Source organism: Scomber scombrus, chromosome 2 (genome assembly GCF_963691925.1).
Source record: "Scomber scombrus chromosome 2, fScoSco1.1, whole genome shotgun sequence".
Taxonomy (NCBI): Eukaryota; Metazoa; Chordata; class Actinopteri; order Scombriformes; family Scombridae; genus Scomber; species Scomber scombrus.
This window is the reverse complement of record NC_084971.1, coordinates 20,493,320-20,565,408: the sequence shown is the minus strand read 5'-3', so window position 1 is coordinate 20,565,408 and position 72,089 is coordinate 20,493,320.

The following is a 72,089-nucleotide window of genomic DNA, read 5'->3' as shown; positions in this document are numbered from 1 at the left end:
ATCGTTTTTGGATTTGTTCATAATGACTTCTGATTACCAGTAGATTTGCTTTGAGAAATAGCTGCTGATAATAATGAGAAACAATGTGCCCTAGCAATGACACAATAAATCATTTGGAGCATCACATCCAAAAGTTACTCTGAACAGTTATCAGACAGGCCCAGTGATTTACAAACATAAATCTATTTATTTATGGGACCTTCAAATTCTACCTTGAAAGCAGAGATGGGCACTGGAGTTGGCAACTCATACTCTAGTCACACATAAATAGAATTTCGACTTGATTGAGACTCCTCTTTCATAGGTAAATGAGAAGCGGAACACTTTTGTGTTTGATCACAATGTACAACTGTCAACCACAAGTGTGTAACATTAAAACAACACACACAAAAAGCTTTATTGGAAGCATCATGGTAGCCACAGTAGGATCCATACCATATGTTGTAGCATTTGGATACAGGGATTTCAAAACAGTTAGGCTAAACAGAAAAATTGCATCCTGTGATGAATGCTGGAAAAATATAAATTACATTGACTCGACTATGTCCAACTTCATAGCACACTTGAAAACACACCCTGACAGGTCAGGGTAACATTAGTCCATACGTTTAAAAGCTAATTATAGCCTTACATTAGCATTAATGTCATTGCTGTTGTAATGTCAGGTGTGTTAAATAGTATTTGAGTCATTAACTGTGTTGACCTAATGAAGGGTTAGTTCTTCAAGCTAATGCATTTAACTGAACAGCACTCTGGCAACACAAATTCCCTCTTGGTGACGTTATTTGTAAAACTTAAAACATGTTAGCCGGCATGATAATCAAACTATGTGGTGTTGATAATGTTGTTGATTTAATTACTCCATTATGACACCGTTGCAAAAAGCTAAGAGATGTATTAGTTTTGTTCTTCCTGTCTTTAGCCAGAATTCTCCAGTAACTGTGTCTTCATTAAGTCTCCATGTGTATCTGCATAAACAGAGATATCAACCAGGGAAAAGTCAAAGTGGTCTGTGGCAACTCAAAGGGACACAGCATTACTGAGTATTTTTTGACCCAGGACAGAAACATGGAGGCATACAGCTTGAGCATTCAAGTAACAGGTCCTATAAATAGCATCTGTGGGCTGTGTTTAGGTCTGTGCTATCACTTTGCCTTTTCCATTCAGTGAGGCAATATTTGCATTGATGCCAGCATCTGTTTTAGTATCTGTTAAAATAAGTGTGTTAACAGTGATTTTTTTTCTTCTTTATTTTTAATTGGGGCATTTGCTTAAAAGGGTATACGTGGGCAATTTGTGGATAACATTCAAAAGGAGAAAAAGTTCTTGGAATAGATATGAGGACATAAACAGAGACTTGATTTGGACTCTATGTCAAAGACTTCAGAATGGACTCAGACTCATTCCCCAGAGGCTTGAGACTTGACAGAGACTTGCATGTTGTGACTCCTGAACATCGCTGCTGCTGAAAGTACATGTTGCAACCAATGGAGTTTTCATGAGACCAAGAGGGCTCAAACCATACATCCCGTTTGAATGAGAGAGCAGCTTGCTGAATTAAACATTGGACCGTGGGTGGCACAAAGGTGGAAAGGTCACAAAGTGCTACATCCATCTATGTATGAATGCAGCTCTGCACATAATATGTATTTTTGTAAAATTTCCATAGATTTTCAACAATGTCCTGCTCTATGAAGTATTAAATATAATACATTACAAATCAAAAATGAGTCTAGGTCGACCTACAGTACACACAGGAACCACTGTGATGCAATAGACAGTTGTGATGGATTACTGAGATCATAACTTTTAATGCCCAGATTTGATCTCAATAACTGCTTTTGATAGTTTGGTTGGTCTTGTTATGAAGCTGTATGATGCTTGTATATTCTTAGCCTCATGGGACTTTGTTGTGAAATTGTTTCCAATTTAGCACTTCTTCTTGGTGTTTCTGCAGTATCAGGGCTCAGTAAAAATAGTATCCTAACAAACAGCAAGCCTATATTGGTCAAAACCTTGACAATAACATCATACAACATTAGTTATATTTGAATTATCCTTTACACCCCTCTATTACCTAATTAACTTGAAGTTGCACTATGCAACTGTCACACATTTGCAGATCCAGGCTGCAGTTCTAACAATTGTATTCATGATCAATTTATCTTTTCATTACTTTCAGATCTTTCATAGGCTAAACAACTAATTGACCAATTAAACAAAGATACCTATTTTCCAGACTCTCAGAGTAGATGCCTGTCTAAATTGCTAGTTTTTTTCAAACATCAATTTATAATTAAAGCCGCAAGCGGCGATGGCGGGCCCTCGCTCACCCATGCCACCGCGGGGCCTGAGGCATGGCGGGGCTGTGGCGTGAAGCAGAAAGTGAGAAAAAACCTGGAAGGAGGCCAAAAATGCAATGTTTCATTCATCCAGTAGGGGGCAGTCACAGGTAGTTACACATATGGTCTGGTGTGGTCTGGTGCGTTCAGGGGCGGCCCCTCATCACTCATGTGAAGTTTGGAGTGAATCGGACAAAGCAAGAGGGAGTTATGAGCATTTGATGGTTCATCCACCAGGGGGCAGTAATGGGATGCGTGCAGGTGTGTTCAGGGTCAGTCCCTCATCACACATGTGAAGTTTCGTGGAAATGGGACAAAGCATGAGGGAGTTATGAGCAGTTGATGGTTCATCCACCAGGGGGCAGTAATGGGATGCATGCAGGTGTGTTCAGGGTCAGTCCCTCATCACACATGTGAAGTTTCGTGGAAATCGGACAATGTTGATGCAAAAAATGGCACTTCCTGTTTCCACTAGGGGGCGACATGAGCTACACCCCTATCAGATGGAAGAGGTCACCACCCTGGACCTGTGTATCAATTTTCATGATGATACGTGTTCAATAAAGCCATCAAAAAGCCAAACGTATTTTCATGGCGAGGAATTGATGGTAGCTACGCCCCCACAGGGACGCCATTACTCGTAGCTTCACAGTGTTCATAATGTAGCCAAACGAAATTCGGCACACATATGTATCGTCTAAAGGCGCACAAAAAAGTCTCTTGGACCCATATCCTCACTAGGCAAAATGGCTCAATAGCGCCCCCTAACGAATATAAAAATGTGAAAGATTTACGTACTTCAACGAAATTTGGTATATATATGTATCATGTCCAGACGCACAAAAAAGTATGGGGCGCCCATGACGTCACTCCAACAGGAAGTCGGCCATTTTGAAAAATATGTGCGATTTTGGCGATTTCCACGCCCCGTACTTTAACGAACTTGTCCTAGGGATTTTATCCGACCGACTTCAAATTCACTCAGAAACATCTTGAGACATTGGACATGAAACGTTATCAAAACCTTTCTGATTAGGGATTCGGTTCGGGCGTGGCGGCGCCGACAATTTCCTTCGCCATTTGATCCTTCCCCAAAAAGCAGGAAGTCCTTATAACTCCTACAGACATCGTCCGATCTACACCAAATTAATCACGCATGTAGAAGGTCCCACCCTGAACACGTATATGTATCAATACTGTGTTAGCTCCATAGCGCCACCTACTGGATACAATAGCGCACCCTAGAAAATCAAAAAAAAATTGAGCCCCTCAACTCAGATTGACATAGATAAACGAAATTCGGTACACATATGTATCATGTAAAGACGCACAAAAAAGTCTCTTAGACCCATAGCCTCACCCAAACAGGAAGTCGGCCATTTTGAAAAATATGTGCGATTTGGGCGATTTCCACGCCTCGTATTTGAACGAACTCCTCCTAGAGATTTAATCTGACCGACTTCAAATTCACTCAGAAACATCTTCAGACATTGGAGATGAAAAGTTATCAAAATCTTTTTGATTACTGGTTTGGTTGCTTCGTGGCGATGTGAGGAATTTTGCCGTTTCGCCATTTAACAGAAACCGCTGGCCAAATGGGGGTACTGCACCCCGTAGAAGATTAAGGAAATTGAGCCCTTCCCTCCAGAGTGACGTAGACAAACAGAATTCGGCACACATATGTATCGTCTAAAGACGCACAAAATAGTCTCTTGGACCCATACCCTCACTCCAACAGGAAGTCGGCCATTTTGAATCGAATTTGCGATATTGGCGCTGTTTGTTTCCATTTGCCCTGGAAGATGCGTCGCGCCAAGTCTCGCTCATTAGTGGCGTGGCGACCTGCAGTCGCCTGGCGACTGGGCCGACTGGGCCAGACTTTAGTTTTAAATGCATCTGTAATAAACATTGCAACAAAAGTTGTGAATAAATACAGTGAATATATGCCTATACTGTATCTAGCAGCGTACATTTGTGATGGAACCAAACACTTTGTTAAATAACATGTTAAAAAACGAAGTCAGCATTTATACATGAAATAAACTGCATTACCAGACAGAAACAATCTTCTTTTCAAGGCAACAAATATATTTATTTTTCACACTGTTACATGTGAAGATACAATTATTTGTTCAGTTTTGATTCTGGGGAAAGGAAAGAGCTGAAGAGGAGTGCCTGAGGCCTCATTTGTGATTTGACTGTCATGGAAATGTTGCAGAGGATTGCATAACTCTTAGCAGACAGCTGAGCAAAGATTTGAATGTGATTTATCCATAAAGGCCTTGATACGGACGACTTTCACCATGTCGGTTATTCCTGAATGAATAAAAGAAGCAACATTTATGTAACTGTGGCTTAGACAAAGCTATATGTTTTGTATTGGTCAAGGTCTGGAGGACAGGTTTTCATTTAAACAAAAAGGCTCAGCCGTAGGAAAAGGCTAAGGATCAGTGGTTGCACAATATTATGCTCTCTGGCTTTTGGCAGAGAAGATTCTGAGTAGAATTCAAATCCACATTCAGTTTATGTGTTTTTTCTCCATGGATCTTACATGTAAATCAATTAAAGTAAATAAAAAAAAATGTCATTAATTTATCAAATGTAATATGCACGACTCCTTTAAGACATCTGATTATTATGGTAGAAAGATTGTCATGAACTGAAATTTCCTTGATGTGTTACATAACACCAACAGACTTCCCCCGCAAGTCATTTCGAGTGTCACAAGACGCAGAGTTGAGGCACGCTAACTTTGAATAAGTCCCATTACAGTACGGAAAATAAGAAACTAGCAAAATGCATTATCCCTCCAGCGTTATTAACATGCTGCTGCATACATGAAACCTGATTAATTATTAAATCTTTATTTATCTATTTAGCAAAATGATGTCAGTCAGATAGAGGCAGTATACATTATGCAGATTGGACATTGCTTTTCAAGGAGAATTAATGTGGCATAGTCAGCCACCGTGATATCTATATATGTTGACATTTTCATTTAGAGGAGAGAAAATGGTAGGTCTATCGCTTTGTGCCACTTTTCTAGGGGTGACAGGATGATTTCCTTTGGGGGATTCTTGTCTCACTTGCAATAATCTTAAAAATGGTGCATGAAGTGAAATGGTAACTCTTCAGTTTTTAAGGAAAAAGATGTGGAGAAGAATTCATGAAAGGGGTTGTTCTAGGCTTGTGGACCCCAACAGGAAATGGTATGCAAATTGTACATTCAGAGGTCATTTTGGTAAGGTTAATATAATTTAGAATTTGGTAGTATGCACTATTAAAATTAATACCGTTATTCATATTCAAAAAGCTGAGGTAAAGAAATTACTGTAGGGATCAGTGGCCTTGGGTGCAGGAGGCCCTGATGTAAGGGGGGAGTTGCATCGTCCCATTCATTTAAATGAATGGAGCAAAGCGCCTGTCCTCACTTTCTTCTCCAGAGACATGGCCAAGTATAATTATACCTTTCCAGGTGAAGGGGCCCATGAGCTCACTGGTGGCTGAGGAAATTACAATTGCAAGATTTAATTTAGGCGGACAATAACCTTAAATCACATTATCTTACATGACATATGAGTGAGTGACTGGTGAGTGATTGCAGTGGTGCTGTAATATGGACAATATGAAAGACATTTAAAACATAACTTTCACCATAGCCATATGTTCATAATTAGTGTGAGGATATTGTCCCATATTGTAGAAAAAAATTACTTCTATATAACAATACACAGCAATATAGATATGTGAAAAATAAATAGACCCCACTATTATATATATATATATATATATATATATATATATATATATATATATATATATATATATATATATATATATATATATATATATATATATATATAGTAGGATGCTTCATATTTTAATATTTATGGTCAGCTTTTTTTCAGCAATAGCCATTCAGTGTATTTACATTCATTATTATCTGATACTCTGTATGGTAGTTTTTGTTTGTAAAGTCTTTCATTGCTGTACTGGATTCAAAGTGCATAATAAAGCATGAGGCTTTTACAGGAAAACAATGCATGCATGTATACCAACACAGTTTAATCTCATTAAGAATATCCTCACTGATTACTGTTTGCTGTCCTTTACACTGTGTCAGAACTATATTATGTTACTGCTGTTATATCTTACTATTGCTGCCCAGGAGATGCAATGCACCTGTCACCACAGGTAGCACTGTTGGTGGTCTTTCTTGCATTTACAAAATAACACAACTGTCCTTTTTGGCGGATTGTTTTTAGGGGGCTGCACACCTCTGAGTAACAAGAAATTGCTACGCCACTGTCACCGAACAACCATCATTAATGTTAGTCAATGTGCAATCATAATACACATGCTACCACAATCAGTTCTCCAAAACCCAGAAAATGTAAAATTGGCAGGTAAAATCACTGATGTAATAAAGAGACAGATTGAATTTGCTTAAATTTTCATTAATGTGAGATTGGCTTAGTCATAGTTTTTACACTCTGGCAAGATGCATTTCATGGCAAATCTGTAAGTAGAAACAGTATGAAGTAGAAAATAGAAGAAATTGCAGCATTTCAAACTATTCCATCAAAAATTTAACATTAGTATAAATGTGCATTAAATGGGTATAATATAAAGTAGTAGATGTTTTAAGAAATCATTATGAAACCAAAAGACATCTTCCAACACTGTGCAGGCCATTAAAATACACCAGTACTGCATGTTTATACCATGGTGACAGATGAATAACCATTTTTGCTGTCTTCTATTTTTGGAACAAATGTTTTTTGACCCTCTTGCATAACTTTTCTCTGTGGCTCTGGCATAAATATTCTGTCCTCCTCCACAATTACTGTATACTGTATAACACATTCATAAAGGCCACATTGCAAAGACATTAATTTCACTCCTTTCTAAAAGCAACCACACAAATCAAGAAAAATGGTGCAAATAAAGGAAAATGGGCAACAGGAATACAGGAAAACAGTCATTTTTCAATGTTCTTTCAATATATACTCCTATGCCCCAATAGTGTGGTTTTACAGCGACAATATTTATTAAATGCCCTTCTCCTCAAGGGATGGTTCTTGGCAGAAAACAACCATTTTATACTGCATCAACACAATTTTTATACACATATACATTCATTAAGTAAGGGTAAGTAGTAGCTGTCTGAAAATTGAAATATCCATTTCTATCGACATGGGCTTGGTTTTAATGTTCCCTCTGAAGAGGTTATGGGAATTATCAAACATGAACAATGTATTATTTGTATTTATTTAAGTACCTTAAAGATGCTCAGTCACAGTTCTACTCCAACCTAATTAATAACAATCTTGGCAACCCTAAGCATATTTGTTATACCATAAATCATCTCTTGAAGCCACCATAATCTTCCCCAATTGGGGCTACAGAAGAGCAATATAACAGCTTCATTGACTTTTTCAAAGCCAGGGTCAAAAACATCCGCACTCTGATGCCCATCACTTCCTCTCTGCATCCTCCTGTCATTGACCCTCTGTCTGATAGCTTGACTCTACTCTGTTTTACTGGCGTCAGGCAGAGCCATGTTTGTGAAAATCCTCAGGATGATGAAACCCTGTACTTGTGCCCTGAACCCCATTCCCACAGCTCTGTCGAAATCATACATCCCCATTCGTAACCCTTTGATCACCCAAACAGTCAATCTCTCCCTTCAAACTAGAAGTGTTCTAGTCCACCCTGGACTCAGAAGTTCTTGACAGGTTTTTGTTCAGCATACAGCACTGAAACAGCTTCCTTCGGGGTTGTGAATGACCTGTAGATGGCAGCTAATGCAGGGTCCCCCTCTATCCTAATTATCCTTGACCTGAGTGCTGCATTTGACACTGTCGAGCAAACTATCCTTTTAGAGCGCCTCCATACCACCATTGGACTGTCAGCCTCTACATTTAAGAGTATGTCTAACTAGGAGGATGCAGGTCCAGATTGCTTGTGTCACCTGTGGTCTTCCACAAGGATCAGCTCTAAGCATCATCCTGATTACCCTCTGCATGTGCCCCTTTGGACATGTCATCAGCACATCAGCAGACACAGGATGTATTTTACATTGCTATGCTGATGATACCCAGCTGTACATCAAAACTGTCCCAACTCCTTCTGCAGCCAGGTCACACCTCAGCACCTGTCTTAAGGAGATGAAGGACGGGATGAGCATACATTTCCTCCAGTTAAATAGCAACACAACTGAAGCTTTGCTTATTGAAACTCCACACCAGGATCCGTCATCCATCATTATTTCACCTTTGACAGCCAGAACATCTCCCTTTCCTCCTGAGTCACTAATCTGGGTGTTTTGTTATCTGTGTTTTGTTATCCCCCCCCCCCAACCCTGTTAGATACAGAGAAAACTTTTCCTTGCTTTTATCTCTTCAAGACTGGACTTCTGACGTGCGCTCTTCACAAGGTTCACTGGCCAGTACATCCAGAAGCTCCAGCACATTCAGAACAGCGCTGCCAGGATCCTGAGTGCGAAAACACACTATATATATACTATATAACACTCATTCTGTTTTCACTGCGCTGGCTCCCTGTGTCCTTCAAGAATGACTACAAAGTCCTGCTACTTGCATACAAATCCATCAATGGACTTGTGCCTCCCTACCTACAGGAGCTGATCACACCACAAACCTCCACCTGCACCCTCAGATCTGCCAGCAGCTTGCTCCGTCAGGCCCCAAGTACTAATCTCAGCACCATGGGGGATCAAGCCTTTTTGCTCTGCTGAACCACCCTTGTGGAACAGCCTTCCAAGCCATCTGAGGGCAGCACAGACCCTTTCTATTCATGAAGGCTTTTTCATCTGAACTCTTATTAGTATTTTCTTTATGTTGTGTGTTCTGTTATCAATATTGTAGCACTTTAAATCAAATGCTTTATTTATTTATAATTTACTTGGATTTTCAATATTTATCAGACAACCCAAGTGTTAAAACACATATGTGCTTCCCTAATGATGATCAGTGTATGATGGTAAACAGTAGACAGAGCAATGTAATAAAATGAAGTACAGTAATGATAGCTGTGGTCCTGAGTTTAACATTGCAGTAAAGTTTAAGACAGATATATAGGTATTATAGCTATAGGTTACAGGACATCACTTACAGTGCTTGAATGGTTCAAACCCATAGACTGTCTGGGGTTGAATTGTATATCTGCAACACAGTATACAGTGGTGCTGTGGTAGGTGCCTTCTGCATAGTAACTGATTTTTAGTTCCGTGTTGGATTTCACCTGTTAACAGCACCACTGCAACACTAGGCAGATGTGTTATACATCATCAGTCTGTTGTGCTTTAATTGTATGCCCCACAGTAATTATGCTAAGATCATTTCATACACTTGTGCATGCATTTGCAAGCATAGTGTGAGGAAATGTATGATTTGCCAAAAAGAAGAAATTAATGAGCTAATTATCAGTTACTAATTTGTAATATACTTTAAAGGCTATTTGTGTGGTTATAAACCTGGCTATGTCTGCCCTTTTGTGCTTCATCTTTTGTCATCACTCCCTGTCACAATGTCAGCTGAGCCTTGTCTATTTCTTCATCATGAACTAACTCGCTGCTCATTTCAGATTCTGCAACACCCTCCTGCCCTGCAGTAACCTCGTTTCCCACCAGTCCCCATCACCTGATATTCACCCACATTCCTGTTTCCACCATCCCAATCCACTCAATAGTATGATGTTGTTTATTTTCTGCCTGATCGTCTTTTTCGCCACAGCCATTAGCGGTCCAGTCATTTTTCTCTGCCTACTATGACCTTTTGCTTGCCTTTTTGGACTTGCTACCTTGCCTGCTCCCTTTTTGATTAGTGTGCCTGTTGTCAGCTGTATTTTTTATTATTACATGTTTAAATGTTTGTAGTTGAGAAGCTTTGCTGTGTAGCTTAAAAGTAGTTCACTGAGCTTTTCTTCAACTCGCTTGATGTCTTCCTCAACATCAACTATACTCTGGTATTGGAATGTGAGGAGAAAACACAAGCAACCAAATCAGGCCAAGCGTGGGGCTTCAATTAGTGATTATTTTGATTATCAATTCATCTCTTGATTATTTTGTTTATTAATCAGATTGAGATTCAGACTGTATTTATTCCAGAAGGAATAAGCTGCTTGGTCTCTAAAATATAAGAAAAGCCTGAAAAACGTGGATCATGAAAAGAAGAAAGGAAACCAGAAAATATTGACATGAAGAATCTGCAACAAGATCAATTTGGCAAATAATGACTCAAAATGATTAACTGATTATCAAAATAATTTTTCTGAAAATCAACTAATTGTTGCAGCTCTAGCCAAGAGTTTGAGCAGTCTCCCGAAACTATATAGTTACATTACATTTTATAGTGCTGTAAAATACATGAACCATCATTATTTACAGTCTTAAACTTGCTAAAACTGTAAGTTAGGTGCTCTTTAATAATTGTGAATTTGTCATTTTTAATGTCATCACTCCTTTACAGAGGTGTTATTCTGGTGACCAGTCATTCTGATTTCAGCGTAGAAGCAGTGATGGTGGTGTTCCCATCTTCTCCAAACCCACTGTGTGCCTCCTTGAGGGAAAGAAAATATTCACAGAAAAGATGAGAAGACATGGAGCCCAGCAAGAAATAGCCAAATGATAGTGACCCTGTATGACAAGGGCAATGTGCCCAGAGGCAAAACAAACGAACAGTGCTGGGCCTTCATGGTGACATTATCCCATAAATAATTAAACAGTCCATTCTTAAGGAATAAAAAGAGCGTGAAAATGTATCACGGTTTGCACTGAGCCTCTCGCTCAGCCAACAGCTATATTCATCACAGCTTCTATAATGTTCTTAATAAGCGTCAACCAGCATTTGTTTCAAAATAATCAATGTGAATAATCAATGAGATCGCTTTAAGGGAAATTCCACTGTCAGATATGTTTGTACAGCTACCATTAATTTGTTATTTGAATGCATTCTGGGAGATATCTTAAGATGAAATGCAAAGTTCACTGTTTGTTTTACTTACATTTCCTAAACTTTTCTGCCTCTCATTGACTGCAAACTTTCCAGAATGCCTTCTGACAACCCAGAAAGTGTGGAAATGTATTTTCTTAAGGTGACAGGATCTTGTCTCAACTTAATCTTAGAGTTAAATCCAATGGAAAAAAACATTCAAACATTATCATCAAAGGTAATTGTTAATGTCAGCATTCTCTTTGGCAAGTAAACTACTGATACATTGCAATATACTCTATACATATACTACTATACCAAGCAAGTTGATTGTGTTGTTGTGCTGAATTGCTGCCTGTAACAGAAAAAAAAGCCAAACTTCTAGCATAGAATACTAACAATGTTTGGTAGCACCGTAATTCAAGATTACTTTTACATGAATTGTAGGTCTAAAAATTGCCAGTTAATAAAAAAAAAATAAAAAAAGATGAGGCAAAAGTGATTTTCACTGTGTTCTTGAAATACACATACAACTCAACAAAACCTTTAAAAACAACTATTTGTGTGAAATGTTTCATTTGTGGCTGACATGAAACCAGAGGCGGACTGCACATCGGGAGCACCGGGACAATTCCCGGTGGCCTGATGGTCCTTCTGGCCTGACTTGAACAATCAACTTCACCAGCAACAACATAGCAAGCAAGAATGAGTGGGTCCTGCCGGATCAATCAAATCCACTTATCTGGCGTACGTAATCATGCCACTCGGGGACGCGACGCACAGCACGCGACGCACAGCAATCAAAAATATTACAACTCCGCTGTCTTAAATCTGCCCTGTTATTCAAGTCGCGAGAATTGGAGGGACAGAAGAAAAGGAAAGGTGGAGCAGAGAGGGAGAGGGACAGAAACGCAAAGCCCTTTCCACTGATGCAGCTAAATATTGTAAAATAAGTGACATGTTCACCCGGGCAGGTCAGTCAAGAGGTTATAGCTTTTGTTTATATCATTCAATCACATCCTTTACAGCAGTATTTTTCGTCATTTGAATTCTTCTTTCATAGAGATTGTGTTGTTAAATTAGTGAGTTGAGTTGTTGACAACTCTCCACCACTGCCTGTCTATGTCTCAGACACACGCTGAGAGAGAAGAGAGGAGCAGTTAACGTTAGTCTCTGCTACAGTTTGCTGTCATTAATAGTCTTTACTTTTCATTTGATTCATTTTCCACATATACAGGGAGGACTGAAATAGGCCTGCATATAGCTCTGTTTCATTTATTTCATAGTAAGGCAAGGCAAGGCAGTTTTATTTATATAGCGCATTTCATACACAGTGGCAACTCAATGTGCTTTACATAAAACAAACATTCAACAGAATTTTTTAAAAAAAAAACATGGAATTTGAGAAATAAAAATACAACCCAATCATAGTACACACGTACATACCCCCCCCCCCCCCCCCCCCCACACACACACACACACTAATAATAGAAACAAAGATTGCAGCATAAAATAATGATTTGCTTTCAAATCATTAAAAGGACATAGAGTGCAAATGAAAGATTACAATTTAAAGTGCTTTGAAAGAGCTCAATCATAAACACAGGAGAAGAGAAGTGTTTTTAACCTGGATTTAAAAATATTCACAGTTGGGGCTGATTTCAGTTCTGCTGGTAGTTTGTTCCAGTTGTGTGCAGCATAACAGCTAAAAGCTGCTTCACCATGTTTAATCTGAACTCTGACCTGAGTCAGTAGATCTCAGAGCTCTACTGGGTTTATATTGTACTAACATGTCATTCATGTATTCTGGACCTAAACCATTCAGTGATTTGTAGACCAGTAGCAGAACTTTAAAATCTATTCTATAGCTGACTGGGAGCCAGTGTAAAGACTTTAGAACTGGAGTAATGTGCTCTGATCTCTTTGTTCTGGTCAAAACTCGGGCTGCAGCGTTCTGAATGAGCTGCAGTTGTTTAATGCTTTTTTGTGGGAGTCCAGTCAGAAGACCGTTACAGTAGTCTAGTCTACTGGAGATGAAAGCATGAATCAACTTCTCCTGGTCTGTTTGGGACATAAAACCCTTCACTCTGGATATGTTCTTAAGCTGATAGAAGGCTGTTTTGGTGATTGATTTGATATGACTGCTAAAGGTCAGATCTGAGTCTATCAGCACGCCAAGGTTTCGGACTTGGTTGCTAGTTTTTAGAGAGAGTGACTCGAGATGTTTACTGACAGCAATCCTCTTCTCTTTATTGCCAAAAACAATTACCTCAGTTTTGTCCTGATTTAATTGAAGGAAATTTTGGTTCATCCAATTTGTTACTTGCTCTAAACAGTGACACAATGACTGTATTGGACTGTAGTCATCCGGGGACAGTGCTAGGTATATCTGCGTGTCATCTGCATAACTGTGATAGTCTACATTAGAGTTCTGCAGAATTTGACCCAAAGGCAGCATATATAGACTGAACAGAAGGGGTCCAAGAACTGACCCCTGAGGAACTCCACATGTCATAGCCACTTGATCGGATTCATAACTTCCAATGGTCACAAAATAACTCTGCTCCTCCAAGTAGGACCTGAACCATTCTAGGACTGTTCCGCTGAGTCCTGCCCAAGTTTCCAACCTGTTCAACAGTATACTGTGATCCACAGTGTCAAACGCAGCACTGAGATCCAACAGGACCAGAACTGACACCTTGCCTGAGTCAGTGTTTAACCTTATGTCATTTAACACTCTAATAAGAGCTGTTTCTGTACTGTGATGTGGTCGGAAGCCTGATTGAAATTTGTCAAAAAGACCACTGGAGTTCAAGAAATTGCTGAGTTGATTAAAAACCACTTTCTCAATGATCTTGGCTATAAAAGGAAGATTTGAGATAGGTCTGTAGTTGGTTAACATGGAAGCATCCAGCGTTCTCTTTTTTAAGAGTGGCTTAATGGCAGCTACTTTTAGGGGTTTAGGAAACGTGCCTGATTGAAGTGAGCTATTTATTATTTGTCGCAAATCTGTTTGGACAGAGTTCACAATAGTTTTAAAAAAGTCTGATGGCATTGTGTCAAGACAGCATGTTGATGGTTTTAGATGCTGAACTGTTTCCTCTATGGTTTTTTGGTCAACTGTTTTAAATTCTGACATCGCAGTTGAGTTATTCCTGGGAGGTCTTAGGGATTGCGTCTTTTTATTGTTTTGTTGATTTGTGTTGATATTTAACCTTATGGACTGGATTTTTTCACTGAAAAAGCAAGCAAATTCATTGCATTTATCTGTGGAAAGGAGTTCTGGAGCTATCTGTTTAGGGGGGTTTGTAAGCTTATCAACCATAGCAAACAGAGTGCGAGTGTTGTTGATGTTCTTATTAATAATTTCAGAAAAGTGTCGCTGTCTAGCTTTGAGTAACTCATAGTTAAAATGACAAAGACTTTGTTTGTAAAGGTCAAGGTGAATTTGAAGTTTACTTTTTCTCCACTTACGCTCTGCTTTTCTGCATTCTGTTTTCAAAGCCTTTACCATCATAGTGTTCCTCCACTGTGTTTTCTTTCTGATCAAGGTCGTCTTAGTTTTAGTTTTAATAGGTGCAACAGCATCCATGACATTTGAGATTTTCCAGTTAAAATTATCCAGGAGTTTATCTACTGACTCTGCACTCACAGTTGGTGACATAGCTATAGCCTCCATAAACTTTGCACTGGTATTCTCATTTATGTACCTTCTCCTAACAGACACAGAGGTTAACTGAACATTTGGAATGATCTGTAAGTCAAAGAACACACAGAAATGATCAGAAAGAGCCAAGTCCTTAACATCAACAGAAGAAATGTCAACACCTTTAGAGATAACCAGATCCAGAGTGTGGCCTCGAGTGTGTGTGGGCCCTTTCACATGTTGCAAGAGGCCAAAAGTGTCAAGTAGAGCAGAGAGTTCTTTGGCATTACTGTCCATGTTATTGTCTACGTGAATGTTAAAATCCCCTGTTATGATAAAAAAGTTGTAGTCAGTGCAGATAACTGAGAGCAGTTCAGCAAACTCATCAATGAATTTTCCTGAGTATCTTGGAGGTCTATAAATGATTAAAAAAAGAACTTTTGGATCACCTTTTAATAAAAAACAGAGATATTCAAAAGAGCTAAAATCACCTAATGTAATTTCCCTGCATTGAAATACAGATTTAAAGATGACAGCAACTCCACCGCCTTTCTTACCAGTTCGGCAGTTGTTCATAAAACTAAAATTTGTTGGTGCTGCCTCATTGAGAATAGCACAACAGCTAGATTCAGTCAGCCATGTTTCACTAAGAAGTAAAAAATCTAGATCATAGGTCATAATGACGTCATTAACTAACAGTGATTTGTTGACTAGTGATCTGATATTGAGTAGAGCTAATCTTGTGGAGATAGCAGGAGACACTGGTATGTTTCGAGGTTGACATGCTATACTTAATAAATTGCCAGATTTAATTGAACCCTTTTTTCTCACCAGTTTAACTATTCTTCTGCTACCTGTCAACACAGGGATTGAGAAGGCTACCTGAACTCCATAGGGCCCTGACTTTTCCTGGGGGAGAACATTATCGGTATCAGTATTGCAGCCTGGACCCGGCACATATCAGTCAGACTCACAGATGATATGATTCAAAGGAGGTGGGGGGGCTCTGTGACTTTTGGGTGATGGTGTTTTCCAGCTGAGTGTAATGCGAGGGGCTGGACGAGGAGGGAGGTTGAAGGGAGAAAAAAGGGGATTTGGGCGTGGTGTGAGTTGGATTCCTGCCGTGACAAGGTCATTCATCCTGTCGGTGAAACCCAGAAGTGGGGAGTCCGGACTGAGTGGAGAGAATGAAAGGCTGGATGGGGTCCTGGTGGGTGAAAGTTGGGAGTCTCCTGGTGGGGCTGGGGGAGACTCCACTTGTTGGGCTGTTGGGGCTGGGGGAGACTCCTCCTGTTGGGCTGTTGGGGCTGGGGGAGACTCCTCATGTTGGGCTGTTGGGGCTGGGGAAGACTCCTCCTGTTGGTCTGTTGGGGCTGGGGAAGACTCCTCATGTTGGGCTGTTGGGGCTGGGGGAGACTCCTCATGTTGGGCTGTTGGGGCTGGGGGAGACTCCTCATGTTGGGCTGTTGGGGCTGGGGGAGACTCCTCATGTTGGGCTGTTGGGGCTGGGGGAGACTCCTTGTGTGTTTCATGGTCAGTCCTTATCTCAGGCGGTAGCAATTCTTCTCCAGAAAGCTGTTTTATCTGTTGTTTTGGATTGTCTCGCCTCTTGTCCTTGGCATGGGCTGCTGGTGACTGACGCACAAAATAAAAAATGTTGTAGCTTAACAGCTGTACTCCTGACTTGTTAAGGCAAAATCCATCTGCCATAAAGAGGTGTCTGCGTTCCCAAAAAATGTGGAAATTGTCAATAAAATTCAATGATTGAGCGGCACACGTATCTTTGAGCCATCTGTTGAGCATCATCAGCCTGCTGAATCTCTCGTCTCCTCGCCGAACTGTCGGTAGAGGTCCACTGATAAACACCTCAATATTCAGACATCGAACTTTCATCAGCAGATCATTAAAATCCTGTTTCAATGCCTCTGATTGTTGTTTGACAACATCAAGTGCTCCTGTGTGTATGACGAGAGATTTCACTGTCGGATGCTCAGCAGCGATTTCCAGAATTTTCTCTGAGATATCGGACACCATGTCGTTGGTAAAACAGAGTACTTTGGTATTTTTGTTGAAAAAGTGTTTTATCTTATTCACAGCTCCGTCACCCACTATCAGCGTTTGAGGCCCAGTGGTTAGCTCTTTCTGCGGCCTTTTAGTATGTGATTTAGCCTCATACCTTTCTCCGGTGTTGGAAGATGACCTTTCTTTTGGGGAGTCAGGGTCTCGTAAAAGCGGAGCAAATCTGTTCTCTAGTAGAATCCCTGTGTCTTGGGTCGGTTTGCTCTTACTTTTTGTTTTTGCCACAGTCCACGGCTGATTTCTCCTTGGTATAGGGGTTGAAGAGACCCTCCTGTGCGATGGCAGTGCAGGCCACCCAGTTTCATCACGAGTCTCTGGGTGCTGGGTTCTGCCTGTTAACCGTCTTCCCATATCTGAGGGAAACGATTTATCTGTATGCTTTGGCTTTGCACCAAGAGAGTTCCAGGGAGGACTACTGGTTGATTTACTGCCGTAACCACCAGCCTCCTGCTTCTTGGTGGTGCTAAGTAGCTGTCTGTTAGCCTGCTCCTGTCCACTGATTTGGGTCATCATTAGAGTGGTTTCATTCCCATATTGTCCATTTACCTCCACGTTGACTTTGAGTCGCTGAATTTTCGTCTCCAGTACTGCTATCTTCTGGAGAAGTTTGTAGTAGTCATCCGTGGAAAAGGGAGGCATCTTGCTGCTAATAAGCTTAGCTTAGCTGAGCTCCTCAATCCCAGTCACTATAGTGCAGGCTTGTGCTGCTGATAGGCCACACTCACGAAGTAAAAGAGTTTAAATAATAGTGGTAGCCTTCAGATACTTTCATAAATTAAGCTCCAAGTGATAAAGAAGTATCCAGGACCCACTTTCCATAAATTTTGTAGCAAAAGGACAGGATTGCAATGGAAAAAAAAGAAAGCAAAGCGGAGAGCAAAGAGCGAAGCGTCTGCACTCAAGCAAAGCAGGAAGTAACCACGGCCTACACATGCCAGTAGATTTTATTTGAGGGTTCCTCCATTACTATAACATTTGAATACAGGGTTTTCAATGAAACTCCTGTATTCAAATACAGAACTTATTGGTCACTCCCAAATTTCTTTTAACCGTTATATCAACAAATAGGGTTAGAATACAAAATCAGAAGTCTGCATGAAAAGGGTGGCCTGTAATGGCGTCAAATTCCCGGCCTAAATTATTGTCCCAGTCCGCCCCTGCATGAAACTCACCACAACGCTGAGCAATTACAGTTTAATAGATATGTTTGATTTTGACCTGAAGTTTTGCTACTTAGATGAATGTGATGAATCCACAAATATATTAGGTTTTCCAAATACTATCTTCGCATCTAGGAACATCCCCATCTAAGAAAAATACAGCCTTCTATCAAAATGTTTTCCTAACTTGATGCTTGACCAGTTTCTGATTTGTTCCTGTCTTTGGTCCATCCCTTGTGGCCTGATTAAATTATAGTAAACACAGCTTGTTGTGTAGAAAACATTAAGGCTACAGTGAATTGATGCCCCCATTTCTTCTTTTTCTTTATTGTACACTGCTACAAATATGCTGTTCCACCTTTTCAGGAAATTGCATTTACAATAAGGTTATCAAATAAGTACTTTTTTCCTTTTGAGCCCTGGCAGCTCAAACCTCTTTTCACCCTCTCTTTAAAGATCACATCTCAGCTCAGATACAGGATTACAGGTGTAGAATTAGAAGAGGATTAGACATGGGCTGAAAGGGACACGGCTTTCTGTACATTGGCTCAGCACATTGCTAAGGACTTTGAAATGGGAATTAGGGCAATAACCACAGTATTGCAATACCACACAATAGACAAGCCAACTGCGGTGAATAGCAAGCAACTAAGCTAAGGTCATGTTTTTTCTTTTTTCCTTCTTGTTTTACACTTCGATACATGTGTATTGAATGTTCGGCAGCTCCCCCTGTTTGGTCCATCTCTGGCAGATCCCAGAGTCTGGTCCGGTGGCATGTCACACACTAAATTCGGGGTGAGATGACCAGGGATTAGTAGTTAAAAACACACCATTTAACCTGCAAGGTAAAGTAGCTTTCCATCAATCACACAATCTATGCCAACACATAATCACATTAATGGCGCTTTTCCACTATACAGTTCTAGCACTGCTCGACTCAACTCGATTCAGTCTTTTTTGTATTTCCGCTAGGGATAGTACCTGGTACCTGATACCTGGTACTTTTTTAGTACCTGCTCTGGTGAGGTTTCAAGCGAACCAATACTAAATGTGACTTCAACAGACTGCCGGCCACTGATTGGTCAGAAGAGATGTCGCTGGAAGAGTCATGAGCCGTCCCACACAAGAATCAAACCCGGCATTTTTAAATACCGGCAACAACGTTACAGCTATACGCCTCAATTTTCTTGCTTTGTGTGTGACAAAAAGCCACAAGTACACCACTGCCTCAATGTCCTCCATTGTTTATGTGTGTGTGTCGCGTATAAAGCGAAGTCACAGCAGTTTCGCGGAGCCGTGCTATGACGACCCCGCCCATGTTGAGTAGGTACTTTTTTGTAATGGAAAAGGTTGTTCCTGGAACCGTACCGAGTCGAGCTGAGTAGTGCTAGAACTGTTTAGTGGAAAAGCGCCATAACATACCATGATTTTTCACACGCGCACACACACAAAAAATGGCACTAATACTGCAAATGGCCACACATCGCACTGTTGAGCCACTGAAAATCATTGCAGGAGAAATTTTTGACAGCCCTAATAGGAATTCAGGTTTGTCTCCACTTGTAGGAGCAAAGAGCCCATTAAAAAAATCTTTAACAACATTTTCTCTTACATACTTACAAACATGATTATCCCTGGATGAAATCTTTGTCAAGTCAAGGTGCTTTCACATTAGCATCCAGTACACACAGATGCGAGATGATGTGGCTCTGAAGCTGCACTCAGACAATGTTCCTTTCAAAGTGATTAATTGAAGAGATATCGAAGTGTTTTACATTTAAGACCACTGACCGATCTGTCAGAAGTACTCAACCAAACAAAACTGCTCGCAGCCCATTTTAAAAATAAAAATGCCATTCTATAGTTATTAATTAATAAGATGCAAGAGGAAATATTCATCACACATAAGATGTTTCAAAATAGACTTTCAAACACTCTATAGAGATAAAAGAAAAACTCAAAAACGCAAAATTGATATTCTTTCTTTCTGCTTTGCAAAACCAGGTTGGAGACACAAAACGATATATCCAGGATGCTGAACACAAACAAGGCTTGGAAGCAAGAGAAAAAACAACCAATGCACCAAGCCTTGTCATATTATCTACTCGGGTCTTGACAGAGAAGTCTATCTGGAGAATAATACTTGCCTAAATAATGTGCAGATGAAGGTGATGGAGAGAAGCGAAGGATTTCCCAATGACATCCTGTACAAACTTCTGGGTATTACAGTTTAACAACTAAATTGTATACTTGCTGGTCACTACAACAAAAAACCCACAAGAGAGGATGATACTTTATGATCTAGCATGGTCCATTTCTTGCTGTGGGACATGTGGCAGGCTGTTCTGAAAGCAAGCATGGATGGAGAAAGAGATCATCCACCAGAGGAAAAAATACTTATTTTGACCAGAACTAAAGTGCAAAATGATGGAAAATGTATTTGCGTCTATAGGAGAGGACAACTCACCTTCAAAGAAATCAAATCAGACATCATCTATACAGCAAAGCTTAAAGTGTTTTGGAAGGATTTATGTTGGTATACAGCTCCCTTGATGTAGCTGAACGAGTGTTGTATGAACTCTGAGAAATTCAATACCAGGGCAAGCCCGCCTGGATCTGACCACTGACACCTTGAGGACTGCAGGGTTTTCCAAGAAAAGGCAAGAGAACTAGACGACTGATCTACTGCAAGATCTGAGGACTGTCACTGAAAGTAAACTCCCACGGGTACTATCATGCTGACAATACAAAATATCTCACATATTGAATTATACAGGCTTAAATAACTACCTGTGAAAAGAATAAAAATACAGGGATGAATTATTAGCGACAAGCAAAGCTACTTGTTGATTAATTTAATAGTTGTTCTCCTTCTTATTATAATTATTATCATCTGGTTAGCTGCTTTTATTTATCCTCAAATTAGATCACCTGTGATATTTTCCTGGCCAGTCAGTAAGTACAGAAACGTAGCTGATAATTCAGCCCTTTAGCAACCTGTCAGCTGCCACTCTTTACTGGTGTTGGCCTTCATCACTTGATGAAATACTGGACGTATCAGAAATTTCCAGTGACATATTTCGTACAGGTCATGGTCAACTCACATGACAAGCTCAACAGTGTTATCATTCTCTTCTCACCTGTCATTTGGATAAAACCTAGCATCAAGTCTTCACTGGTGACATTCAGACTGCATTTTCTCCATTGGACTACAGTGACAAAATTTCAGTGCTGACGTCTAATCATAAAGTAAACTATTTAAACTCTCTGCCTATTGTAGTTTATTCATCATGTAGGTGCATCTATAGGCAATTGTATGCTTCTGTTTCTGTTAGATTGTAATGAGCGGTTGATGCTGCTGTGTGCCTTTGTGTGGTTATTGTGCCAATGTGCCTGGCTGTTGTGTTAAGTAGACTGAAAATTATAAAAAGAAAATTGATATTTTCTTGCTTGTGTTTTGTTGCTAGAATGTATGGTTAAACTTCAATGCTGCTGCAGTTGTGTCTGCACATACATGTTTGTCAGGTTGTGCCAGGCTGTGATGCCATTCCCTCTAGCAGATTTTACTTATTTTTCTCTGTTTTTTTCATTTTGTTTATATTGATGCCTGTAATGTTACTTCAGTTGCAATTTTCTCTCTGCCCAACCACAATATGACTCCTGGCTACACTACTGGTGCAAACACTGATCCAGCATATCTCTAATGTGGGTGGGCATATTTCTGAACTTTGGGCAGAGCCAGGCTAGCTGTTCCACCCTGTTTCCAGTCTTAATCTAAGATAATCACCTCCTGGCTCCAGTTCCATACTTAACACACAGGCATGAGAGCGGTATAAATTTTCTCATCTTAAAAAAAAAAAAAAAGCAAATAGTCTTATGTTCCCAAAATGTCACTATTCCTTTAAAATATTTCAAACAGCATAACCTAAATCAAAAATTGATCATTACTTGAGACATGTAGTGTATACAGTGCACTTGGTTCCTTGCCAGGGTGACCCATGTCATGGTCGTGGTCTTAGTTGATAAGTTGACACGGACGTGTAGAGTGCCTCTTGTAAGCTAGTGTGTCCTCTTTCAGTTATGCGCCTCTTTGAAGGCCCCCGGGCTTGGTAGGCCAGACAGCGGATCAAAGACAGGACAGAATAATTCGTCCGGCACGCCTGTCAGTTTTAAGAAGATCTAAGAGATTTCCTCTATAAACAAAACACAACAAAGGTAACACAGAGTGAAAAATGCAGTAATGAAAAAAGGGACACGCTTCCCACTGCAGCCTTTTATCAGATATTTCTGTTGCCACCAAACATATAGATTCATAGATGGGGGATTAATTACTTGAGATGCATTTCAAGCAGTTTTTTTCTGCCATTTACAGTTAAGTGATTTTTCACTTCTTATTTTTTCTTTATATGTTTCATAATTAACACATGGTCATCACTTTGAAATATGCTATAAAAAGCTTTATCTGCGGCGGGTGCTGCTAGTTTATCAGCCCATTTCAAATTGATGATTATTAATTGTTTATGGATGCATGGGGCAGGGGGTGAATTACAGGAACTAAGCGTATTATATTGGTTGTCACATTTGAGTGCATGTAGACTTCATATCTGCTGTGCTTCAACGATTACTCATTAACATCCATTTATCATTTAATGTCAGGCTCGTTTATTTACTCCTAGATTACATAAATCGCCTCAGAGCATGCAACAAGTGCATGTTAATGGTTGTGCTGTTTCCAATGGCAGATGTGGTTTTCAGGGGCAACATCTTTGATTGTTTTGCAGAATAACTCTCTGATGAGGAAATACAGTGTTAATATGTAGGGTACAGTCAGTGACCACAAGCACCCTAACTGAAAGACTTATGTCACATTTGCATCACACTTTTTTTGGCTTTGTTTATCCACCCACCCATTACTAATTGTCAATCAATTCAGACTGCTCTGTAAATAAAGCAACCTGGAAACTTTTGATACCACAACAGAGGACCCTTTCAAATTAAATCATTCATTCATAATTTTTCAAAACCTGTCCTATAAAAAAAATAAAGTGCTCAAATGAACATTGATACATTTTGTCATAATCATTGCTTCTGTTTATACTGGCCAAGAAGTCTGATGAGCCCACCCTCGAGTCTGTACAACATGAGGAAGTGGGCGTAACCTTCCAATTAAAACATAAATCAATTGTATCTCAGGAACGGAAGGTTGTAGAGACATAGGACCAAGACTGGCGTGTTCGGAAGGGCCGAATAATGATGCCCACCCCCGAAGCTGTACGACCTTTAGTTCCTGGTTTATAGTCCCAGGTGTGACCCCATTGAAAATGAATGGGCCGGACCGGGTTATTAGGGTTAGAACTTTTAAATAAACTTTTAAATACATTTAAATATAAAATGAGGACTGTGGATTTTGTCCCCCATCACTTACATGGCACATTTGGAGAGGAACTTCTTATTCAATACTATTTGCCCAATTTTATGAAACACATTTTTATTCCTGTCAGAAAGCCTCATTCTTGAATTGGCAACTTTGAGCTTTTCTCCACTATGGCACATAAAAAATGATCTGTACATCATGATTTATGGAGCAGCAACTGAAAATTTATTGGTTAATTAGTTACAGAAATTCCCCTGATTAAAGTATTACTCTACTATGTAGAGTTGCACCGAGATTAAAATTCCCCCAATAGAGCCATCACATACAACTGCTGCATCTGAGTCACCGGCTCTGAGCCTAGCTACTTGACTCATGTTGTGCTTCCTGTGTGTGTGTGTGTGTGTATGAGTGTGTGAGTGAGAGAGAGAGAGAGAGAGAGATAGAGAGGGAGAGAGAGAGAGGGAGAGAGAGAGAGAGAGAGAGAGAGAGAGAGAGAGAGAGAGAGAGAGAGAGAGAGAGAGAGAGAGAGAGAGAGAGAGAGAGAGAGAGAGAATATTCTCTAAAACGTTGAAGGCTAAATGTTTTGTAATTTGACTGTAAATGTAATTTGGATCCACAGTCTGAATCTATATTAGCCCATAAACTATTATCATTAGACAGCTGTAAGAGTAGCAGTAGTAGCAGCAGCAGTAATGTATAGGTAGCACAGTAGTAACAGTGAATAAGGTCTTTAAAGTGAATCCTGATGTGCTAAATATGTTTTTGCTCTCAATATATGTTTGGACAGCTGCATAGCTGCAACATACACTTTCTCATACACACGTTGGAGAAAAACCATAAAGAGTTTAAGTGAATGTATGTTTGTATTCCTCAGAGGAAAGTCAACTCCTGCCGTGCAGTAATAAAGACAAGATGGGAAGATAAATGTGGTATAAGAGCCCTATGTGTGCACATATTTTATTTATTTGTAAATCAGTATCAACTTGTATCAATAAGGGAAATTTGATTTAAAATCAAATACAATCAAAGAGGAAAATGATTTTTTAAATAATGTAGTAAAAACTTATTCATATATTTAAGTCAAAAGAGGAACTTCTGGCTCACAGTTTCTTGCAACAGGATAGAATAACTTTATCTTTTTGCATCAAATCTGGGTCAAAGTTTGTTTAAACCTGTCTGCTTCTTTTAAATAACCCTCAAAAAACATATCTTCAAACATATACTATATTTTATTTGATTGGCATGAAAAATACTGATTATTTAGGAAATTAGTAAAGCTGTAGCATATGTACTATATACAGTACGTATGTGTACAAAGCAACACATCCTCATAATGAAACACACAGGTCTATTGTACCAGCAGTCCAGAATGACTGCCTCTATCAGCAGTAACCATAAAAAATAATTATGTTTAATGGTGTGACAACACTGTAGTTAAGGTTCGGTTAGGTTTAAGCACAAAAACACTTGTTAAGTGGAAACAGGAAGCCAACAGTGGTTTTGTGCATCTAAGTCCAAAAAATAGCTTACCTTATATTGATGTCATAAGAAACTGCATCACTTCCCCGGGTCACAATTACTATGGCCCTTAGATGGTATAACTGTAACTATATATTGTGTTTACCTGCTTAATTTTCAACCTTTATTGTTTTTGTGTAATGTTATGCAGAACGCCCAGAGCACACTATGCTGTGTTAGCTGACAACATGTAAAAACAATCAAATCAACTTTTTTCCTCAGCAACTTTGTCCTACTCCATATACTTACAGGGCAGCTGAGAAATGCAATCCTTCAGGCATGTTATTGTTTGTATTATTATTGAAGACTGCTGCCCTGGCATATGATTATTTGGGTGTTTACTCAAGCAAATGGCTGATTACCTGAACCTGCATGCAACTTATAATTCACAAAAGAGTTTTTGGTGGATGAGAACAAATCAGCAGCCTACACAGACATTGCACTTTTTCAGTTTTTCTGAGTACAAAAAAAGGAGAATAAATAAAACATTCAATAATAATAATGTTGTACATAATCTGCTGAATCTGCCACATTTTATGTGGATGTCCAGTCAGTGTTGGTGGTAAATGTAGTCAAAGCTAAAAATTCCTCAATCTGCTCTACAATGACCGAGAAAGCTACGTTTCAGTTTTTTTGCTCATGGAGCCAGCAGTGCAACAATGTTCCAGGATGGATCTACAACAACTTCTGACGCCCAGTCTACAAATCCTTCTAAAACCTGCTTGCGGTATTTGGCATTTCAAATGCAGCTCTGTGTAACAAAAACCCAAAAAACCCAAAACCCAACAAAACTTCACTGTTCAATCAGAAAACTGAAAAAACAACATATGTTGTACTGGACTAGTTTTATCTAGAACAAACATGCCTTCTTGTTGTATGGTGCCTGAATGCGACAACTAGGGAGTAAGCTTAAGCTACCACTAATTACCAACAGATGTTGAATGGTGTAAAGAATGGATCTGAGCAATAAAAAAACCTAAATATAACGGGGACACACCAGCGTCAGTACTGGAAAATGTTTGGATATTGCAACAGATGACTACAACAGGGATTTGCAGTCAGAGATGATGGGAGGCACCATAAAGAAATTGCTGAAGACATCTGCTGTGCCCACTGTCTTTGTAAGTAATGTCGTCCATGGCGAGGAAGCGAGGCTGATTACAGGTGAGCTGTTTTAGCTAACATTGAATGCATAGTTAAAATTCCATATGGTGTCTACCCTGGTTAGTCCTGACATGGTTTATACAGTAAGTACAACTGCTAATCCTTGTTATTTTCACTTTGCCATCATACAGTAGGCTGAAGAACAAACTGCCTGTACTACCACTGCCACTGTCACTGTGCCCAGCTGTGGGATAGAAATGTGACCTGTTATTGCTTCAGCCCACGGTCAAGATGGGCTCATTCCAGTTCCAGAAACTTTACCTTAAGCTCTGAGCTGCTGAACCTGCTGCTTCATCTACAAATAAATAAACAGGCATAGTAGTGATGGCTAATAAACTTGGCCTCCAGTCTGCACATTGTAGTGTATCACCACCCAAGCCTGTAGCTATTACTTTGTGGGCCAAAACATAGCGTTAGGTGACAAAAATACTCTCTCAATGATTATCTTTATGTTCAGTATCCTAGAGAAGGTCTCCAACACACCTCTATCCAAGCTCCAAGTGAGCAGTTAAACTTTCAAACATAGGGGTTAGTGTCGGCAACAGCATCCAAAAAAATCTTCCCATGCTGAAATTCATTGCAGCAAAATATTCAGTTTCTGTTGGCATCGAAGGGCAATTTGAGCAAAGGCACCACTAGTCACAGTTTGCTCTCGGCAGCTCAGGTTCTAGATGGTCCCCACGGGCTATATCCTCTTATATATCCACAGCTAATAAAGCCACAGCCTCAGCCTCAATACGCTGAATTTTTCCAGCCGTATACTCTGGCTCCAACAAATACAGCTGAATATTCAAGTCAGCCAAAACACTGTAAACTGTATCCTCGGCCATCATGTCCTCTGCTCTGAGATGCCATTTTTGCTGTTGGAAACAGCTAGTTTGCAGATAGGAGAACAGGGTTTTGTTTTGTTTTGGAGTGGCATCTAGAGCCCGTGGCTACCAAGAAGTGGATACTAGAAATCCAAGCTGAAATAGCCTGTAGTTTTTCCCTGTGCCTGTCTATGTTACTGTACACGTCAAATGATGGCGCTGGTGGTAAAAGGACAACAGATTTTGCAGCTGCTTCTCAGAAACACACAGAACATTATCAACAGCTGTTTTTGTTTATCCACACTATATCCCTAATTTTAATAACTAGAGTTAAGGTTGAAAATCAGCGAATTGGTTCTTTAATTTAAGTGTTTGACTGTTTTTTTTTTGTTTTTTTTACAGATTTGCAATTTTCTATTTAGAATAGGTTAAATAACAAATAATAAGTCAAGCTAGTTGCATTGCAAGGTCATTTTTGGTCATATGATTAATTATTTATTTCTTAATTTAAATGTAACTTTTAAAAAAAAATGCTTTGTGTTTTATTCTTGAAAGCAGGCTGAGGCTCAGAGAGTCAAACCTATGACTCAACAGTCCCCTGAGGTACAGGACACCGTGGCCAAAATAAGCTGGCTATGACACCATGTGTTTATTTCATCATTAGTGGTAACAGCGACATCAGAAGGTCAATGGTCGCCTGAACAGAGGCGAAGGCCCTACAATCACACTGTCCATACAAAGCATACTACTCCACAACCCAGTCTCACATCAAAACGTATCACAGCTACGTTGGTCAACAGTGTAAAACGTAGCCATATCATAATTTGGGCTCAAAAACTGTGAAATGGCTATGTTTTTTCTGCCCTGTTCTTTTGTATAGAACTGCATCCATGTCACGTGACATTCAAATTTTTGTCTGCGAAAAGCAAATAAAATGGCTGTCATTACTTTAAATTCTCAGTGTAAAATGTGATATTTTAAGATAGTTTCGGGATTAAAATACTTTTTTTTTTTCTAGCGAGAAATATGCATTTTGTTTTCACAATCTCTGTTCAGTGAATGTATATGATGTATAGTTTATTAGTTATTACGAAGTAGTTTTCAAGTATCGCCACAAAATTGTATGTATACAAAGTTTTGTCATTTGCCATGGATTATGTTTGTCGGTAACGTTTCCATTCAACCTTTATTATTCCTACAATAAACTCGGCCACGTGCGGTAATATTATTCAACAACTTTCTTGTCTTTATTATTTTTCTGTGAATATTCTGAGATGAGAAGTGATTTAGAAGAGAAGTAATATTGGTGACAGGCCATGAGGTTACATTTAACAAGTGATTTGAGATCGTTAACAATAAATGATCTGTATGTTTTTTAATGGGACATGCTCATTTTAATAAATAGATTCATTTATAATTCCTGTGTATTTTATAACTCCACTGATATCTCATGTTTTGCGCATCATAATCGCTTTTTGATCAGCTGTCATTGTTGGGAGGAATAAAAAAGAAAACAACGGGACGACCGGGGGAATCCTGAGTGACATCATGCGCTCCCATAAGGAAACCCCTCCGCCCCGGTGTCCCTCTCACTCACATACCTTTTTTTGAACATTTCATTAATAAAAAACAAGAGTTTTGGTTACAGGAAGTACGTCACTTGCCTTCGCTTCCTTCGTCTTCCTTTTCACAGACAACACATGACAGACAGACTAGCAACCCCACGAGTGTCTGTCACTACCCGATGTGAGTCGCTACCCGATGTGGGTCACACATGCGCAGTAGCGTCCGCCATCTTTGACAGTTATGTACGGCAACTCCGCTTGTAAAAAACACATTATTCAGCCGACTCAATCGCGATTCGTGAGAAATATGAACTTTTGAGTGCTTTTCACATCTCTAAGGTTATAGTTTATCTTGTATTTTAAATATTGTTTTGTCATCTGCAGCACTGTGAGAAGAGTTATTTCTGTGTTTCCTCATGTTTTCTGTGTATAATGTTAATCTAACAGCAGAAGTAGTGTTGTGTAGTAACTGCAGGGCTCCAGCAGAGGGAATGTAGAGCTGTCAGTCATTACACACGTGACCCGAGGAAAGTTTGTGTCTGTGTATTTTTCACATTAATACTCATAAATACTTCCTTTAAGGGCTTTTAAAAAAAAAAAATAGAGTCTAAGTAAAAAGAAAAAAGTCCCAGTCACATCAGCCGCTAACTCAGATCAGGATATATCAATAAAGTTTATATTTTTCAAAAATTAATGAACACTGCGCATGCGCGACTCACATTAGCCGCTTGGTCGGACTCACATCAGGTAGCGACATTGCGCATGCGCCAAATACGCGCGTGTGTATTAATACTTCCCTGGTTACATACAGATGTAAAAACTTGTGTTGAACTTCTATAGTTCCAACTGCTGAAACGTGTATGAAATACATCTATCTAACATATACAGATGAAGCCACTAGAAATTTCCCCTGTTTCCGTGATGGCTCCTTGGCCGCCCCTTGATAGGTCCGTGACTGGCCGATAATGGAAGCAGGGGGGAAATGCGATGACGTGTCAATGAGGCCCCGACTGGAAACGCCCCTAAACTGCCTGAGTGAAAACCAGTTGCAATGCTTCATTTGTCCACGGGGAGGCGCAGGTATTAGTGCAGGAGACCCGAGTTAGTTTTACACACTAATATAACTTGTATTTACTTCTATTCTTCTTCATAAAGTAGCCTTATACTATATGTTGTTGTTATTGTCACTGTATCGTCACTATGTGTCTGTGTAATGCTGCTGCTACACTATAATTTCCCAGCTTGGGATCAATAACGTATATCTATCTATCTATCTATCTATCTAATGAAGGGTGCAATATAGTTCAATCCATTAGAAGGATGCAATTGAAGCTGCTGTGCGCCGGTAAAACACAACACAGCCGATCAATAAACAAAACGCACTATGATTAAAAAGTGCAAGCTTGTTATTCTGAGTCATGCCTGTGTAGTATGCAGTACTAGATACTAGTGTAAAAAAGACTCTAGTAAAAGCAGACGTCCTGATTCAACTCTTTATGCCAGTAAAAGTAAGACTTAGTTTAATGACTTAGAAGTTGCCAAATGACTTACTTTAACGAATTTCGTTAGTTTATATAATGCAGATTTGTAAAATATTACTTTTATGAAGGTAGCAGTCACTGACAATAAACTTAGCATTTCATAATTGTGGTAGCAGCGGTGCAGCAGATGTAATGAAGTCCATGCAGCACGCTGGATGCAAACTAATACTAAGCCTTTAGCCTTTTCATTATAATGTCCATGGACATAAACTGAGTTAATTCATTAGAAGGATGCAATTGAAGATACCGTACATTTTACAGGACCTCTGACAAATCATTGTCACTGTCAAACCAAGAAATAGCCCATGTGACATACCCCGTCTAGTGATTCAAAACAGGACGCGCTATTTACAGTAATACATAGTATTTCAATGGACGGTGTAAATAATGTAAATAATGTCACGACTATTTTACTACATATTTCTTACTATTATTGTTCTTATAGTTTTTTGTTTGTTCGTTTGTTTTTTTTTATTTATCATTTATTGTTCTTTATTCTTTTCTTATTGCTGCTATTATATTCTGACACTGATACTGGGTTTCCGTTATCCGGTAATTACAAAGTCAAAAGTCAAAATGAAATGAAATGAATGACGTTGGCGCACAACGGGTTATGAATGGAGGGGGATCTCCCACTCGAGGCACCCCCCGACACGTCACTTTCTCGTAGCCAATCGTAAGCCCTGTTGAGACCGACTGGTTTACACAATCCTTCTCCTGTCGGATTACCTCCGAAATCATCATCCAGCGTGTCATTGTCAAAATAAAGTAAAATAGATAAAACTTTGAACTCGCTTGAGAAAACACGTCTCTGTCCGTGCAGCTAACATTAACCTCAGCTCCAGTGAGTCTGTTCAATACTTTTATTTTATTGGCAATATGTTATAAAACATAATTGTTAAAATAATTTGATCATAATGAGAGCAGGCGTTATAGAGCCGTGGGAGGAAAAATTCAAAGGATTCACAGTTTGCCATGAGACATGCACAGGTGTGGGGGGAGGGGGGCATTCGCTTTGAAAGACAATGGAACAGGTTCCCAACCATCCCCCCAAACCCATCATCACCCCGTCAAATCCGCACCCCTTCTCAGAAAGTACTGTAGTTGCAGCGGCCATGAACACTCTTGCGTGATTTGTGTGGCAATGGAACCAAATAGCCCATTAAGCCCAAACAAAAAGTTAAGCAATGATAATGCTAATAAAGTGGATGGGCTTACCTGACTTACAGCATGCACTGAATAGACCGGGGTTGGCTTGCACATTTTTCAACAATTCTACAATTCACAAATTAGCAGACGCTGAACTACTCATTCTCAGTTTTAGCACTCTGGCATAATTTGTGTGAGAATATTCAAACCAGCATCAAATGAAAGGTTAATCATCCTTTAAATTCCTTGTTTTTACGTTTGTTTCTAATTTCTCACTGTCAAATGTTTATTTTCATATAAATAAAGCTGCGTTGCCTTGTCTTGCCTTGCCTAAAATCAAATACAGTCGTTTACGTTTTTCCATTTCGTATAATTGATCTGAGCCTAAAATTGAAATATGAAAAGCAATTTTTCTTTCTTTTTTGTGTTAGATTCAAAACAAATAACAAAATAATCAGTCAGTAGGCTATTTAATTTTTTGATTTGAAAATGTGTTCCGATTTTTTGCAGTATGAACTCTTGCCAAATCCTGTCACGCACACTTTGTTTCTCTTTCTAGCACAAACATCCCATTCATTTTCCTTTCTTCACTGCTAAACAATAAAAACATTCTTAAAATACTCTACAGGCAAACACACTTCCTGTTAACCAAGAGAACATCATTAAACACATATTAAACTAATGGCACATAGCAGAGAACCATAGAATTATCGGTCAAGATTTGATTTCCATCATTTAACAACCTGAAGGTTGTAAAGTCAGTTATTTTCGGGTTGTATGCATTTACTTAACAAAGTTATGAAAATGCAGCAGAGTTTTTCCGCTGAAAACATTATCAATAAGTAACTGCTGCTGCAAAGACTCGAACCCAGGTCTCCCGCACTAATGACGGACAAGCTGCCCGTTACGCCACCGCTCCGGTCCTATGTTTTAATGTGTCTAACTGACAAACTTACGCTTGTATGCATTCACTGGGGAAAGATTATGAAAATATAATACAACTTTCCCGCCAGAAATGTCTTTAGAACAAACATAAGATATGAAACCTTTCTAAATTCGCCCTTTTCTGTTGGCGTGGAAGATGAATACCCGCCATGTTTTCACGTTGTTATAGGCTACGTCTAGGGTGCTAATAGACACTCCGCATTTTTTATTCAAGATAGTCATGTATCTGTGTCTGCAAATTGTTTGCTCAGTCATGGTCTTCCTTGAAATTTAAAATATTTTTTCTAAGTTGTGGTGCGTGCATATAAAAAGTCAGTGGGTTATGTTAGGTAGTAAGTAAGTTTACTGGTTCGGATGACCAGTAAAAATTCATAGAATATGTGGGCTATCCTGTGACAGAAGCGCCATCACCTGGTCATACCCTGTATTACAATGAATAGGTGGGTTTACAGGAAAAGATAGACACGCCCAGGAGAAGGAGGGGGTTGCTGAGTCGACTGGCAGCCGGCTGGGAGTCAGCTGCCATTCAGCTGGCTTTCAGCTTGAATGGGAACTTTCAAGGGGCTTCATCTGTAACAGTAGTTTGTCCAAGTGGTGTTGCTGTAAGTAGCTGTCAAAGATGGCGGACGATGTCGGACGCAACTGCGCATGTGTGACTCACATCGGGTAGCGACTCACATCGGGTGGCGACAGTGTCTACAAAGTCTATACCAACCAGGCGGGGAGTTCCGGTCCTCTGAAATGATGCCAACGCGGAAGTAACTTAAAACTGCATTCTATCAAAAGGCCACCAGGGGGCGACTGTTTTGGTGTCAAAAGGAATTCCGTCTCAATACAAGTCAATGGAGCATTCACCAACTTCTCACTTGATTTCTAACCTCAGTAAACGTTTTCAAAATGTGTTTATGGTCACAATCGCTAGTTTAAAGCCTTCTTCAATGCAGTATGATGTTCATTTGTGAAATTTTGGCCTCCCTGATTGTATATTTGACGATAAAGCAGGGTATGCATTAGGGCGTGGCTACGTGGTGTTTGACAGGTTGATTGGTTCACAGGTTCAGGAGGGCACCTCATGCCCCTCCTGATGCCCATATAAGTAGAATCTGTGTTTTTATTTTTCCCGGCATGCACCTGAAATTTTCAAGATGGCACTGCTCAGATCCGAAACTATTGGCTTCCGAGCAGCAGTCAACAAACCAATGGGTGACGTCACGGATGTTACGTCCATTTCTCATATACAGTCTATGATACCAACACAGTGTCACAGCAGGTGGTTTGATAGTGACGAAATTATGACTCACCATTTAATGAGAGTTTATTCTTGTTTTTATTCATGTATTATATAATTCCAGTGAGCAAACCGGAAGACTCACCGCCCAAATGTTGTCAACTTTCTGCCATTTGAGATTTTCTTTGAATAATATATTTAACATTGAGCATCACAGAAACATGAACATGTCCTTAATAGATCAAAAATATGATTGGTTAATGTTAAAGCCATTCTATTAAATTATTTCTCCATGGAAAATAAAGGTTTTTGTCAGGTTTGATAGCGGAAGAGAATGGATTAGTCTAACCCTAAATCAAGCACTTCAGGCCTTCTTTAAAGCCTAGTAGGCTACTGCCCTAGATTGTCAGGAGTATTTTAATCTCTTAAAGTGACTCATTTTGGTCCTTAGTTCCAATAAATAATTAAAAACAAACAAATAAACAAAAAGCTTAATTTTTCAATTGGTCCTTCAAGGTGCTCTTGGAAACAGCCTGTGATGGCTTGGGTTCATGAAAATTAAAACTTTGTCATAGAGCTAAACTAACACCATTGGAAAGGTCTCAGCCTGGAGAGTAACGTATGTCAGTATGAAGACTCTACATGTCTCCTTGTCTAAAATATTGACCTTTAAACTTAAACTTGGTGCATATTAGAAAGCTCAAAGTAGGGTTGTAAAATAGGGTTTTAAAACAATATTACTACTGCATATATTAAATATCTGGTACAGCCGAACTAGTAATTACATTGTATCTAGATAAACAATGATAGACAGCTGATCAAAAAGCGGTTATAATGTGCAAAACATGAGATATCAGTGGAGTTATAAGATACACAGGAATTATAAATCAATCTATTAATTAAAATGAGCATGTCCCATGAAAAAAACATACAGATCATTTGTTGTTAACGATCTCAAATCACTTGGCAAATGTAACTTCATCGGCCTGTCACCAATATTACTGCTCTTCTAAATCACTTCTCATCTCAGAATATTCACAGTAAAATAATCAAGACAAGAAGGTTGTTGAATTAATATTACCGCACGTGGCCGAGCTTATTGTAGGAAAACAAAATTATGTTGAATGGAAACGTATTTAGAAAAAGTTCCCAACAAACGTAATCCACGGCAAATGACGTTGTATTCCTATAATTTTGTGGTGACACTTGAAAACTACTTCGTAATAACTAATAAACTAGACATCATAAACATTCACTGAACAGAGATTTTGAAAACAAAATGCATATTTCTTGCTAGAAATGTTACAAAACGCATTTTAATGCCAAAACCATCTTAAAATATTACATTATACACTGAGAATTAAAGGAAGGGCAGCCATTTTATTTGTTTTTCACAGATGTTATGCCCCAGTCTAGGGGTGCCTAGGGCATAACGTGAACAAGCCCCATCTTCCCCAAATCCCAAATAGCCACGAGCCAAATTTGTTTGGGTATAAGGAAAAATACCAAAAAAGGGTGGACCAAGGCCAAAATAACAAATAAAACAATCCTATCTAGAAAGTAAGAAAAATGCCCTAAGAAAACAAATGACAAATCTTACCTCCCTATCTAATTAAAACAAGAGAAAACACGGTTAACAAAACTGGCAGTCCACCCTTACTTCTCAAAAATAAACTATCAACTATATGCAACATCAAACAAGACAGAACCGCACTGTGGCCGGTTGGGAGAGGAGGAGGACGGGGAAATGCCTGCTGCCACCAGACGGCTGCCATCTTGGCTCCTTTTGTAGCCGGTGGTTCCCGGCTGCAGCCAACCACAGGCCAGGGCATGAACCTCGTCCACCAATCATCTCCACGTCCTGGCACACTCATATATACATGTCAAAATCAAAAGAAAAAGGCACAGGGCACACAAGCACACATAGCAGACTGAACAAAAAAATGACCACAGTCATAACAGCAGACAAAAACTTGAATGTCACCTGACGTGATCGCAGTCCTATAGTAAAGAATAGGGCAAAAAAAACGTTGTGAGAAATTGTGAGATGGCTACGTTTTGCACTATGGACCAACGTAGCTGTGATACGTTTTGATGTGAGACTGGGTTGTACTCCATCATCCTCGGCGATATATATCTTCAGTAAACATAGCTCACAACACCTAGCCATAATACTGTGTTACCTCTTTCTCTTCATGTCCCTCATTTAATTATTCATTCTCTGCTAGTGTCTCTTGTATTATTTAAGATTTGCCCAACTGGCCAGAAGTGCAACAGATAAGCTAATTATAATATTAGTGCCACTGAGAGTGCGACAGTAAATACAGTGTCCTGCAGAGGGAAGGGTGACTAACACTTTGAATGAAGCTGGGCGGGCTCCTGTGACATTTAATGAGCAAATTAAATAAAGAAAAGAAAAACACTACAACGCTACCTCAAGAGATGTATATCATGTAAATAATGTAGACAATGTTTTTTCAACACATTCACTTTAACTTGATCATGTGATAAATAAAAGATGGGGAGGATGATTTCATATGGGTGTAAAATATACATTTATTTTAAAAAACAGACGTGAAATAGAAAAGCTATGATTCGACATGGGGATGCTGAGACATAACTATATATGTATTGAAGAGAGGATGGGGAAACTAATCAGACATGTTTGAAGAATAATTTAACACTCCCCAACAATCTTTGTTTTGTTAGACTCTAGTGATTTAATCTCTCACCTTGCTGTAGTGACGTACAAGAGCAACAAAGCACACAGAGGTGAAACATGCTAGAAACTTTCAACCATAGATGGCAGTGAAAATCTGCTGTACAGCCTGGTTTTACAACACAAATTCACTCACCGAGTACTTTATTAAGGATGAAAACCACTACAACAGCTCTGCCAATAATTCTTCTTTTACGAAGCTTATACATTTTATGTTTTTGTTGACATTGTCAGAAAGGAGATAATTGTATTTCAGGTTTATTTTTGAGGTTGTGGGTGGTGGTGTACTGGAGTACTTTGCATTGATAAGTGTTCCATATATTTTGCCCATTTCATTAACATACATGAGGCTGGCAAAATATTAGGAACACTTTTCAATATAATATAGCGGTCATGGTTTTTGAGGTGAAACAGACTGTTCACTGAGTTATCTTATTTGCCCAAGAGTATTTTTAATATGTTAAAGTGTGAGTTGGTCAGAAGGTCTTTTTTGTTAGTGCTGGAGATGGTAGCTTCACTCTGCTAATGCAAGTCTGTGGGTGAAGTGTATACAGTTTTCACAATATACTCCATGCTTGTAGTAGATGGACTTTGTTCCACCTTTTTCGTTGCGTCAACATAAAGTTATTAACTTACATTTGAAAATTTGATTTTTGGCATTTGTGAATACATTTAAAATAGTTTTTTTTTCACCCACCCCTACTAAAAGCGATGAAATGCATGTTTAGCCATTGATATATTCCAAAATACTGAACATTACATAGATGGAAGATTAAGAGGAAAAGCTCATCTTTTTTCTGGAAATGAAGTAGCAAGGTGGGAAGAGGTATCAGGATTCCAAAAATACCTCTTTCCGGAGTAGAAGTCCAAGCTATTTACTGTATATGACAAGTGGATCATCCTTATACTTATAGAAGCTGAACTTCACTGATTTACAACACTTTCAAACAGAGCTCGTATCATAGTGCTGCACTGACACTGAGCTGGCAGAGAGCAGGCAGTCTTTTTAGGTTCAGTTTTTGTCCACCGTTTCTACTGTACTGCATTAATATATCTCACATGACATGTTTGTTCACACTGCTCTCTCTCATAATGTAAATATTAAGCAGTACACAGTTCTAGTAAAGCACTGAATGAAGCTTTATAATTATTGTACAAACTGAAAACAAAGAGGGAGTCTGATCAATTTTTTAAAGGTAATGTGAATGGACATTCCTGTGCTTATTTATAGAGTATAAAGCATGTGCCTGCCAGAATAAACTGAACCTCCAATAATGTTTTTTAGTTTTGTAATTTCATTGAAATCATAAATCAACTTTAATTCATGCAGAGGGGCAAAAGAGCCAGTTAAATAAAATACTAGTGCTCAGTTTCATATTTCGTGTTTAGTTTTCATCTAAGTTTCTTGATATTCAGCTCTGGCTGTGGCCATGAATTTTAATTTCATCATTTATACGTACATACATACATCTTAGCAGGCTTTTATTTTACATAGCTGAAAAGTTGAAGGGAATATTATTCACATCATTTAAAACTAAAACTTTGATTATGACAGTGATCTCCATATTACATAATGAATAGCTGTTTTCACTACCTACATTATGAGTGCTCATTACAGTTTATAATTTTACAAGGCCTATCTATGTGATGATAACTGATCCTTTGTAACTTCTCAGTTGTTCTTTCTACAGAGTTCAAAGCAACACACTGAACATGTCTTCAGACTTCAGAGTCCAGCAGAGAGTGAAAATTCTACTCAAATGTTAACATAAAAAAAAATATGAAGACTACAAATATATTTCCTTTGTGTGCTGTCTAACACAGGCAACGCCTGACAAGTTTCACAATTTCATTTGAGAAGGCAACCAACCATTTTCTCTGGTTGATGTACTATGATTCAAGATATGATAGAAAACAAGATAGAAACTGTGCAACGTCAGTGTGCAGTAATGACAAGAAAAACACTGTGCCGAAAAATCCAGGAAGCTGCAGCGAGCACGAAGACAAAAATTATTAGAAGCTGAGTTCTGTCAGTCATGTAGCTGACACAATAGTCTATGTAACTAACACAATAGTATGCTGGCAGCCAGACAGCACAGTTTTACTTGTGGGTGTCACTTTACTTTGAATAGACCAGACCTCTTTTAGGTGCTCTACAGATGCATGAAAAGCTCCCCAACATTTGATGTAGATCAGGACAACAGATAGCAACTTAAACCTCCTAAAAACTTTCTTTCAAATGATGAACAGTTGGAGAGACACTCCATCACTGATGATGCTTTAGAAGATTGATGATGCTTCAGAAGATGAAAGTCACTCAGAGATGGAGTATCAAGATGTCTATGCTATTTCAATTGGCAACACCGGCCTTGAGTACCAACACCCACTGAATCATAAGTGCACGTGTCATCTTCTGAACCTTGTTTCAACAGCTGACACAACTGGTGCAGAAGCTTGTTGTGAAACAAAGAGGCTTGCTTGCTTACTCTGCTCTACCTAAATGTTATGTATTGTAGGACAAAACCAGATCCATCATGGCTTTAGAAATCAGAGCATGAACACGAAACATAGTTCCTTACATCAAGTGACACCTTTGACACCTGTTAAAACTCTCAGAAACCTAATAGGAGTAATAAAGCATGCATTCCCTGCCCATGCCTACAACTCAATTATACACACTAATTTAAATCACTATTGTCAAGGCTGGAAAACCATTTTTTTGCAGAATGCTAATGTGATGAAGCTGGTTGCCATGGCTCCAATGGGAATCATCTCTACATGAGGGCCTTCTGCTGCCAACTTTTTACCAGATGCCGAAGATGGACAAACCTGACCTGTCCTTAAAACACTGGATCGAGAAACATATGTGCAACATTTTGAAGTGGTTTCATCAAAATGCTGAAACCTTCTGGAAACAACCTGCTTAAACAGGTAGACAGATGATTTGCCTCACATAGATAGACTACGCACAATAAGTTATGCTATTTATTCTGGCATCATGCTTGTGTCATTCTCATGTAAACTAACACACAAGTAAACACAATGGGCAATATTGTGGTCAACGAAAATGTCCACGTATCATACAATAAGTTGATATGTTGACATGATAATATGGATAATCAGGTTATCATATAATGTAATTATTGCCTAGCAACAAAGCAACAAATATTCAAGACATGGTCATGTTTCCCATCAAAGATATCATGTCAGTAACATCTCCAAACAGCAAGTTTTAACCAAAATAATGTATTGTTCTGGAGCCTACCTACACTCACAAGCTGTTCCTCACTCTGCACACAAATGCGTACACACACACACACACACACACACACACACACACACACACACACACACACACACACACACACACACACACACAACACAAACACGCAGAGGCTTATTCAGAGCCAGCATGACAGCTTGGTCCTGTGATGCAGAAAGTGATAAGCTCATCTCCAAGTCTTTGTGGTACAGGGGAGAAGAGAGAAAATGAGAAAGAGAAAGAGAGAGCGAATGAAAAAAGGAAATGAGACCAGTGGCGCCAGCAAAATGAGAGAGAGGGTGGTGAGACAGAGGAAAGACAGATAAAATGAGAAAACAGGGAAGAGCGCATCACAGGCTTGCAGGCCTGAACCCAAACGAGAGGACAACGTAGATGAGTAAATGATCCTCATTTGGACTCCAGCATGTAATCACAGAGTAGCTATTTGCCGAGAAATACAATTCCAAGTCTGCCATTTGGAATAAGAAAAAAGAAACATTTGGCGAATAATGAAAGACCCGTAATCCAAGAGAAAACTGCAGATGTGTCAGCAGCAATATATGTATGATCATAAATAATCTTTAGCTAATGCCTTACCAAACGTTTTAAATCCCCCCGCCCCACACCCATCGCTCCACACCCCATAGCTCTACACCACCGACCAATTTCCTAGACCATCGATTGGTGGTCAATTCCAGCCAGGCAGAGAGAGGCAACTCTTCTTCCCTATAGATTTTCACGTCACAACGATGACTGACTGCAAATAACCGCTCGCCAATCATGTCCCACTTTCCGAGTGACCTTTCCCCAAACACTCACACCTAGCACTCTAATGCCGTAATATTTTTTTTATGGAAGGTAAACAAAGGAGCTTTATGTGGCACAAAAAAAAGAAGAAAGAAAGGAAGAAAAAAAAAAAAGAACTGTGTTTTGGGTGAAATGCGTAAATCGTGATGGTGATTGTGTTTGGTTAACATTGAATTTCATTTTAACTAAGTTCAGCACATGGAAGATGGCTGTGTGTGTGTGTTTGTGTGTGTGTATTTATTTGGACTTCGATTTCCTTTCAATGACACAAGTTTTATCCTGTTCCTATTGAATATATGGCTGCAGAAACTTTTCCTGGGGCCAGATGTGTATAAACAACCTGAACACAAAAACCTTGTATACACCACTTCCCCACACAAACTAGTTTTTTCTAAAACAGGACAATGCAGTGTGAATGTGCCAATCTCACGCATATGTCAGACCAGGCATACACACAGTTTTCTAGAGCTGCGGGGAATACGGTAAGATGTTGATAAAATATAATATGAAAGATGGAGTCTCTAATAAAATATTTTTGAGGTTGTGTCTAATTGTCTTTGCGGTCTAAACAGCAGTTAATTGTTTTATCTGAGCATTAACTTTTATGTGAATATATTTCTTTTATATTTATATTTGGTTTCATATTATTATGTTTTATTTATTATATGTTTTATTGCATTTATTTATTGTTTTTATTGTTTCTTGTATTTTTTATTGCTCTTCTGTTTACATTTGCTTTTTATATATTTGCCGATTATAGTTTCTTATATTTTATATTAATCTTGTAATCGGGACATCCTTGAAAAATAAAGCTTGCTGTCAGAGGTCTACTCTGTGTAAATAAAGGTTTGAATCAGAGTTTCCAGAATAAATGTACATTTTTCTTTACTAATTTGTTGTTTCTGTCACTCAAATGTTCAATTTGATCATTATTTGATTGGAGGAATCATCTTATTTTCCTTAAGCCCCATTTCCACTGCAGGAACTTCAGGAAGTTCCTGGTAAAATTTAGGAGGCGGGACCTTTACAGGAACTTCCTCTCAGTTCGGTCCTCTCAGCTGTTGTGTTTCCACAGCCGAGTAGGACCCAGATACTCTAACGGTGATATCACAGAGGCGACTCGCCAAAAACATAACAAAAACGAGGAGGTAAACATGAAGGAGCTGAGTTGGTTGCCACGTTTCTGGTTTATGTGTTCGTGTACATGACGGTAGATGTTATAAACTTTTTTTCCGGCGGTGTAGAGACTTTCTACTACTGTTTTTCTGCTGGGTTTTTAAAAATGCCACTTATTTTGGCGCTTTCTGTTGATGCCACGTCCCGCTTTGAGTATACCCAATCAGCACTGAGTCAACCTCAAGCCCCACCCAGGAACTTTTCGGGGCCAAACGGAGTACCTACCCTGAGGCAGGGACTCGGTTATACCCTGTAAAAGTTCCAGGAGAGGTTCCTTCGGGGAAGGTTCCTGCAATGGAGACACGCACCAATGGCCCTGGCCAGGTCAAATTACCCTGAAGTTCCTGCAGTGGAAACCTTTAGATACTGTAGTGTTCCTTTCATTTTATCCTTTATTGTTTCCATAACAACACTATGAACTGAGCATTATCTTTCAGATGTTTGAAATTGATTATTGAGATATTGTCGCCAATAATGGTTTAGAAGAACATGTGATGAATGGTATGGGCACTAAAAATCACCACAGTCGGCAGTGTTGGAGAATCAAGCAGACGTGGCATTGTCAGTAAAATTGCACTTCTTCGCCGTTCTTTTCATCGACGGGTCTAACAAGTAGTGGAGCTGGTGTAAGTATTGAAATTAGCAATAAAGAACATGTCTACATCCATTATGGCTAACTGTGGGAGCAGAAATGAGGCTCTTGGAAGAAAAACAAGTTTAAAGCATTTGTTTTTTAAACAGCTTTCCAGCCATTTAATGGTTAATCCCAAAAAATAATAGTGGCTTCAACTGATCTTGCTTCATGCATACTATATTTTACTGACACCTCAAACTGAATATGATCACAGATACAGATTTGTTCACTCAGACACACCTTTCAGCCCACAGACGTCCTGTATCACCAGGTTTACAGTGTCTATTCTTCCACGAGGAAGGCTCAACCTGTCACTTCATTTGTTTCGTCTTTTCCTTACTCAGTTCACTCTCATCTCTCAAATGACTCAATTCCCTTCTTCCATTTCCATTCACATGAACTGTCTCTCACCCCACTTTATATAAAGGCTCATATAAAAAGATGAGAGACATATATGTTTTTGATTCAGTTGTTTCAACTGACTGCAATGTGAGCACTTTTTTTAAATTGACTTTATCACATGGTGTTGGAATTACATTTTCTGTTTCCATATTACAGATTCTGCATTCAGTTTGACCAGAATCTATCTAGAAAATACATTTGCAGTCTGCATGATCAAGTGTAAAGAGCCATTTGCTCTTTAACCTGTGCAGATGATGATTTAGGAGGGCTGGTCACACTCTGATTTCATTAAATGCACTTCACCTATTCCCTTGCTTCATTAATGAATGAGAGAGGTAGGTTAAAGATAGCACTATGCTAATAGTGTGAGACGGGGGAAGATTGAGGTAGACACACAGGGGGGAGGGAGGGGGCAAGAGAGGATGTGAGGAAGGTGGGGAAGCAAGGCAGGATTCAGAAGTCATTAAGGTCAGTTAAGATGAGGTCTCACATTGCAACAGTGACACCTGGGTCATCATACAGAGCTGTGAAGACCAGGGAAAAGGTAGGCAGCAACAGACTGTGTGTGTGTGTGTGTGTGTGTGTGTGTGTGTGTTACTTTTGTAATGTATACACTATACTGTATACTGCAGCAATTCTGGAAGCTAGTGGAGACCACACCTTACTGAGACATGTGATAATGTCTTTTCCTCTCATTTTTCACTCATCTTTTAAATAGCTCATCTCTTGGCCAGCGTCTGTCATGGATTCAAACGTCTCCTTCTGAGAAAACATAGTTTCACTGGATGATACAGCTGTATCTGATCTACAAGCAATATCTGAAGGTATTTTGTCAATGCGTTTCAAGTTTTATGCACAGAACAAAGACAAGAATGATTAAGAAGAGTTGGTAAGCATTCATCAAAAATGGAAAATGTACACAGAGCCCATTAGAGAAATCACATGCTGTGGTTTGGACATTATATGAAAACCGATAAATCTGTAAGAGAGTTGCTGTAAAGATGTTTGATCTTCAAAACTTCAACAGAGAATTTTTGGTCAAATAAAAGTTAGAGATACTAACATATTCAGATATGGGTTTTTTAAGGATACTGTAGTACACTACCAACTGTAAAACTTAGTTTTCCCAAACTGAAGCAGAAGAAGTATGAAAGATAGAGAGAGAGAGTATTGTATTCGATGTTTGATGATATTTGCATGTACATTTATCTGTCATCATCTGTCAATCTTAGTAATCTTCTGTATTGCTTTGGAAATATAGATTTCTGATCTGTCATGCCAATAAAGCTTATTTGAATTGTATTATTGGTTATAATATAATCATATGGAATATGTCTAGCACACATGTTCTGAAGGTCTGTGCTGACCTGTGTTTTAAGACAGCACCCACAATCCATCAAATCCTGCCACCCCCCCCCCCCCCCCCCACCCCACCCCCCCCTAAAAACACTGCTCAGTGGGAACCTAAACATTTTGCTCTAATCCTCCTATATAGATTAGATCCTCACTCCTTACCACTGACTTCCATAAAATATGAGCTGCAGCCACACAGTATAATCATACATAACCTCAGGTTTCTGATGTCACCATTTTCAGAGGTTATTAGCAACATATGTAATGAATATTGGCAGGCAGTTGGTGACATTTGATTGAAGTATTCTGATTTCATATGGCAAATCTTGTTTGGAGCAATGAAAAAGTTACAGTGAGAGCTATAAAGGATACTGCCATTGTGTAGTCATAGAAACATCCCTACTTCTGGTGGCTTGCAAAAGCCACAGAGTGGGGCATATATTAAAAATGCATCAGATGGATTCAAAAGCAGAGGACTGAGAGCTTCCATACTGCTCTCATTACTCTATCCATTTACAGTGCACTGAAATTATTATGAAAAACACTGCGAAAATTCAAATCGACATTTGCATCTTATGAAGAGAGTGTGATTAGACTGTGTGTGTGTATGAAAATGTCAGTGTGTGCATTTCTGTGTGCAAGTTTGAGTCTCCTTGCGTTAGAATTGGGGCAACAATACATTTTTTTGTTTTGTTTTTTGGCTTTTTTGCTTTCTAACCTTTTATGAGACAAATCAAATTAATTAAAGAAGGAAAGATTATAAGTGAGAGGGATGATTTGCATCTTGTTCATTATTACAGTACAGTGTCCTCTCAGTAGATAATCTAACATATCAGTTATATGAGTTTGCAAGTTAACAAAACAAAGATTCATTTTCAAGCAACATGTCAAATATTTGCTGGTTCCAGTTTTTCAGTTGCAAGAACTGACACATTTTTTGGTCATATTTGATAGTAAACTGGATATCTTTGGGTTTTGGTCTGAAAAAACTACTGGAAGAAAATATTTTTTAATTTGTATAAAGTGCCAGTCAAAAATCCACACAAACTTCTGACTAGTACTGTTTATCACCTCCAGCTCTGGGAATTAATAGACATTCAGTGTTTTCTGAAACTTTACAGGCAACAAAGTTAATTAATTATCCAAGAATACAATCAGTAAATTAATTGATAAAGAAAATAAAGGTTAATTGCAGCCTTATCCTGAAGTAAACTCTTCAATCTGTATGTGTATAACTCTGCAACAAAAAGAGACAACAATGTTTAATCTTGAAGTCAGTTTGACATGAACAAGTGGAGTACCAGAGAAACTGTCTGACTTGAGTTGATTAAAAAATCGGACATACATTTATACTGTAAGCACAAAGGTGCCTCCATTCATGCACACACAAATATACTGGTAATGTGCAAACAAGATTACACATGCACACAGACTTGGTCCCCTCCTCTGAAGATTGTTTACAGGTCCTCCGGAGATGATGGTGATGTACTTCATCTACACACATAAAATCTGGACCAACACTGTGAAGAGGGCATATGTAGTCAGTGCTCTCAAACACATTTACAGTACGCTGGCAGAACAAATTAAATTACATCTTACAAGCTAACCAAATAAACAAGTGCAGATGTGAAATACTTAAGGGTAGAATTGTTCTTATAAAATATTTCATTTATTATGTCACTTCAAAAAGGGGAAACTTTGAATTTGTTTTGTTGTCTCTGAACAATGTGGCTGGGATTATTTTATTGAAATATTTTAATCATAACTGTAAACAAATTTTATTGGGACTGTTTGTCCAGTAAAAAAAAAAAGTGTTTCATGGTGGTTAAGATCGTGAACGTGCCTGGATCCATTCTGGCTATAGTCGGTTGTTGCCTCGTAGCCCTTCTCTCTCACTCCCCGCATTTCCTGTCTCTCTTAACTGTCAACAAAGGCTAAAATGATCACTAAAACATCTTTGATAACACCACCGTACCATTTCTATATGTCAACTCTGTGGAAAAGCAGCAATTTCCCCTGGATCAGTAGAAGCAAGCTACTAATACTTTACAGTGAAAACTGAGGTATGTTCTGAGTAACCTGGACATTATGTTGGAAATACTTTTTCCACAAACAAAATTCCTTTAATATTCCTTTAGATTTGGATGGACTGACCCTTTAATTTACGCCACAGTTGGAACAAAAAAATACATCTTTCTCAGCGAGCTTTCATTGGTTGCAACCCCCATGGACTGGTATGTATTTGTCAAACAACTTAGTGAATTTCCCTGTACTGTATATCAGTGGCAGTCAGCCAAAGTCTTAGAAGAAATATTAAAAGATAAATGAAAGTGGGAAGGTGTCATCACTGAATGCCTGGGGAGAACACTGGGCTTGACATTGTGGTAGTAACATCAAACAGGTTTATTATTGTTCACAAAAACAGAAACAACATTCACAATGCCACCTGACGAGGAGTGACATGTTCTTCTTTTATTATTGAACCAATTACCTCATGTGTACCACTGACAGATGCCTTCATGAATTTCAAATGGTCTTCTAGCCTCCCTCTGCTACCACCTACCAGGCCTGAATCCCTGAAGCAGGTAAGTGGAGTGCTTGAGCATGAGAATCACTGAAGCATTTAAAGTGAAAACCACAATAACTAATTCTCATATGTATACTTATAATCTTGGACAAAAAAATGTTCTGTATACACTCGCTGATTATGCTATAGCATGCAATGACCCCTGAATCACCCTGCATAGTTTGTTTTGTTTGTGTGGCATTTCAATTCCAGCTACTGCCTGTCATTTTTACCTTATTTATGTGCATAAATAGACCAAAAAAATGGCAAGTGGAAACCAACCAAATATCACAATGCCTTCCTGGATCTTAAAACAGCTGGAATTACTGTCTTCCAAGTCTTCTGAAATGACATTTAGTGGGTTACTTAATTTTTTATACTTAAATTATGTCTGTAACCACCTCTATCTCCAACAAGAGCATTGATGTTGAACAAATCCGTAAAACACCAAACATCAGTGACAACATTTTTAACAACAGATGCCAACTTTTTTTTTTTTTTCAATCCTCACGTCAAAAATATATCTCCGGTGCGCAGGTGGTCGAGTGGTTAGAGCGCATGCCACGTACACAGCCGACCCCGGTTTGAATCCCGGCTGGAGGTCCTTTGCTGCATGTCACACCCCCTCTCTCTCCTGTTTCCTGTCTGTCTACTGTTAAATAAAGGCGTCTGTGCCGAAATAATCTTTAAAAAAAAAAAATTCTCTCCATGGCAACTATGTTATGATTAGTCTACTGTAAGGTTAGGGAAAGATCGTGGTTATGACTAAATATGGTTAAGATTAGATTAGTTTTGACAATAGAAGGCTGTTTTCATATTCATCTGCTGAGGGAGGAACGTTTCTCTGTTTCTCTTTTCACCTAAAATCTGGATTTAAGGCATACCAGCGAGGATGATTTGTGATGTACACAAGAGTGATGTGGAAATTTGTAGCATACAGTGAGAATTGATGTTTCAGTGAAGTATGAGACATCTTGTTTCCAGGGTTAAATTTATTAAATTAATATTTTGATATTCATATAGATTCTGAGTTTTCAATGAGGGAAAAAAAGTAGGAGATGTAATATTAAAAATGTAATTGACTTTTTTTGTGGAAAAACCATATCCGACACAAATGATTAGCAAAGTATATGACTGCTGTAACTGCAGTTGAATTCCCCTGTGGTCACCTGCTGTCCCATCACTGTATAGATAGAAACAACATTTCTTCCCTGTAGACCCTATTTCACCATCTGTCCTTAGTTGTCAGAATAAAATCTTTTTGTGGTGATACTTACAATAAATGTCTATTGAGGTTTCACTGCCTCCACATGTTTTATGGTTTAAGGTGAAATACTTTAAGCAGAGCTGTAATGGGTGCCATGGGTGTGCTGCAAATGTAACAGTTAAGGGGCTCATAGAAATATATCTACACAGGTTACAAGCTTTCCTGGTTAGGTTATGATTGTTTCCGACAGCTTTTTATTAACAGCAGAGTCCTAAAGTAAGACATAAATATATGTTTCTATTTGTGCTGCAAAGACTGTAAAGAAAAAAAAACATTAATTACTATAACATTTTGTGCTGTTTCTCAATAACAGTAGATATGGGGAGAAGGGTCTTTATATATTATACTGCACGGTCAATGGGGCTAAAGTGACTTTTTATTCATCTATTTATGCGAACTCATCTAATGGCAGTTGGAAGGCCATTTGTAGGTTACATAAAAAGTATTATGAAAACTGACTTTTAGCCTTATTCACATAGACCTTTCTCCCTTTACAATGCCACATTAAAATTGCACTTGGCAGGAATGTTTACTCAGTCATTGCAGCATATTAAAAACAACTTGCATGAGCCTTGCACAAAACATTTTCTATAGGCTTCCTTCATTTGGAAATCTGCATGGCTGTTTGTCAAGTAAATATTTAAAAGAGGGTATGTAGTACTTTCTGCCTTGACACACCTTACATACTGCATGTATGACCCATTAACGCTAAAATGATCACATTTTGCTACGCCGTTTGTTTTTACAATTTATTTCCAATTCGTTCCAATTAAATATCATCTCATCTCTACTTGTAGCAGCATAAATTCACAGGGAAGCTTGGATGCATTTTGTCTGCAACTACAAAACAACAGTTTTATTATTTTTACCTTCAGATGTGCTCCATAGAGGTGAAACTTTATAAAATCCTGAGTGAAATGTATTTATAAACATTGATAAACATTAATTTTTCACAGCATGTGATGTGCTTAAATGTGGGCAGTTTCAAATAAATGACTGTGTATGGTTGGCATGGTAATCTGTTCCACCCGTCCACATTAGTAGGGTAATTATAATTTATTGCACCCATATGAGTAGCGTAGCTCTGCCCTTGTTATGCCATAATCAGGCTTTTACATTAATAATTTTCAACCTCTGAAGAGATATGTCTCATGTTATTATCATTTGTTAGTCTAAAGGTTAGACCATGAAACACTTTGCCCCATTCCTTTGTCATTTTTGTTAGGAATGGATGATGGCCCTAGGGTCAACTAATCTTTTGTTTGGCACATTAACACAGTAGAATACATAAAAATAATATTTTGATTTATTAGGTACACCACAATTTGTGAACAAAATAAATATAGAAAACACACCTTAACATCTGATAATACACCAGGCTATTGGTGCATGTGAATGCTGCACACTCCCGCACATCATGATATGCTACATTAAATAGAAAGAAGAGTAATTAGCTTAACATATATTGAGATATCATACATAATGTAACATGTGTTTGGTTATTCTACAAATACTTTGTGTATTGTCTGATGATAAAATAAAGAGTTCTACATGTGATGTAAAAAAAACTAGATGAAGTAAATTTACAGGTCTGGTTAACAGTGAGGTTGACAGTGAGTGGATACACAGTAGGTTTAATTTCCTCATGTTTTTTTGTACTACGAAAACTAACACAAACAATGTAACTTTGTTATCCAGCATGAACAGTCACTTTACACATAAAATCCCAAACTGTCGGTTCATAAAATGTGAATACATTACTACACTACCCTAACCCTACTTTGGAAATAAGTTAAGGGCTACATTTTATTTTATTTTTTGATTATTTTCTTTATTAATCAAGTAATTGTTCGGTCAAAAAACTATCAGAAAAAATCTGGTGATGTCATTAAATTGCACATTTTGTCAGACCAACAATCCATAAAAAGACATTAGGTTTGCTAGCGCCTCAGACAAAATAAAAGCAGAAAAACAATCCTCAATCCTTACAATTTAGGAGCAGGAACAAGCGATTGCCGGAAAAATTACTTAGACTTAATTATCCAAATAGTTCCAGTACAACCTTCTGCTGATTAACTATTTGATTAATAAACTGATTGCTTCAGCTCTAGTTCAAACATAGAAGATTTATGTAGGCCTGCTCTAAGAGTTAACTCAATTCAACAATGTGGAACGAATGAATGAATGTAAAGTCAGAGTTGGTAAACACTACACTACATCCCTTGAATGCACATAATGAAAAGCTGAGCATGATGCTCCCTGGACAAAATATGCTTCTTTGAGCCTTGGGGACCAGAGCTGGACAGGAGCCCTGGAACATGCAAGCAATTATGCACATAAGATATGTCACGGCTGTTGTGGAGCCGTTTTTATTGGGCCCACATTTTCTAGTAGTGCCCCGGCTCCCAGCTACTGAGTACACACTCTGACAGCCAAAAGCATGGTAAGTGCTCAGTGCTGTCGGCAGCACGCAATATCATATTAGTTTCATTTCAGACGATGTGAAAAGAAAACCAGCACAACCCTGGCTTGTGTGTGCCATGCAGTCTAAAAGGACAGTTGGCCAACTATGCTGCGTTTTTACACCGAAGGTTGACGATGCCAATATATCACACACAGAGGACTGAAACTGTTTTTAGTGTCACACAGAAAGAAAGACAAGACATTGTGGGAGATTGATACTACTATCCAAAGATTTATCAGAGCAATCTTCTGCGCTGTGGCACACAATTAACAGACCAATGTGTAGAGTGCAAAATATAAATGAGAGCAGAGCTATCCCAAAGCGTTCTGCTGAAAAATCCTCCACGACTGCCATTAAAGAAACAAGCCTTTTTTCCAAATACAAGTCCCTAACAACACGACATTCAAGATTCAAGATTAATTACTTTGTTGCCATATGATAACATAATTGATTGGAATTTGTCTTCGTGAGTTCACTTAAACTAAAACAGAATAAGACACAAATAGGAAAACCACTCACTCATAAAGCAAATAATACATTAAACAGATTACAAAACAGACATGTCCAACCCGTAACATAATCAGAAAAGCATAACACAAATGGATAAATTAAAATCCAACACATAATAACACCATAGCACCTACAGGGAAATCAGCAGACAACATCAAACAACCCACTAAATAAAGTGCTTCAAGTGGATTAAAAACATCTACCCTATTGCACAATTAAACCTGCTGAGTGGCCTGCAGTGCTGTGTTTGGGATGTTAAGGAGGTAGAAAGCTTCAGGATATGTGCTATTCTGTAACCTGGATGTTCTGGTCTTAATGCCTCTTAGTCTTTAGTGAGAGGGAAATAAATTAAAAAGGTTGTTAGCTAGGTTAGAGGGGTCCTTCTTTTGTAATCTAGCCTTATAGATTTCCACTAGGGACGGGAGATCACATCCAATTATTCTGGACACAGTACGCAACACTCTCTGCAACTATCTCCTGTCCTCAGCTGACATGTTGCCAAACCACACAGGTATTGCGTAAGTAAGGATGGCCTCCACACACACCATACCCTGCCAGGATACACCACATTTGATTTTAAAAGGTGCTTTCTTGTGAATAGTAATGGTGTTGTCCCCCCAATTTAAAGTGGAAGAGATTGTCATTCCCAGGAATTTGCAGCTGTCCACTAGTTGAATTTCACTGTTGTTGAAGACAAGGGGAAGGGGTTCCTCACAGCGCCTGCAAAAATCCACTACTAATTCCTTATTTTTGGAGACACATAAGTTGTTTGTGTTACACCAGTCCACCAGGGATAAAACTTCACTCCTGTAATCTGTTTCATCGTTTTTAGAGATCAAACTCACTACCGTGGTGTCACCAGTGAATTTAAAACATCCTAATAGACTGTGAGTAGGAAATACTATTGAGTGCAGGAATGGTTGAGGATTTAGAGAATTTGTTAAGTTTGACCACCTGCATCCTCTCAAACAAACAAGTCAAGGAACCATTGACACATAAACTGTTCAACTCCCACATGAAAGTTTGTTCAAACAGTTTGAATGTAAGAATATTGTTAAAAGCTGGACTGTAATCAACAAACAGAACTCTTACATAGGTGTCAGAGGCCACTAGGTATTGAAAAAACCTGTTTGCTCTTTTTGCAAACTGATAAGCGAGGGGAGCGAACCTGAAGAAGCTACATGTGAAACATGTTGTTCGCTCCTAATAAAGTCACAGAAAAGTCAGTTCAGTGTGCGGTGGTTAATTTTGATTTTCAAAACTGATAAAGCTCCAGGACAACACTGGAGAGATGGTCCCATATCTGGCATTCATCCAGTTTTCTTTTCACTTTACTCAAACACAAAGAAAACAAAGACAACAGCGTAAGCAACACCATGCCGCCATAGTTCGGCTCAGAACTATGGCGCTTGTCAAACTGCTTTTACATAACTGAAACTTTCTCCCCAATTTGTCACCATTCAGCATGCATTGTTTTATTCTCACTTTAAAAACATGAAAAGGCAATACAATCTTTTCCACACACAAACACATGCATGCTACTGTACACCCAGCAACCACATACACCTACACACACAAACACATGCATGCTACTGTACACCCAGCAACCACATACACCTACACACACAAACACATGCACATCTAGTCCTGTGGCTTGCTGGAAGGCTAATAGGCTTTGCTGTCAGCTCCGAGCCTTCCACCAGACAAAAGGATGATTTTTGTCACATACACAGTCACTGAAATTTGCATACAGACCTTTAACTGACCCTTCAGACTACAGCAGTGAGTCATGTTAGGGAAATCAAGGCCTACGCGCTGACTGACTATGCCCTCTTATTGCATACAGAGAGGCACACAGACTCTGCTAGTCTATAATTTAACTTCTCTGTATCTGTAATTGTATTTTTTGTCTGTAACATCCTTGTGTATTCAGCAGGAAGAGAGCTGGGAATGGGAAACTACATGCTGAGAGAAACTCAAGATCATCACCAGGAAGAAGTCACTTTCTATCTGGCTCTGTGTCCCAGTTGCATCGTTCATAACACTGTACGTTTGATACAATAATCTCCATGTTACATTTTTGAAGTTATCATACAAGAAATGAATCAACATTACCATCTTTACATTGAAAAGCTACCACAAGTTAAACTTAAAAATGTTCTTCCAAATATAGAGTTTATTACCGTCAATGTTTCAATGTAAGTGATGGAGAATAAAATCCACAGCACTCTTTCTGCGCAAAAGTGCATTTGAAAAGGTGTATTTGAAGCTAATATGAGGCTTCAGCCATCCAAATGAGTCAAATCAAGTCAACATCTTTCAAAGTTGATGTCTTTTTAGTGCCAAATCCCCTTGTTTTGTAACGATCCTTCCTGGAAAACAGTACTTTTTTTTAAAACTAAAAAGACCATGGAAGACATTTGAATAACTCAGGTGTCTAAATCCTCATGTTATCATCAGATTAATTTTAAAACAAGGGCAAATTTTGTCCCCCATCTCTTATATCGCATTTGGAGGGGATCTTATAATGGTCTGTATGAGCAGGAGGAATAATTACAGCAAGAAAAACCTGCTTGAGTGTTCATATGGACTTTAACACTTGAACATTGTGAACCCATCCTTTAAGGGCAACACACACACACACACACACACACACACACACACACACACACACACACACACACACACACACACACACACACACACACACACACACACACACACACACACACACACACCAGAACTCCCTTCTGTTTTCTATCAAACCGAAAACAGCAGTGACACGCAGGTTGGCAGTTCAATGCGTCAATGTAGCCATTGTCCTTTTTCCCAGTTGTGACACATGTCAAACTCTCGAGAACATGAGTTATTTTATCACATTCACAGCCTACACTCAGCTCAGCACCTCCCTGCTATTGTACCCTGTCTACTTCTGTTTGTACGGCATACAGTATGTCATAGGACCACCAGTTTTATTAAATGATCCCTACATGACATGGCTGGTTATAATTACTATGTAGCAGGCACACAGTCTTTGTCTGCCAGCTACCAAGTAAGACAAAGAGAAATGGGTGGAGAAGTTGAAACACTCGAGTCTACCACCATGTAGATTAAATGCTTTCTCCTGTGATGACGGCTGTCAGTAAGTTGAATTAGAGGTCTCCAGTGCCCACTCTTGGATTAGTGCATTGTTTTTGTTTTGTTTTTTTAGTTTTTTTTTATGTGTCTGTGCCTCTTTTCTCTCGTAATTTAAACAACAGTGTCAGAGGAAGCAATACTGGAGCGAGAAGGGAATATTTTGGCTTTCACATAAATCTGCTTGAGATATTGATCTTTAAGTTGGCGGGTTTTACACCTCTTACATACCCCAACATTCAACTTATTTTATTATATAGTTCTGTGCTGCTTTATGGCCACATCGAAATTGTTTTCAGGGAGTTTTAGCATGCACAAAAACACATTATGCACACAAACACACACACTTAAAAGACACAAACACATAAGTGACTGCATACGGCACTGACACATGCACTCCCACTCATACAAACACACACACACACACACCAATACTGTGACATGCACACACACACACACACACACACACACACACACACACACACACACACACACACACACACACACACACACACACACACACACACACACACACACACACACACACACATACTTTAAGAGATAGGCCACATTTATTTATGGTTGCCATTTTCTTCTGTCTTGTTGTCTGGGGGCAGAATTTGTGGTGGCATGTGGAGGGCTTTAATGCCAGTGTCTTCACTCTAGTCTCTTGTGATTTCTGTCTCCGTCTGGTATGCTAGGACAGCTTTACCATGTGTATTTCTTCCACTCATAGGCTCGCTATTATTCTCTGCCTCTCTTTTTCCTGTGTCCTCTGTCTCTCTGTCTAGCTGTTACTTTTTCTTTTGTGATAGGCTGTCATTTGTCTTGATATTGTTTCCTATCTGTCTGGTTTCTTGAAGTTTTCAGTGATCATGGTCACAAAACCAAAACAAACATAGACAAAAGGATGTGGGTTGGAAACAGGCAAGCATGACACATATCCTTCCATTGTCTATCATCACTAAGTCCATTCTTAAATGTTTTTACAGTTTGCTTTTATGTTAGCATTAGGGCTGGATGTGCATTTTATAGATTTTAATCTCTGCATTAAACTGACATGCCAGATGGTTTGTGGTACAAAACCATCTGGGAAGTTGTCCATGGAAACTTTTTGGAAAAGGCCAGGCCCTTTCAAAAAATATTCACAGTCTATCATCGTCTTACCTGATGAGGCAGCTGGATTTGCGACGTTGATTGTTTCTAAACCATCGGTGGTTCAGAAACAATCATATAACTTGAAGCCTGACAAGATGGATTCTCTCTTGATCTTGTGATGTTGTGATCACGCAAATCCAGCTGACTCACAAGGTAATATCTACATAGGGCCTGATTTACTAAAGGTTTACGTGTGTAAAAACGTGTGCAAAAAAATGTGCAAGCTGATCTACTAACACTGTGCACTGAGGCTTGTGTCTAGCAAATGTGCAACAAAATACATGCTGTCCATTTGGTACCTTTGCCATAATGAATATGCAATATGGGATGTTTTTACCCCAGTTTGCAAAATACAGAGAGGATAAAATGCAAATATGTTAATTTAGCACACGCTTTGAAATTGACCAAATCTGGAGGTAATTTTGCAAACGTTAACTGCATCTTTAAATACTACATTTGAAGGGCAGGTATTAACCGGCTGCCCTCTGCGCACAGATGACTTCTGTCACAACCTAGTCTCACATTAAAACGTATCACAGCTACGTTGTTCCACAGTGCAAAACGTAGCCATCTCACAATTTGGGCTCAAAAATTGTGAGATGGTTACGTTTTTTCTGCACTATTTTTTTCTATTGGACTGCGATCATGTCACGTGACATTCAAGTTTTTGTCTGCAAAAACAAATTAAATGGCTGCCATTCCTTTAATTCTCAGTGTAAAATGTAATATTTTAAGATAGTTTCGGCATTAAAATGTGTTTTGATGACATTTCTAGCGAGAAATATGCATTTTGTTTTCAAAATATCTGTTAAGTGAATGTATATGATGTCTAGTTTATTAGTTATTACAAAGTATTTTTCAATTGTCGCCACAAAATTGTAGGAATACAACGTTTTGTCATTTGCCATGGAGTACGCTTGTTGGTAACATTTTCTAAATACGTTACCATTCAATATAATTTTGTTTTCCTACAATAAGCTCGGAGGAGACGGAGGCACAATGACCGAATAAGCAGATAACTGACTTTTTCCACCTGTTTTACTAACAGCATTGACTTTGTCACAAATACTATCACATATGGCTGGTTTTCTGGTAATATTTTTTTTGCCAAATCTCAAAATGTTTGTTAACCTCTAACAGTAGAATCTCTAATTCCATGGGATTACATTTAATTTTGCGCTTGCGGGCTTTCTGCTTGTCCAAACTCTCCATTAAGACACATAAACCTTCATTTGAATACTGCTGTCTCCACCCTGTTGCACCTGTTTTCATTCACGCAGTTATTCTTAGTAGAACACCTGCAAAACGCACGCAAACTAAACGCGCCATCTATTGCACTGAGCACGCAATTTAGTACCCACTATTTGGTAATTTAGTAAATCAGGCCCATACTATATTATGTCAAAATGACGAGTTACAGTTTATTTCAAATCTGCCACTGCCTGAAATTTTGTTTACATATAAAATATTAATTTAAAAGCGTTTGTTTAGTTAAATATTACGAACATTTCAACGTTTTGCTTATTTTGATATATATATATATATATAAATAATCTTTTTTTCTTATTGCCCACTTCTAACAAAAAAATATTTTAACAGCCATGAAGACATTCAAACAACCTCTATTTCCCTGACAGAAATGTAATGTCTTAAGATAACAGATGTCATAGGATACAGTATAATGTAATATAACAGTAACAGAATGAGCCAATTCCTCTCAGTCAGTCTTGTTCTCCAAAGTCACCAGAAAAACAAAACTATTTTGAAAATGTCAATTTAATTTTATCTGAGTGTCTTCTGCAACCTCTGAAGCACTAGGTCATGGCCAGAATTGGCTGTTTTTCTAAAACTACACTCAAAACAGTTCATGTACCTACTATATAAGAAATAAGCTCTGGCTGGTTACTTAATAAATCTAACGTAATTCATTTTTACTCTGCCAGATTTCATAGAAAGCTAAAAATTATGTGAAATTGGGGGAGAAAACCATCTCATTCCAAGATAGGTTTTAGTCCTTTAAGTCACACATTTATTTTGACATTTTGGACAGTTTGATTGAGTCTATGGCTTCCTAAGAAAAACTAAATCCCTGAGTCACTGCAGATGGTGCACATTAATTTTCCTTTTCCTTTCAAATCAAATCAAAATGAATTTGCTCATGATGAGTAATATAGCACACTCAAATGTCAAGTTATTCTTAGCATCAAAATAAGCTATTCAAAATGTAAAGTAAAAGCTTGACTTTGGACATTTATCTCCTTTCCTTCTCTGTCATTTCCTTCACTTGTAAGTGATGCTTCAGCACACTAAGAACATACACAGAGCTCAGAACACTGTCACAATCATACATGTTGAACAATGTGTGAAATATTGTTGCTGTATATCCATTAACACTTCGTGTCGTCCTCCCGGGTCAAATTGACCCTGTCTGTTTTGACTGTTCCTTCTTTCCTCCCTTCCTTCCTTCCGTCTGTCCTTCCTTCCTCCCTCCCTCCTTCTCTCTTTCTTTCCTTCCTCTCTCTTTCCTCCCTTCCTTCTTTCCCTCCTCCATCCCCTTCCTTCCTTCCTTCTGTCCTTCTTTCCTTCCCTCCTTCCTTCTGTCTGTCCTTCCTCCCTCCCTCCTTCTCTCTTTCTTTCCTCCCCCTACCTTCCTCCCTTCCTCTTTTCCTTTCTCCCTCCCTCCCTCCTTCCTTCTTTCCTCCCTCCCTCCTACCTTCCTTCTTTCCTTCTTTCCTCCGTCCTTCCTTCCTTCCTCCCTTCCTTCTTTCCTTTCATCCCTCCCTCCTTTCCTTCCCTCCTTCCTTCCTTCCTTCTTCCTCCCTTCCGTCCTTGACTCGAGGACAACAGGAGGGTTAAAAGTAATCTTAAACCAAGACCAGTAAGTTTGATTGGTGACAAGTAACCCTGGCACTTCTTAAGTTACTTCAGAAATACAACCTTACCCTGTTTAACCTCCACTACTCGTCAGTGTAGACATTCTCTATTTTCGTTCCTCTATGTTTCACAACAAGCCGGCTCTTTTCCTGAAAGGCCTGGCAGCAACCTGACAGATCTGTCAGAGGGGCGAGTCAGGTTACTGCAATGGAACATGATGCACACTCTGCTTTCAGAGCCTGGCCGATGGAACATAACCAATATAAAAAACTCAACCAGAGCAAAATATACATTTTTCTATGCATGTTCTATAAAGTTAAATCAATATGTAGATATATGCAACAGGAACTGCTAGGAACTTTTCCTCAACAAAATACATTCACAAAATGACGAAGTGATTAAAGATACAGCTAAGAAGACTAAGAATCGAACCAAGTTTCCATTCATTTATTTTATTCAGTCGTTTCATGTGATGCACAAATATAACACAGTATTCACAGTGAACAGGACTCGGAAAAACATAAGCGTCTCTTCTAGACCCCGATATTAAAATATTTGCACACAGAAAAAGTTTTTTTTGTTCTGTTCTGTTTTGTTTTTTTGGGGGGGTTGTTGTTTTTTTTAACAGTAATGTAAAATTGAACATGGGATATTGACAAGAACCATGTGTAGTAATATACAATGAAATGAAGTATATTTATGCTGTAGACAATAAGACGATGATTGATGATGATGATTACTAATCAAAGGCAGGAGAGCCAGAGCATGATCAATGACTGAAGCAACTAAGAATGTGAAATTTGTAATAGATTAAAATAAGGAAGACATAATAAAGCTACATTTATTGATAACTAATGGTATCTATGACAACTGGATGGCTTCTTGAACATAATGGCTTCCATGAACATAATAAAATGATTGCATAGTACCTATGGCGTGTGGCGAGGGATGATGGCACGACTAATGTGTCGTTCGTAGGCGGTGTCTCACAGGTTAGGCACAGGTCCATCATGCTGGTCAACTGGCAGCATGGAATTCAGTGGTCCATCGAAGCTCTCATTAGGTTGCGAACAGTTGAATGTTCAGTGCTCAGGCAGCCAAACTCTTCTGCCACACAAAGCTGATGGATGCAGCTTTTAATGCGGGTGTGTGTTAAGCACTGCATGCCACTGAGGTGGTGCTGGTGATCCCAAAACTGTCAAATGGTGGTGGGTTGTTTGATGGTGGTTGTGAAGGAGTCTGGCTCACACAGAAGAGAAAGAGAGACTCTAGGTTTGATGTAGGCAGTTCATGGACAGGAGGCCTCCATTCATTTGGCCAGACCAACTTAGGGGTCGACATGGCACAGGCTTGAGAAGTTTCATCAGCTATTTGCTGCTCACTACTCCATATCCAGTTCTTAAGTTCAGCAGGAAAGATAAGGGCAAGTTCCCAAAGATGTAACCCTTGTGTTGGAGTGAACATTACATCCTCTACTAACACAAATTTGGACTGATCTTGTATGCCATACCATATATAAATCAGAGATTAGTCTTCTCTAAACTAATTGTTTGTGTTATTAAGTGACATCAAGCATGACAGTCTAGCAGAGTGGAAACAGAAGTTATACTGAGGTTAATTATTAGTGCTGTAATACATGTCACAGTATCATTTGAACACCAAACCATGATAAAACAAACATGCACAAAACATTCCAACACATGAATTTCTGCTATCAGAAAAGAGACTGAGGCAGATTTTGTAAGTTCTTGAGAGAAATGGTCCTGGAGTCTCTGTTACATGGTTTTATGGCTAAGGCCTTGAACCAAAGAGTGTTTTTGAAGTTGTGCTCTTAAAAAGGATCATCCAAAAAGAGGTTTGGGTGTTGTGTAGGGGGAGCAAGGAGAGGCAGACTGTGTGCACTACACTACTATGAAGCATTCATTTGCAACACTGCCAGCAAAATAACCAGATATATTAAAAAGGAAATCTACTTTGGTAGAGATATTATAGCAAAACCTTTAACACATGATCTGTATATTCTCATGGCATACACTGTCATGCTGCCCCATGCTACAAAGAATATCCATCTTTGTATTTCTCCCTTCACTATTACAACCTCTTGACACAGAGTTTGGTTTAAAAAAGAGCAGAATAAAGAACGGTAGAGAGTCTTATATTCCTAACAACTTCTATAATATCCTTTTCTCTGACTAAATGTTACTCTTTTGAGAGAGAGAGCGAAAACAAACTTTAGCTTGTTCAAAATAAAGCAACCCAGATTCTAATAAGGAAGAAAAACTCATTCCAGTTTTAGTCTCCCAGCATGCCTCCCAGTGATTGGATTTTTAAATTCTCCTCCTATGTAAAATGGTAAAATATCTTGCACTGCCATACTCACCCAACATTTCTTTAACATTCCTTTGTATGTTGTAACATTTCAGCAGACAGGTCTCATTATCCCAAGACTTCTACAAATAGAGCCTTTTCCCACAACCCTAAATTCTTTGACATAAACTTCAGCTGCAGTTGAGGAGTTTATTCCCTTGTGATTTTGAAATCTTGTTAAAACACATTATATGAAATTAAAAACACTACAGTTCAAGAAAATTGATTCATATTATTGGACATTTTTTGTGGGTTTTTTCTTTCTATATCTAAATTGGATTTACTATAATCCCTTTGTTGTAATATCTTTCTATTCATGTTACAACTTTCTGTTTATTGTTTTGTAATTGCATTTTCCCCACCTATGGTTTGTCCAAGGAGGGCTTTCTTTAAATTGCCAAATGCTAACCCTTGTTTCCTTATATGCTATGAGGTTTTGTAGAGTTATTCCTTGTCCTTTTAGAGCTGGATTGACACTTCACATGTTGGACTACACAAATAAACCTGGACTTTACTTGACATATGTATAACGACTTCTTGTCTTAAACTATGATAACGGAAGTTCCTGTCAGGGACAAAATAATATTGCATTATGGTTATTTCTTCTCACAGCCAAGACAGAGTCATACTGTAACAGTTTGTCTTATCAGCTCTTTTGCAGTGATTTAGTTGTACTCAACATCATAGTTTTGCAGTGTCCACAGTTGAAGGAGAGACGGCAAAGGAATCACATAAATGTCCGATGTTACCGGATGTTTTTTTATTTATTTTTTAATTGAAAGGTTTAGCAGAGATAATAGCTTAGCCTAATCACACCATTGGTTAAATCAAATTATAGGCTACTGACCAAATGTGGGTGATTTTAGTAAGAGATTATTACCAGTATTGAAACACTTTTTAAAGCACTTGCTTCTACTAAAAAACACATTTTCCACTGAGAGGCTTCAAAGATCTAACCACAGAGACACATAGCTGAGTGTAAGTGTTTTATATGTTACAATTACATTACCTGATTTAGTTCACATTACAATGGTATTGTATTTATAATTATGTAAAACATTTAATCATTCTAAATTGGTATTTTCCTGTAAATGTACCTAAAGCATCCCTTAAATCTACCTGATATCAGACACTTTGAGGTGTCTATAAACATATTGTCCAAAGCACTTGAAAATGAACATTTTGTGTGAGACAAAGCAAAATTTAATTCAAGTGCAACAGTGACCCCTCCCCTTATATAGTTGGAAATAACCAATGGCCCAGAGCCAGTAAAGGTTTTTGCAGAGCATGTTGATTGGCCAGTTACTGGCCTGGCTGCCAATTAGTCATGGACATACATCAACATCACTTATCCATAACTGAAGGTAAACAACCGAAATCTAAAGGAAATTTCACTGATGTATAATGTATAGCATGAATAAATCACCAAAATTATGTAAAAAAAATAGTTATTAATTTTTTGACTGATGGGCTAGTGAAAATAATATAAGGGGACAGCAACACTCTGATCTACTAGCCAAGTGGGCCAGTGGGGAAAAATGTCACGTTGGACATTGCGACATTCTTCCAAAAGAGCAAAGAAACTTGTGTTTTATGTAGCAACAGACACTAACTGTGGAAATATTTAATTTTGTTGTCATAGGTGCACCACAGTAACCTAATAAAATGTCAAAAGGTGTGCCAAATAATCACATTATCCATGGTTCAATTCAGGCAAGGGACCTTTGTTGTTTGTCACTCTCCATTTCTTTCTCTCCCCTCATTTCTGTCATCTCTCAGCTATTGCTCTATAATAAAGGAATGAAATGCCCCCAAAACTCAAATGATTTAATAGTGAATGAATAAAAACTTTTGTTTTGTATTTACTTTTAAAAATAATTATATAGTATTTAATATATTTTATAGTATATATATATAAAATATATTAAATACTATATAATTATTTTTAAAAGACGTGCAAACTTAAGACAACCATATACATGGTTTAGAGTGAGCCAACAACAACATGGTAAAGTAGAAATAGTAGAATAGAAAATCACTCACCAAGACAGTTGTCCATCCTTTACTCTTGAAAAGAGTAAAGGATGAATAATGCAACCGCACACACAAACATGCGTGATGACGCATTACACAAGCCATGTTCTTTGGAAATGAGTAGTCAGAGGGACATTAACCATTATATTGCAGCAGTTCAGCAGTTCAGTGCTGTCATAACACATTCGTTTATCATGGATGAACTGTCTTGGCTGCTATTTAATTATCAGAATGTGCAGCTGTGTGGAAAATAATCCAAGGCGCATAGTGCCATATTTTAACTCCCACAACAGTAACATTTTTGGGGGTAAATATTTATCACTGCCATTAACCTTCAAGGCAAGATTACTGCTGTTCACTACATTCAGGTCATGGCTGTTTTTTTGTGTGTTTTTTTCAATACATGTTGTGTACCCGTGTTGTAGAACAATAAGTTAGAAGGATACATTCACACACCCATGCACATGTATGCAGCACAAACTTAACAGCACCCACAAGTGAACTGCAAAAGTTGGAGTTCTTTTTGTAGCTTTAACTTGACAAAGGCAAAAAGCTCATGTAAAACCCAAAGATGTGAACATCTTGGCCTACAGCCAAGGTTGTGAAGAGAAAGAAAAAAGCTTTGAACCTGTAGACAAGGTTTGAAAAGGAAAAATGTTTCATTCATGCATTCATTCATATCTTTCACTTATTCAAATATTTTCTTGCATCGACATCCTGGATCTTATTAATGTTTACAGTTAATCCATTACTTATTGATAACATTCCCACTTTAACCAACTCCTCATTAAACCCTCAATATGTTGAATGACAGCCTTTTTCAAAATACTCTGAGGGAAAGAGTTTTTTTTAGTAGAAAAATGAGACAGTTCAAGGGAAAATGGGTATATTCTAAAGTATGTATCACTTTCAGCCGATTCTTCACTGTGTCTCCAGGTTGGATCCGTGGTTAAAGAGCAGGGGGGTTAGACTGTTTTTAGACTGACATTAACATTCTTTCAAGACCACTGACTGCATTGACATATTAAGGTTGTGACTAAGAACTAAGGCCAAAAAATAAATTGTAAAAAAAGTTGTACATGGCTCAATGTTTGCCACAACACAATGCAACATCATCAAACACACATTCATGGCAATAAACATTTGTTTGCCACACTGGTGACATAACTCTAGTGGTGGCAATTTTGTTCTCTCAGACGATTCGTTTCACCACTTTGGTACAATAAAAAAATATAATATATTGTAATGAATGAAGTAAAGACATTTTTGGTCCCCAAAACGAAGAATCCCATTGACTTTGGTGATCCCCACTTTTCCTATATTGCCACCATGATTTTTACATTTGTGTCTTTAGTGTAATGTCTCAACTATTGAATGGACTGCCATGAAATCTGATTAAGACATCCATGGTGCCCAGAGGATGGATTTCAATGGCTATGGTGATCCCTTGACTTTTACTGTGGCATTGTGATATCATTTTTAATATGGGGATAATGGTGCACATTTTCAGGCAGTCTCTCCTGGAAGACATTCTGGCCGTTTCAGTGGGTTGTTAAGATTAAAAGTGACAGAAATTGTTGCATCAAGGAAAAGAAAGAGGGAGTGAAATTCAAACCCTGGCTACTTTCTCACTGCTGCACAGCTGGCCAATCAGTGGGTGTGAATGCTGTATTGTTGATTTTACAATGGCCCTACACCCTCCCCGTCGCCCAATCCAGTGTTGGAAAAATGTGTGTGTGTGTGTGTGTGGGGGGGGGGGGGGGGGGGGTTCATAGCTATTCAGCCATTCGTCAAGTACTGATGGAGTATACTCACCTGTTTAGCTATTTGGATTGCAGTTTGCCAAACCTTTTTTTTTTTTAGAAACCACTTCCACAGCAGGGTGCCAAGAAGTAACTCCATTTGAGAGAGAGAGACGGAGAGAGTGATTCAAGAACACTTTTTTTGTTAAAGCAAACATTATTTGAGTCTAGTATTGTTAAGGGACCATTTTGGTTGCCTCTGCCATCACCTTTCTCTTATCACTCTCCTAAATTAACACAATAAATCTAAAATCAAAAACCAAAACAGTGGACATATGTAAAACAAACACTTTGCAGAGAGATTCTTCAAGTCAGTCACAGGATTAGCCTTTTCAAAGATAAAATCAATCTGCTGGATAGGCATACAGTACTAGACAGCACCTGATAAACATGATGAGGGATTATCACATAGGTTAATATAATTTGTTTCGGCATCTTTTTTTGGTTCAGCTCAAAGAATCAGAAAATAATCTTTTTGAGCAAAGTCCAATCCTCATTAAATTGTCCAGCCAAACAACTGATTGGCTGCCTTCTCTCTCAAACATCCCATCAGCACTCAGGCCCTGCTCCAGGACTTCACTTCCATTCATTCAAAGCTTTTTTTATTTTGGCAACTAAAAATTTTGCCTCATCTAATGGCCTATTCAGAGCATGACAAAAATAATTAACCTCTAAATGTTAATTAATTATGTACAATAAGGAGGTTTTGAGAAGCTAAAATGCATTGCATGTATAACATGTATAACCCATTCAAGATAACATGATTGTTGCACATCTGAAGCAAATCACACGAGCAATCAATTCTCTGAATGGTTCAAGAAGCTGCCAGCTGTTAATTCAAATTAAACAGAGATGTGCACATAAAAAATGAATATATATATACATTTCAGTTAAAATGTTATAGGAGTACTTAAAATGATTAATTACTGTGATCAAATCCAATCTCAGTTTGGCTCCTAATTGCAGACAATATTCTACATTGGGTTGCGAATGAGTGACTTTGATGGGACTGTAGATATGCATCAGCTGTGCAGTAACAATGCAACAATCTATAAAACAACACATACAAACACATAAACATTAAAGCACAATACATATCAACCTGTTATATTATACTAATAGTGTATATTGGCTGTAATATGCAAGTTTATAAGCAACCAGGGCAATATCATGTGCTGTTCTGTTTCAGGGCTGGAATGAACATATTTGATTAGATGGTTACATGTTGTGCTCCCACAAATTTTCAAATAAGCTGCACAGGTGCTCTGTGACACATACCCCTCCCACATCCTTGGAGTCAAGTACGCAATCCTGTGGGCACAGAATACAAGTGATGACTGAGAGGAAGAAGGTGGCAGTGTTGACGGGGTGCACAGTATGTGCACAGGAAATAATCTACTTTGAAATAGGCAGCGTTGTGGAAAGTTAATTACAAAGTACAAACTACTTTCCTTGCCAATTCAAGCTTTCTTATTTTTTCCATACTTGAAAGTATGAGTGAGTTTTCACTTTGTATGTTTTCTACAGTACAGTCCGCATTTTGGAGAATTTGGACTGCATTTCCGTAATGTTTGTGCTTTTGCTTTTGTACATGTTTCATCCTCAATGAAGCCTTAAGTAAATCATAACAAATTATGGCAGAATTGGTCATTTTTATTATGAATCTCAAGTTTTTTTACTTAATTGATAAATTAATATCTAGTCTATGACCATCAGAAAACAGAATGAATTAAATCAAGGTATAGCTGACACAAGTAGATATTGTATAATGGAAGTTAATCACTGAACTATTTTGTTAGTGAAAAATCTGTTGATATTTTTGGTACTAACATTTTGAAATGGCATATACTTTGCTAATAGAGAATGTAATGCTCTTAGTATTATGTTTCTTTTAAAATCTATTTGCTTAATAGTATATGAATGTAATTTCTAGGAGACAGAGTTGATGTCCAACATGTTGTTTGTTCTTCCAGGCACAAAGGGGCGTATTGATGCAGTCACCCTGTTCTTGGCTTGGGCAAGCAAGGAGGAACATTTGGTGGTTGCTTTTGGTCTTCTGTGCATGTTGGCATGTGAAATATTGTTGAATCAAGTCTATCACCTCTTAAGTAGTATTTAACCGCTTAATTTACATTATTCGAATTAGCTGCATATTAAAAGCAACCCATCAGCTGCAGTTGGAGTCCTCCATCAGCGTTTACTCTGGTTCCATTGAGCCACAGTACTGTAGTGAACTCCACAGACTGATAGACAATTAATGTAGCTACATGGGCAATTAATGGGTTGCACGTGACGCTACACTTCAAGTCCAAAACTGGTGATATAGTTGGCAGTTATGGAAATAAAGCCCTGATCAATTATGTAGCTGTTTCTGAACCTTGTGCCCCCTCATGTTCTGTGGCAAAGGTTGCTGGGGACCCCCATCCTCGGGGGAACTCTGAATCACTGCTCACAGGTGAATGCTGCATGGAGGTGGGCCTGATGAAAATGTATCATACTGAGCAGCAGCAGCAGCAGCAGGAGTAGTATTTGAAAGCTGAGAAATGAAGACAACATAGACAGAGTAAAACAGTGAGCAGTGCATTGACAACAAACAGACTACCTTACTTCAAACAGCACATTGCATATGTGTTGCAGGGAGTAGAGCATGTGATGTCAATGTGTTGCGGTGAAACTTTGACTGACTCCATCTTGTATCCGCCACTATATATAAAAAACAGCACAGCTCTCACTGGATGAGCATGCTTTTTTAGCTTTCACACTCAATGTATTATTGATCGATACTATTGTTGTATAACCTGACCTGCCTGATTTTATGCACAGAATTGGCAACAGGGTTTTTCTACATGTAAGCTCAAGTCACCTGTACAATATAATTGCAAACAATACAATTATTAAAGCATTGTGACAGGTTTAAAAAATCTGCCCTTACTCATTGAAATTACTGCAATAAGGAGAAGACAATGTTTGATGTCAAATTGGCAGTTTTTTTTTTCTTTCAACGGCCCAAATCCCAAAAAAACAAAGTTTAAATTATACAACAGAGAAAAGCAGCATTTGAATAGCTGGAATCAGCTTCTTTTTGGCATTTGTGCTCCACAAGCAACTTATTAATCAAGTATCACATTTGTTATAGTACTACTCATATAATAAACCAATTTTTTTCATCATTATTAGTTGTTTAAGGAGTAACATTTGTTCAGTTTTCTTTGCAGGTTTTGTTTAGATTTGTTTGAATTCAACTTCCAGTAACATAATCTCCATCCTTGTCAGACTTTAGACCTTCTTATCCATGGTTGTTTTTTGTTTTTTTTGCCTTAGGCAGGGCTGTGGAGTTGATAAAGACACACAGGTCTGTCTGTTGGGATACTGGAGGGCAGGATAGGGCAGAGGTACTCCTCTGCTTGCCCTCTGTCTCTCATTCCTCTACCTACTTAGATCAATAACAAGCTCCTTAGCTGCAGGTGCTCTCCAGGGAGACAGACCTGGAGCCTTCCCTCCTCAGCTCATTGTTTGTTGCTGACTCCAGCAGAGCAAAGCATTCAGGCCTGACTGGTGCACACAAGCTCAAGTTCTCAGAGGAAATGGAACATACAGTATGCAGTTACACACAGAGCCTTTTGTTTAAATGTGGACATGCATGCATGCACACATCATGTCTAAGTCTCTCTTTGTTTCTTTTTCTCTCTTATACTCACACACAGTCATGAAATGGTTTCATTAAACATTGTCAAAACATTACACAACGTCTTAACACTGGAGAAAGTATGACTATTGGAGTTGTCTGGTTGTCTTTTTCCATATACATATAGAATATATGGAAAAAATTCAAACCATGTAACTGAGAATTGCAACTGTCTTATTTGAGCTGAATTTAGTCTCTTTCTTGTGTGTTTGATGTTTGTATTCCTAATCCGTTGTTTTTTTATTTCTACTGAAATGTAACGTGTGCTGTCTTGGCCAGGTCTCACTCAGAAAATAGATTTCAATCTCAAGGCACTTCCTGGTTAATAAAAAATATGAGTCAAGGGGACCAAAGTACCACTCTTACTTAGTTCTTAGTTCCCATTTAGTATTTTCTTGGGCGAGTGTTTTTTCCAAGTAATGTTGCTGTACGTAGCTGTCCAAGATGGTCGACCCGCTTGTGCCTGTGCAACTTAGATCTGGTGACAGCAGCCATTCCACAGCTAAGAGATGCACTGCCAAAACATTGTGGGTGGAACTTTCCCTCTAGAATTATTGTTTCACACCTCAGAGTAAGTGAATTATTGAACTATTTTGGCAGTAATTGCTTGGGTCACATATTCTTCATACCACTGCAACAACTGTACTTTGACAGTTCAGGACAAATACCATTACACCCCTAATGCAGCTGGATGAATGTTGCATATTTGTCTGTTTATTCATTAATTTCAGTGTATATTATGTTAAATATATACACTCTAAACACAGTATTCTATATTTAATATGATTTAAGGAAAAATGTATTTTATGTTATAATCTTCATTTTATTGCTTCTTTATTCACTAATCTTTGTAAAAAATGTTTCGTAGAAGCCAGTCTTAAACAGCTCCAGATGTCCTTTATTTGCTTTCTTTTATTTTCCTATTCAAGCAAAACTTAATGTCTCATAACGGCTTTTATAAATTAATGTTTATGTTTTATTCAGTTATACATGACAATGAACTTGAACTTGACCTTCATCTAACATTATATCTACTAACCTGACTGGACAGCTCTCTTCAGGTGGGCCCTAGTCATCACGAGTACCCGCTGTGCATCCTTGCTACTGTCTAACTTATTGTTACTGACACGTCAACATAAACATGATAGCCCTTTACTGCATCCACAGCTTTTTATTTATTTATTTTTATCATGCATAATTATATTGTGATGATAAACATATTTCTCCTAACATTAGTTAATTTCCTCCTTGTTCAGATGGTCGGACCATGGAAAACTGACAACTATGTTTGCTGCTTTCTACATTAAGTATTTGCTAGTACATGATACAGGTTTTGTTCTCCCATGCATGGATAAAAAATTCAGTGCATGTGATACAAGATTGGAATTAGAAATCAGAACACTGAAATTCCCACGAGTCATATACAGTAGCTTATGATTAAAATACATTATGCAATGCAGTGTTTTCTAGCAGAAACTATTATGCATATTTATTTTAGCAAATAACTAACTGTTATTCACTGGCTTCAGCAGCACTGCATGCAGACCATGCAGCAACCAGTAGCCACACTTTAACCTTAATGTTACTAATGCTAAGTTGGTTAATGCAGGTTTACTTTATTATTTATGCATGTTACCCCAGGCATTGTAATATATAATTACCATTATGCATACTGTTACACATATGCAGATGACACAAAAAAGGGTTATGCCTTGGCTTTGTATGCTCAATTCCCACTACTGTTTTGTTTTAGGTTAAGAGCAAACAAACAGTTGTGTGAGCTTTCAATTTGGGCATGGAAGATGCTATGGAAGATGCTGTGAGACCTTGTACCCTACAATTTCATATTTATTCAAGGATACTAAAGAAACTACTCATTAAAATGTATTGAATTCTTTCCCTTTAGAAAAAATACAACTGACTTTCTTAAAATCCATGTTTTCATACAGTAGAGTGATTTTATATATTGGCATCAACCACAAAGTAAGATTTTCTGTAGGAAACTCAGCATCGGTTTAAGTCAAATCGTATGAAGGTGGCAGATGTGACAACCTCCTCAATACAAGGAAGAAATTCACAGAAATTACCTGTGTGCGCGAGTCTCTCAGGGTGATGTTGCACATAAAGATTTTCACATCTCAACTCACGTCCTGTAGAAAGAGGAGAGAAAAAGAAAAGTATGAGGACGGAGAGAGAGGTAAATGAAGAGGGCAGGTGGGTGCTGCTGATTTTCTTTACTGGTATACACTGGTATTTTTTTGTGTATTTCATGATCTTAGCTACTTAAAAGATCATAGGAGATGTAGTATATTAAAAACATGTTTATACAAAATGTAAAAGATGAAGAAGTTTCACTCTCTTGGAGCTCTTTTAAAATAAAACAGTACAATACACTAGAGTTTTACTTCCTGTGGATCACCCTTCTTACTGAACAAGAAGACACGGTATAGATCTGATGTCATGCTGATACAATACAAGGCAAAAACACAATAAGTGCTCTCTGTTATCTACATCATTTATGTTTATGCTAAGGTTGTTCTCCCATAGCAATATTTTTTTCCATACATAAATGTACAAAACAACAGAAGTATAAAAAAAATAATATCATTGTAGATGTTCTTTGAGTGTGAAAGGGTGGTCACCCTTATTGAGCTTATTGATCGCAGGTTAAGTAATGAAAGCTCATGAAAAGGTGTGATTCTATACATTCTTAATGGTTTTCAAAAACCATTAAGAATATTCCGATTTTTCCTGCTCTGCGCTGTAAACTGGATGATCCGGGGGCCGTGTTGGGCAAGTTACTTCCAAAATGTAATATATTTCATATTACTAGTTAGTTGTATTTGAAATTAATATGTTTCTTTACAATATTACCTTCTGTCTACAGTAATATGTTACTTATTACTTTTTAGTTACTTTCACCAAAATAAACATTTAAGACAAGGTATTACAAAATGAAGGCGGGCAATATTTGTTGCTGTGCACTCTCTCCAGAGGCCTGTACTACGAAGCTGGATTTACTCTTATCGAGGTAACTTCAGGGTTAACCCTGGGTTTTCCGTCCTACGACGCTGGTTCACTTCTTACCGGGGTAAATCAACATGGTAACTTATGCTGAACAGCTAACCTGCTCCGGAGCAGTTTATGTTCTGGATAAGAGATCAACGAGTATAAAAGCACCGCCTCCTGACCAGTCAATTCTCTTGGAAAATGGCCTGCCCATTCATAGAAGATCCTGTCCACATTGGTGCGCGGATCGTGAGAAATTAAAACTATCCGAAAGGTACAGATTTTCATATTCAACATTCATTTGACATTAAATACAAACCTATTATGCGCTTCAACCATTTGAGTGAATGATGTCAAACCAACTGTATAACATACAGACTAATATCACCCATGTGCCTAAAGGCTTATTTTTCAAATATATCTTTTCGTCAATTTTTTAACAATTTAAATAAATAAATAACCATACCACCACTCCAGTTTCAGAACTTGTGTCAGGAAACCTCACAAAAAGTCTCAATAAGAAGATCTTGAGAGTAATCGCTGCAAAAGTGCAGAAAAGCAGAATTTTATTCATATTTTTTAATTGACAAAAATATATATTTGTAAAATAATCCTTGAGGCACATGAGGGATATTATTCTGTATGTTATACAGTTGGTTTGACATCATTCACTCAAATGGTTGAAGCGCATAATAGTTTTGTATTTTGAATGTCAAATGCATGTTGAATATTAAACTAACTTAATGTCGCAACGAAAGGAAGGGCACTGAGGAAGCGCTCTGCCCGAAACGTCTGTGCCGTAATGAAGTGAAATTGAATGATCAGAGTGCTGTCCGTTTATATTGTCCGATGAATTAATATTGTCTCACGAATTTATGCATTAACAGAGTCGGCAATGTTCTGCCAGCATTCCTTCCTGGCTTTTGCTGCGGCAACAGTTTTGCTTTTGGCCTGGATGATGTGTTTGAATTGTTCATATTTGTGAAGAATAATTGTCTGCTCCTCCATGGTAAAGTAGGCTGCTCTGCAGGGTTTCTCCATGTTTGCGATTGGTCAGACGCTGCAAACACCACCCCTTTTATGTGAACGCGCACTGATCAAGATTGGAAAACCCTGGGTTGAATTACCGAGTTGATAACCAGCTTCGTAGTACCGTTTATCAGGATTGTGAATGTCTGGGTAAATCAATCCAGGTAACGGAGAGATATCCAGGGTATGTTAATCCAGCTTCGTAGTACAGGCCTCTGGTGTTTCTTGAGGTTACTTGTACTATTTTTAGCCGTAGACAGTTCCCTCGGCCTCCCACTAGCACATAAAGTGCACCTTACTGTGAGGTTCTTATCCTTTTCTGTGACAAATTCAAAATACTGCGAGTATAACCACTTAGAAAA